The sequence below is a fragment of the Neolamprologus brichardi genome, chromosome 7 (assembly GCF_056152115.1).
Source record: "Neolamprologus brichardi isolate AB-2024 chromosome 7, ASM5615211v1, whole genome shotgun sequence".
Taxonomy (NCBI): Eukaryota; Metazoa; Chordata; class Actinopteri; order Cichliformes; family Cichlidae; genus Neolamprologus; species Neolamprologus brichardi.
In genome coordinates, this window is record NC_142110.1 from 19388962 (window position 1) to 19461050 (window position 72089).

Here is a 72089-nt window from a genome sequence, read left to right on the forward strand (position 1 = left end):
AGACAAAAAATGTGATCAAGACAAAGAGAGAATTCAAAAAGTCACATCGGCACAGGAGCATTTCTGCCATTGGATCACAGACTAATAGCAAATGTCCCAATATAAACTTTAGTTGCATAGATGGCTTTTTGCACAGCTGACACTTTTCAATACTCCTTTTTATTTACAGATTTAATTTAACTTTACAGATTACTTTGAACAAAAACACAACTGCAGACCAGTGACGAACAGATATACAAATATAGCATTTACATGTTGTCACAAAGCTTCATTAGCAGCGCTACAGTCTGTTATCATAGTCATAGTTTAAGAGAAGGCAGGAGTTAAGATGGAGAAAGGGCAAGAAGTGTGTGGGCTGGATCCAGTTGCTCTGCTACGGGGACTGCTTAAGAATCTCCTTCCCACTTGTAGCTCTAAGCTTGTGCAACATCTCCCTCTGCTGGGCGTCCACTAAACCTTAGCGCTGAGACAAGCTCTCTTTAACTTTACTCCTAAAAGATTTAATGCATGTAAAAAGTAAAGCTCTGTGATCAGCTCTCTTTCTATGGAATCTGTGTCGTCTCTTTTCTGTTTTGTCTAACTGCTTGTGTTCACAGTTCTGAATTAAAAATCACTTCAGCACCATCACTGCTGCTCTTTTCCTCAATGGAAAAAACTCCCGTTTTCTCTCTGTGTCCATGTACTTTATAGTTAACTGGAAATTAACAAAAGTAGAAAGTAGACTGACTTTCAAATAACAGTTTATCTGGCAGCAGTTTGTGTTGCATACTTTGTCTCCACCTACTGGAAAGGCTCAGTTGCCACTTTGCTTTGCGTGTCTTTTTAATGGCGGCTTATAATGTTCACAAAATCATTAAACCATAGATATTCGACCACAAGTAGAAAGCAGAAAATCAAATTTGCATTGCCTAAAGCTTTACAGATAATCTCGGTAACATCTGGAGATAGAGAACTATTTTGTAGTGTTCTTAAGGGTCATGTGTTACTCCACATGACTGTTAGAGAGAGAGTCTTGCAGATAACACCCCACAGATCAATATTTTAACAAAAGTTATTTTTTTCTACGTCATATGTATGTAGATTATAATGTCCTGGACGGATTCTTGACATATTGCTCTAATTTATTATACCACACACAGATGGGCATGGATTCCCAAACACATCATCATTCGAATGGGTTCCTGATGACAGCGGTCAAATCTGAATTTTATACAGGAGTGCCAGGATCCAACCACCCATTAACCACCAATATATCCCTAAATATATTTAATCGCTTGGTTATGAATGATTTATCTGTCCGACAGCATGAGGCGCCAGCACCGTGTACGCTTGGGAGCCATTATTCTGTTCGAGCTAAATGTAGATAAAAGACAGACAAATTTATTGCTCTCGTGCACCATTGATATAATAGGAGAAATTGCATTGTTCACATGTGCTATCTGCCACTTTCTCTGAGCTTTATGTGCATCTGTGTCTCTGCCAGCAGGCATTTTCTACAAATTCTGGTAGATTCCAGTAAGCAGTGTCAGACAGCTTTCCTAGGCTTAACGGGAAATCTGTCTTTGGGGTGCAAGATTATAACCTCTGCAAACCGCTGGTCAATGGAAAAGTTCTAATCCACTCATACACCAACCACTCCTGGGTGTAATATTGGCTCAGGGAGATACGGAGGTGGCCGATTTGACCAAAAACAAATAAATTCTGTGAAGGATAAAATAAATGCTCTGAATACTCAGCATATGGGGAATGGAAGAACATTTTTTGGTCTCTGTTTTCTTAGAGTCACTTTTGATTATGTTGCAATTGAATTGGGAGGCCGGAAAATGCGCCGCGGTAGATGTGGCTCTAATAATAATAGTGATCTCCAGTCTACTCCCTTTAATCCCTTTTGTTCAATAACTAATTCCAAATTACAGTGTGATCTGAAGATTTTTCGAGTCATGTCTATATCGTCCACAACACCACAACACTATATTACCACTCCACAGTTACAGTGCAACAGCCTCTAAAAGAATCCCCATAATGACTTTTGCTCTTGGATGTCCTAAACGTTCTAAGATGGTCTAAACAAAGGAGACCTTCTGTTAATTCTGAAGGAAAGCATGCAGTAAAAAAAAAGTGTTGTACCGCAACAAAATAAAACCAAATGGAAAGCCTTTCATGTCTCTGCAGCTATAGTTTATAAAAGGGTTTATGCTAAGACTGAAAATATCATTGTCATGTTGGTAGAGGCTGAGGTAATGGCTCTAGCCTCAGCGTGGAGTATGGTTTCTGTTCTCTAACTGTTGTAATCTTCACCCAAAAAGCCTCACACCAGATGAAAGGAGGACCTGAACGAGGTTAGAAGAAAGAAGGAACTTCTCAGAGCAACCACAGACTCAGTCCAAAGGAGCTGTGAAGTGCCCCCCCCTCACCCCACCCCACCCCACCCCCCAATGTTGTCAAGCAGCCCAAGATCCTCTCTGTTTTCAGTTCCAGTGGAGATGAGAATGCTGACAGGGAGCTATGGCTTTAGCAATGCTGCCTGTCACTCTTCTGTCTCTGCGGAAATGTCTTCTTCCTCTGAGTGCCGAGGGGAAACTTGAGGGCAGACACACAGACCGACAGACAGACAAACCGCAGGCAGACCAGTTCTCGAGTTGAAATAGCAGTCACTTTTTCACAGGAAGTCATTCCTCACTGTGATGCTTCGCTGCTCAGACACAACAAAGTGGTCTCTTGCAGACACAAACATGCAGGAAGAAAAACGTAGGGTTAACGGGAGGCCAGTGTGAGAGTTGAAATGGAGTGTGTGTTGACAGCATATGCAAATTGTGTGGAATCGTGTGTCCTCGAGGCAACTTGCAAAGCGATCAAGTGGAAGCAAACAGAAAAAGACGTATATATTCATTCATATTTTTTTCTTTAGGAAAAACAACATCTACGCTGGGTCTGCTTACCCTTGAAATGCATGACAACTAAGCAAGACACCAATATTCCAGTGTGTCTGTACCAGTGTGACCAGGGCAGGGACGTTCACTGTTGACAATGATTTCTCTCTCTCGGCGTCTCTGTCTCTAGAATTCTTCTCCCAGCTCTCTCTCTCTCTACACACTGTCCAGCTTTTAGGAGCTACGAGAAGTTCCTCGACCCAGTTTAGATGTCAGATTACTGTTGTGGAGTCAAACAGGCAAACAAGCCGTGTGTGGCTGTGTAACAGATCCATCCAAACATTCCTCTGTGTACGTGAGGCCCCTGCAAGGTTCAGTGTGTGGCTGACACAACAAAGAGAACCTGTGTTTGACAAGCAGCCCGATGCCAGGATCAGTCTGGGGATGCCAGAGAAGCTCTTAATGCTCTGAACCTACCTGAGACTGGAGTTTCATTAAGTAACTCACAATACAGACAGAGTTTTCATGGCAACTGATTGTAAATTATTTACCTTTGATTGCGGCGTGATTGTTTTTTGTTGCTAACTTCTTGTCACTTCAGAGATCTTTAACTGGGATAATAAATTAACAGTCTATAATGAAAGGAATTTAAAAGGTTGTTTTAAAGGTGTGCTTTGCATAGTCTTTCAAATAAGGAAAACATGCTTAGAAAGAAGAAGAATGGTTAGATGCAACGTAGGCGTAAACGTAATCCTCTAATTTATGACAGAGATTCTTCATTCTCGTCCTTTTCCTTCTTCTCCATTCCGCTTCTTACTCCATACTGTTATGCCGACTTGACTCGAGGCCAGTGCCTCATGCCTCAACATGCTACTTTATTGTCTCGCACATACTCTACATCCAGCTCTCATGCAAAAGCAACCTACAGTAATGCGTACCAGTGGAGCCTGCTGTCATGAAATGGCATATGAATTACGCACCATTCAGTTTAACTCAGTGTTTCTGAAACAGTTTCTTTTGCAATTCAGAAGATGAAAAATGTTCTCACGCCCCCAAGCCTACATTTCATATTATTCAATAGCAATGATAGGGTGAAGAAACTTATTAAAAAAGACATTTGTTATATAAAACAGTCAAATAACACAAAAAAGTGCTGTGACTGGTGTGGTTCACATACTCAGCATTTTATACCTTTTATCAGTATTTTCTTTTTTACTGCAGATGGACATGTGGTCACATGGGTCACATGACATCTTACCATGTGACTGTATTTCTGTGCTTCCTGACTTTGGCAATGATAACTGATCAAACTTCATCTAATGTGAAAAAACGTCTACATTCACACTTCATAACTGGTTATCTTTTACTGGCTTTTGTAAAGTTACCCGGTGATGGTTTACAGTATTTATGACAATAGTCGTGGGTCATGTGTTTACTGTGGCTTACTATTTAAAATTGTTGTTGCTGTATTTACCGAGATTATTTTCACAAATTTTTTTTCGTCTTCTTTTTTTCTTTAAACTGAAGGGTTAAATCACATAAAAAGTAAGGAAAATAGCTGGCTGTGACCACCGTCCTGTGTAATTGTGAAACTTAAAAAAATAATAACAAAATGTACCGGCTGTTGTATGTGCACTTTAAACTCACAAGGAAGAAATATAACCATTGCATAACTCGAAATCTTGGCATGCACCACAGAGGAAATTTTAAGGATGATTGGTCAAGCTAATTGCTCTCTTATATCAACAGAAATCTAGCTTAAATATCACTTTACGTCAACAAACCTGAATAGGCGCACAGCAAATATCACACACTGCAGTGCATCAGACCACTATTATTATGCCTCGCTATACAACTGCCAAGCCATCAGCGAGCAGTGGATGCCGCAGATGGCCTTTACATTTTACATATGCTGTGTTTGGTGCTGGGATAGTATATGAAAAGACCCTTTTACACACAGTGCCAAAAAAAAGCAAAACCACATTCTTATATCCAAACATATCAGACCATCAGTATCGAGTCAGTCAGTTCTCAGTCTGCCAAACGCAGTGCTGAGGAGAAACAGTGGGGATGGATTGAGGAGAAAGGCATATGCAAAGATGGAGTGGCTTGAGAACGGTCAAAGATTTTCAAGAAGGTTTTCAAAAAGAAAGGACACTTAGCTTGTGCACTCACATCTAGAGTGATTTATGCTGGGTTTGTCAGCAAAAATAAATAATAACAAATTTCCTTTGAAGCTAATTTGACTTAAATGTAATTTCATTTTCAAATACTGAATGATGTAATGTAAGACAATAAAAGAGAATGCTTTTGTGAAAATATATTTTATTCATTTTGCACAGGGAGTCTGGAGTTCATTGTTAGCCACATTTTTATGAACTGCTCTGTAACCGAGTGAGGACGATGAGCTTCCACGTGCCAGCTTCTTCCCCAAAGCACGTTTGTCTTTGTGACTGTGATTGAAAAGATGTGTGGCCAATATCTCTGTGACCCTGACTGGAATGCCAAAACATTATCAGAAATGTGGAGAAAACACTGGGAGAAATGTATCAGGTACATTTCTAAGATTCTGCTTGATTTCTCAATGAACTTGGCCCTTGTTTTCTCAGTGTGACCCGAGGCCAAGCCTTCCCAGTTCGTGTGAGCTTTCACAAAAGCAAGCCTCAGAGTGTGCTTGAACGGCCATGGGACGGAAACGCGCGCTGTTTGAGTTGGGAGAAGTGCAAACACAGACAGTGCATGGGTCATTGTGTGAGACAGAGAGGAGAACGAAAGACCCGCTCGCACTGCAAACACTCCCAGCTGTTCAGATCGATGTTTGCATTTGTGTGTGTGTGTGTGTATGCATATGTGTGCACATGTCCACACACTTGTACCTGTCCATAACTGCGGCCAGATACAAATATAGCACCACACCTTAAGTCAATGCAGTCCATTTAGACTTCACAGGTATGTAAACTCCAACACCAAAGTGTGTATTTGATGTGTCCGCTAAGTTTACCTGAAAAGTGGAGGAAAGTTAATACCTAATGAAGTTTTGCAATGTTATCTCATTCATATTCCTGCCTATTGAGGCAAAACGCAGTCATTAATAGCTCTCAGCCAGTGGACCAGCATGCACTGGAATCAATTATGTAAGCTGCTTATTTTAAAGTACTACAGAGAATGTTGCAGAATTACAAACACTGAAGTCCTCAAGCAAACCTCAAACTTACTTGTTATATTTGATTTATGCTTTGTTGATGAGTTGTTTTTTTCTGATAGTGTTGGGTTTAAAAAATATATATAACAGAAATTATGCAGTTGAATTGTTGCTTCTGGGCACAGGGAACAAGTCATGTTAATATTATAGATGAAATTGTGTCTCAAGTGCCAAATTGATGTGGACTCTGTCTTTTCAGAGCTTTTCTCATATCCACAGGCTTGTTAGAGGGCAACACAGAGCGCTGCTTGTATTCGCTCCACTGCACACAGTGTCTGGGGGTTCTTTGCTACAGACACAAGCCACATGTCTGTCAGATTTTATTGTGAATCTAAATGCTAGGGTTCCATTCTCTGACCAAGGAAGCTAAAATGTGATTGATATACTTTGTTTTTGGTCAAATGTATGTGTTTTTAAGCCATGAATTAAATTGTCCTTGTGTTTGCCTTGAACGTGTGAAATTTTGCTCTCACTTCCTGTTAAAATGCAGTTTTTCCTTCCGTCTGTCGCCAAGTGCTTTCTCAAAGGGGGTCATTTGATTGTTTTCTCGGTATAATTGTTGGGTCTTTACCGTGTAATATAAAGCGCCTTGAGGCAACTATTGTGATTGATTGATTTGGCACAATATAAACAAACTTGAACTGAATTGTATTTGTATTATAGCTTTTTCAGTGTTGCTAAATGTATCTTGTAAGAGGGATTTTAGTCCCAATAATATTGATCCAGTGAAGTAAAAATGGAAAAAAAAATCAAAATAACAACAAATAAACAAGATATATGGATATATATCCCGTGCTCATTCCAAGTGACAGGCCCATGCTTAGACTGTGGCACACAAGGGCTTCCTACCTATCTGATTTAATGAAAACAACTGAAAACAAAATGTTTGCCCAGGGCAGTCAGACCAATCAAATACTATTGAAGAGTGAAAAGGTAGCATTTCATTTCCTTCTAGAGGTTTCTTCGAGTGTGTGGCTTTGTGTATTATTGTGCGTGTATGACTCAAACTGTGTTTGACATACTAGGTCTGTGGGCATAGACATTCATTACATTATGATCCCCGGATGACATATAATTTTGAATTTTTTACTTGGGAAGGATTCTGGAGAGTCATCAAAACACGTGATTAAAAAAACAACAACAAAAAAACCCCAACTTTAATACTGAGGGAGGGGATAGACGTATTTTACTGATGTGACTTCACTGTGTTTTTTGGTCATTAGCAGTATCAGCTGGAATATCAGTAAGTGTTTGAGCAGACAATGTAAAATCTGAAAAACAAACCGTGAATTATGCAGTCTTTTATGTGACACATGTCGTTTGATGAACATGCTAAGATTTGTTCCAATAAAATCTATTCCTGCTGAACTACTGCATGCAGTAATTATCAAGTGTATATTGTATTACTTTTGTGCAAATATACATCCTCAGCTAGTCGCTCGCGTAGACACATGGAACAGTAGCAACAAATCTTAATTTCAGTCTTTCTAAGACCTCTCCAAGTTGAAACCGGACTCTTTTCTTTCCTCTATGTCATTTCATTCATTTTACTGAGTGTGTTCTTGAATATAGACTACAGCTTTGGCATGGTGTCCCAGACTGTCAGATTTGGGAAAACTGATCCTGCCTCCCTGCACTGTTTAAGAACCCTGGCCTGATCAGGAAAACACCCGTGACAGTTTGGCTAGTGGCCTTGCAAAGAAGTGAAACCTATTTAAAATAGCAACATTGCAAATTAATGTTTAAAGGTTTTAACATGAGAAAAAAAACACTCTCCCCGCTTTAAGCTTCAGTTCAAACTTCATACAATGTCAGCAAGTGTGGTGTTGGGCACTGTGGAGAGGAACCAGCTGTCAAAAAAAAAACCCCTGCCTTCTATCAAGAGGGCATGGTGCAGCATTTCAGCTTCCAGGAAGAAGTGGGCCCGGGATTCATGCAGACCCAGCCTAGTAGATCTATGTTTGCACACATATGAACACAAATGAGCTTGTAAGGAACTGATATATCAGTAAGCATGGTGAGGAATTAATCAAACACACCCTGTTTCCCTACCTGCAGCTGTGCCTGAACAGGAGAGACGAATAGGTCAAATCCATTCAAAAGGATAGGTGGAATGACGGGGTTGGTCTAACCTTTGACCTCACAGTTCCATGTGTGAGTTGACATTTTATATGCACTTCAGTTACTCCCAGCATGCTTCTACAAATCTCCATCACTGTATTCACAAAGTGAGGCTGAGCTTGGCTAATTGAAGGAAGTGTTAAAATTAAGAGGAACAAAGAGTCAGAGGGAGACGTCTGATGGAGATTGAAAGGGGGGACTTTGCGAGTACAATATAGCCATTTCCCCCCTCTTGCCTGGGGCCCAGCGTAGATGTGGTGGACCCAGCCCCAGACGCCACTCCGTGGTTTGGCACGCTGTGCATTTCAGCCTTCTCACTGTTTCCAGCTGAACCAGCTCCCATGCAAACACATGGGCAACCGGTGGGTTTTCTTATTTAGTTGTCGGTCAAGAGTACTTAATAATATTCAAAAAGACAGTGCGACATATCATACCACGCTTGCCAAAATATGATCTGCTTTTTTTTTCTTTTCTTTTTCCCCTCCCTCCCTTCCCAACAATTTTCCCCTCTGCAGTTTGGGAAGAGAGCACGGAGATGAAAAGGAACAGATACACAATGCTCCAATCTAGACAAAGTTTGGCTGGCACTTATTAAAGTAATAGAGCAGACTGAGAAAAATGGCAAGCACAGAGCAAAGACAGTGACTGCCTTTCAAGAGGCTGCAAATGGAAATATTTCAAATACAATGGCCCTGAAATCCAGCACAAAGCGGAGGCAGTGATGTGGCGTATGACTTACGCAGATTGATATGTCCTCGTTGACCTAAATGCTGTCATCCCTGCCTCCTCTTTTTGAAGTTAAATAAACAGTGTGTCACAAGATCTTCCACATGCCACCCAAGTGCTTCAGTGTGTGAGAGATTCTCTGTGTGTGTCCGCAGTGCTTGTGTCTAACGGTTTAATTTGTGGCTCCGTACGCAGATTTACTGCATGGACGCAGAGGGACGAGGAGTGTGTGTTAGTGCGCACGGGAATGTGTTCGCCGGTTTGGATGCGTGTGACACGTCTGTGATGACAATGGCGAGTGACAAATAATGCTGACGCACACTGTCCCGGGTCTTGAGCCTTGCTTCAATAAAAAAAACAAAAAAAAAAAACAGTCCTTTGAACATTTTAATTAAACTAAACAGGACCATCTCCACCCAGGCCTATGAGTTATGTACATTTTGAAGACAAACAAGACCATCTTTTACAGGGCAGACATCAAAAACATGTCTTTTTTATGTCACCCTGGGCCTGCATGTTGACTTTCATTATTTCTAAAATCCATCTGGAATTTTGATGGGCATGTTTTGAAGGAAAAGGCCTTGAAACCACAATGCAGGGATGTCTTGAAACAAAGGTCTCTGCGGTTTTGTCTGTTTCTCGTGGCGAACAACAGCCCGACAGTCTCTGTGCTCAGATAGCTCATGTCTGTAATTTTAGTTTATGCCATCATTATTACAACACGTTAGCTATTTTTCATGTACTTTCTTTGGAAATATACTGAACTGATGGTTTATGCGTTCTTTAGAGAAACATACCAGGGACAATAAAATTTAAAGAGTAAAGAGAAAAAGGGTTCATTGGACTGTGACTAACTAAAGTAAGTAAGTAAATAAATCACTCTGATTAAATATGATCAGTTGTGCCTAAAAGTGAACTAGGGTAAATTCTAAGACTGGAGTGGCCTCGTCAGATTATCAGCCCTTTTTTATACCCTTTTTACATTTTCTCCAGTAACCAAAAAGGAAGCAGATATGTAAAGTGACATATCTATCTATCTATCTATCTATCTATCTATCTATCTATCTATCTATCTATCTATCTATCTATCTATGTCTCTCTGTGTGTGTGTGTCCTTTTGCCACCAGAGGGAGTCCCAAAGGATTTAACTCCATAGTCTGAATATCTGCTCAAAATTCACATCACCCTGGCTCATAGGCAAGAAATGCGAATATTGATGTATGTTTTTTTGTTCATGCACTTCACTGTTAATCAAAATCACTTACAGAATCCTACTGAACCAGTTCATTATTACTAATTATTAGTCATGCAGTGGTATTTTTTTTCACTCAAACAGCTGGAAAGCCATTCCTCCTCTGCTTCATTTTATGGGGCTTACTGTTGTGGTGTAGCCCATCACTTGTGGGGCAATGCCTAATGTTGCAAGCGCCTAGCCGGGGCTACAGGCCTATAAAAGGCCATTTCACTTCGTTCCTTTTAGTTTTCCATACCACAACTGCACGTGTTGAGCTCAGCATTGAAGCCCGTCCCATCCTCTGCATATCCATGCTGCAGGAGGAGGAGGAGGCAAGGAGCCCTTTTGTTACCTGTATTAGACTACCTGGCGGTTGCAAGTTAGTAACGTGGTCTGTGTTTAAGTCTTCAAAATATAGCAGCAGCGATGTTCCAAAGCTTTAAACACCACGAAATCCGCGTTTTTTTCCTTTTCTTTTAGGACACTGCAGTATGCGCAACTATTCCCCCCTCCCTCGCTCTCTTTCTACCTGCAAGGCACAGCAAGTAGGAATTGTTAATTAGGTTTTACCGTCAAAGTAAGGACGAATAGGAGGCACTTCCTCCAAGAACTCATTCACCTTTCAAGTCCGAACCTCTCTCGAGTTTCATTTTGGAGTTCTTAGCCACCTTTCAGGTCGTCATCAGCATCTCACCTGTACTCGCGGACCATGGATTTCGCACGGTCGATTATTTCCAAGGAGCTTCTGCTAGATGTCGCGGGAAACAGACGGTACACGTGCATCTGGAAGGGCTAAGAAACCTGCCAATGTGAACGGAAAGCGTGGCCACTTTATGTTATAGTGCATGGCCTCCGGACAAAGTGGCAACGATCATGCACGAAACCCTCCGAAGACGGAGTCTCTACGTGTTCCTGTGTTTTGGCATCATATACCTCAGACTTGGGTGAGTTTTTTTTTGTCGTTGTTACTTATCGAGACACTGTCGCCCGCGAGCCTCGGTGTGAAATTTGTTGCGACAGTCAGGCACGCTTCAGAGGGGAAAAGCATTTTAGAGGAAAGATTCGACTGCCCTCTGACCTTAGAGTGAAGCATGAGGATGAAAAAGTAAAACCAGGTGTTTTTAAACATGTAAGAATCATTGCATCATCAAAGTGCACAGCTATAGCTTGGAGAGGGGTGTTATGCGTAAAAAAAAATGCAGGTCTGTTCTCGTTCCAACGGACAGTGCGATCGATCGGCGTTTACCACAGAAGCTTATTTAATTCACCTCCCGGTACTCCTGCTTTGTTGCAGAGGATCATTTGAGCCGCTTTCTCTGCCTCGGATTCAGCTCGGCCCTGCATACCTTCATTAATAGCGGCAGACTGAGTTGTAGTTCCACATTCCATTGCCCAGACGGAGTTTTTACCTGTTTTGCAATACCTCACCTTGATACATAAACACAGAAGGACGTCCATGCCTTCCTTCTCTGCTGCCTCTACCGCAGTGCCTCTCGGGCACGATCGTGTTAGGATCTCCAGGAAGATAAGCAGAAGTTCGGGGTTTTTTGCGCATTTTTAACATCATACTGTTAATAAAACATTAATTATTAGTGAAATGCTCAGTGAGTCGAAGAGTACATGTTCTAACCCATCTGAATCCAATACACTGAAACCAATATAAATTAGCTGCTATAGCCATAATAAGGCCCAGGGGTCCTGTGCAGCCCTGCCTACCGGGAACGTTGCGCTGCAGAGGAGACAGATCCAACCGAATCAGAGCAAAAGCAGGGCCTACGTTATAAAAAGTAGACTCTAAAACAGGTTCTGTTGTTTTTAAGCCACTCTGCATTTGCTTAGTGGGTTAATTCTAGGCAATTGCCCAAGAAATAAATAAAAGTTAATAATTAAAAATGAAAGCTGGTACCAGTCACACACGACCACACCACATAATAGTATAGAACATGTATTTATGACTCTTTTATTCTAATAGTAAGACTGTTTATGTTTGTCATATACATCAAGTTCAGGAGTGCTTCTAACTTTGTTGTATGCTTGTGCTTAGAATGGCAGCAAAGTAGATCTGATCTTATCCTGTCTCACATTTTCAGATGTAAAATGGAACGATTGGGCCCCTGCAGCTTGACGTTAATGCGTTAATGAAACGAATCAAATAGCCAGAACCTTGTGAACTGACTTCAGATTTCACACGGGGTTCATATCACATGACAGTAGCTCCTTTATGGGGTCTCTTGTCTTATTGTTTACTAATCCTGAGCAGTTAGCTCATTCCTTCCATCCTTTTACTCCGGCTAAGTCTTTCATGGTACCCTCTTTGTGTACAATGACTGGAGCCTGCAGGTGTTGAGTGAAAGTCACGATGTTGAGAAGATAAAAAAGCCTCCACTCACCAAACCATGTCAGAAAAGAAAGAAAAAAAGAAAAGAAAATTTCAGTTTATGGCAACAATAGTGCAGTTTTTAAGCCTTTACTTCCATCAATCCTGCACCCTGAGCATAGAAAACCCTGCCTCAGAGCAGGGTCTCAAAATAGGATGACAGCCATCAGAGCGCAGCAGACAGGTAGGCAGAGCAGAAATATTATAGACGCCTATAGAAATGTTATAGTGTTACCGCAGGATAGAATAAGGTCACTGAACCCCTGTTTGGCTTCTGGGAATTATGCTTTATGTTTCCATGGAAATGTCACAGCAGACAAAGACATTTCTTTACAGCAGCATGGAAAAATAGCTAGAATCATATCTGCCATTCACAGATAGATAGATAGATAGATAGATAGATAGATAGATAGATAGATAGATAGATAGATAGATAGATAGATAGATAGATAGATAGATAGAGTCACTTCGTTAACGTGATGCCAACTTGTTGATTCAAAATGACACATCCTGCCAAGACGTGCGCTGATTTCTTACACATGGAGCCTCGCTGATGGTGTGAGGCTGAAGCAGCCAGTCTCTGTTTGTTTATTTTTGGCTGGATGGTGGGGTTGGGGGTGGAGGTTGCGGGGGTGTGTGGCTATGTCGGTAGGTGGGGAGGGGGTGATAATGATGAATGAAACCTTCAGCGCTGTCCAACGGGAATCAGATGAGTGTCACCCTATTGTCCCACTGTGGCAAAGTGGGCGGATAGCAGTGTCTCTCCCTGCCCAATGGCAGGCACGACTCTCATGAGAGCGGAGAGAGGCACTTTTCTGCCATGCAAAATCCCTAAAACCATCATCATTCCGGCTCGGGAACCCACAGTACTGTGTAACAGCCTCCGCTGCTGAGAGATGACAGAGCCAATCTCGGCGCACACACGGCCCTGGGAGCTTGGAGCTGCGTAGAGTCGCTGCGCAAACACAAGGCGACGCAGAGCGAGTTTTTTTTTTTAAATTTTTGTGCGGAAAAAGGGATTTAAAGCCGGGGATTAAAGAAGGGTTTTTTATCCCTCCTCCTCTCATCGTAGTCCGTCTCGTCTCACTCAAACCGAGCGTGGCCGTTTTGCTCAATGTCATCATGATCCTCTTCTCGTCGCGCAGTGTACTGCTGTCAGTCTACTACCCGCAGATTTTCCTGATCCTGACGAGTGGCAGCTACCTGTAAGTTTGAGCCAATTAACGAGTCCTTCACTCCACAGGGTGCGCGCTCTCATCCTCAGCAACACAAAGATGCACGGGTTAGGCTTTCCTTCTCTCACAACCCTCAGACTTCTCAATAGGGGATATATTTTCTTCGCCCCAACATTCAAAAGCCGATAAAAGTGGATTATTTCGCTCATCCCTCATCCTCAGGTCAGAGTTATTTACACCGTGATACCAAACTGTATCGAACACGGACCAGGTCTAACAGAAGTGCAGCTCAGGCGGCATATTTGATTGTTCAACTGAACTAATGTTATCCAAACTCAAAAAAAGAAAAGAAAAAAGAAAATAGATAATACTCATCAGTAGAAACACCCGGGTCCACGTGGGAAAGCAGTAATTTGGCGTAAAGCTCAACGCTCTAATGTGCCATCCCCTCAGCGAGCATGTCTGCGGAGTAGGGCTCGTTTGGGTCGGGCTGTTGGATTTAAAACATTTTACAAAATCGAGGAAAAATAATACTGTAGTAACTGCAACATTGGTCCATTTTGGCCACTGAGTGGCAGAGATGTTCAAGACAATTAGATGCGGAGATTCTGTTTTCTTCCCCCTGTGAGAAAAACTTCGCGCAACGTGGGTCATTTTTACGCATGGAAGCACCTTTAACCTGTCAGAGCGAGCGAAAGACTACCACGCATTACCTCACCTCTCCCTGATTTCAAATATTTCGATGTTACCGTTTGAGCCCACATCTTAAACTATCCCCTATGCAACACGTACGTGATTGGCACCGCAATGCGCTGAGCTCTGGATTAAAAGTATTTCGCAGAACGGCGGCTTTCTTAAAGTTTCCAAAAATAATTACTGGAGCATGGACCTTTGCTCCATCCTTTGCTGCCCGGAGACCCCAAACCTGATGCTGGAATAGATGTGTTTTTTTTCCTTGGGGGGGGGGGGTTCAGACAAAAGTAGGCTACGCTGCTAAGTATAGTGATGGCTTGCACATCAAAGTTACATACCATTATTTGTTTGGATTATTTAACTATGTTTTCAGCGGCGTATTAACCGCAGGATAAGCCACGTGGAGAACATTTAAACATAGGTTCAGAATAATACAATACCCCTTCATCAAAACTATACAGGAAATGTTTTGGCATGTAAAACTGTAAAAACAACTTTTTTGTGGGCAGTAAATACACCCGGAGCCAAAGTATATATCCATATAGTCCTTTGGAGTCACTGCACACCTCGCCTGTGGAAACAGTCTGAAAACTGTGGGTGTGTAAGGGATTTTGTTTTTAGTAAAACCACTCTAAAATGCTAAAATTTATAAATGCTGCTAGATTTGCTGTTAATGTGTCTGTGTGTGTGTAGTGGGGGGAATAAGGAGAGTATTTATTCACTTGACTTGAGTAAGTTGTGCCTCAGGCATTTTTGCGAGGGCCTTCCTCTTGTAGAAAACACGCCTGGGAACGTAACAGCCTGTCAGTTAGGTTCAAAGTGTTCAATGTGATGAAGCAGGTGGCTGTAAGCAAACTGCATGCCATGACGCAGATGATAGTTCCTCTTAAGGCCACCACACTGCACTGTGATGGAATCTTTAAGCTCCTCACCACATAGTTAAGATTTAAGCTCTTCCACAGTAATGACTTCACACTGACCTAAAGTAGTGTTTCGTTTACATTTCCTGGTGACTGTTTTAGTCTTCAAGTTTTTGGGATCAATGTAACACGGAAATGATCATGTTTTATCAGCGCTAAGGTTAAATTATTAATGAAAAATCAGCTTTACCAGCTTAAAAATCAGAATAGAAAGAGCAATTAACGGTGGACTCTAAATGTTTTAGGTTTATGTACGGTTTGTGGTAACAAGATCAGACTTTCCACCTGCTGCTTTAAAATTAAAACCCACCTTTCCTCTCATCTCTCTGCAGCATCACTGCTACGCCACAATCCAGTCACGCTGCCATTATTCGATTCAACAGCACACAGTTTGCATGAAAAGACACAACTTTTGCATCGACTCTCATCCTGTAAACCTGAGGAAGCTAGACAGGCCGGGGCTTTGAAATTCATCAGCTTACTTTTAAGTTCATGTTGACAGTCTATCTTATGGGAGATCTGTGTGGCTGTGGGTGAGCTGTCCCCCAAGCTGCTGGCACACACAGAGCATACACTAAGCAAACAGATTCGCATTTGTGCACTTTGATGATGCGGGGATTTAAAAGCTTAGCCCTGGAATTCTCTGTTTGGTGTTGTCTGTTGGTCGGGTTTGCCCATGGTAGACTGTGATTGTGCAAATTAGCATGTGAAGGACATGAGAAAGAGCTAACAAAGGAGGCTGAAAAGAGGTTTCTTTGACAGAGCTAAAAATATCACCTTGACGCTTGTGTTGGATTTTTATCGCAAACCGACCTTATTCATCTCTAATGTTCATTATGGAAGGAAGCAAATTTCTCTAGTTGCACATTAAACTTGGCTTAATGAGCCCACCCTTTAACTTTTGGACAAACTGGATGTCGTCGTTGCCATGAACTACCATGTATGCAGCGGAGGGTCAAAGAGGGTCAGAGAAGTTCGAGCTACTTTACAGCTGAGAAAGCAAAGCAGGATTGAAAGAAGCAGCAGGCTGCGGCACCTGATGAATGTCCTCTTTTCTTTCTAACAGGGGATTTTTTAAAAATTAATATGATTATTTTTTAGAAGTTAAATCCCTGTTAGATAAGTTTGCATCTAGTGTAGTGATGCACACGTTTCGCAGACCAAATTGAATTCTTCTTCTTTTTTTTTCTTCTGTCTAATAAACGCCAGGCCCATAGTTTTCGATTCTATTCTATATGAAAATGTGTATCCTAACATGTTGACATTTATTGATTTATGGCAAGTTCAAGTGTAGCGTTTGTAAAATCAACAAGCATACCCATTTTGCGTGTCCCTTTTCAATGTTATAGTCCACCAAGAGAATGTGTGTAGCCCTGTGTTTGGTAACAGATACTCGCCCCACTGCAGTTAGGATTTATTCTAAAGTTTGTCTTTGAAATTGAGATTTATGTTGTTCTTCCATTGCGTAGGAACTTAAACAACAATCAGAAAAGAGAACACGGTCATGCGAGAGGTTTTTAGCTATCCTGACTCAAATCCACGCTCTAAGTCAGGGCTTCTCAGAACGAGAGTGTGCTCCGAGCTCTAAAATCGACATCTCCTAGAGCTCTGTTTCTGCAGTCTCTCCCTCTCTCTTCGTCTCCTTCATCCATTCTTCCATTTCACCCCTTATATATGTTGCCATTTCTTTTCGCTGACACACAGCTCGCCTGTGTTAGTTTGCCCCGTTTGTGGTCAATACTTCGGAGGTCGACGTCATACTTCAAAGGCGGTGTTTGCCTCCGCGCTCATTTATGGCTCCCTGTCCCTGACATGTTTGAAAAGTATGTATCTACATGGTTTCAAGGGCTATAAACAGAATCTTGGAGAAAGTCTGTGTTTTTCTTTTTCTTCTTCTTCTTCTTTTTTTTTGTAATCTGTTTTGGTGTTCCCAGTGGCCATAAAGCCATCTCGAAAATATGCTGTTGTACCTATCAAATATGTTGTTGTATGTTTGAGGTGAACCAATAAGGACATGTCCTGGGTCATACGAGACCGACCACTTTAGGATTGGAGAAAACCAGTGCTGAAAACCTTACATGTGTTCAATGGAAAGCCTCTCATGAAATTTATGGGCAATTTACACCCCAAGTATTCTTCAAACGCATACTGTAATTACACAAATCATACAAATCGTACTTTATATGAGATTTGGTTAAAAAAAGCGATTTCTGCAACTGTGCCATCAGGCACCGAGGAGGTCTGTACAGTGGGTATACAAGTCTGGAAGCCATTCACACCAGTATGTTACCTAACAATTGACACAAAAACCCAAACAAATTACGTCTTCCAAACCACTGGGGAATGCTGTTGTGAGCAGCCAAATAAGCATCTTCTTGTCTCTCTCTGGGCTGTTTTTAACATTTTTTATTTAGATTTTTTATATTTCCTATGTTGGATTAAGCTCTCAGGTTTTTCATTTACCTCTAATCCATTAAATAGTAATACTCTCGTGCAGTACAGCTTTCACTTTACTATGAAATGTGCATCAATCACGGGCTGAATTGAATCCTGTTCTGGAGAGTCTTGTGAAAGTGAGTAAATCTCACCGTCCTCTGGAGGCTCTAACTGAGTTTGTTTGTGTGTGTGTGTGTGTGTGTGTGTGTGTGCGACAACGCATGCATGCATCCGTGCCTCTGCGTATGAATGCATGTCTGCGTGTGTGGCGGTGTGTTTTTCTTACTTCGGCAGGGCCCTGTCCTCAGTGGTGGCTCTGGGTGCCAACATCATCTGCAACAAGATCCCAGGGCTGGCACCTCGCCAGCGGGCCATCTGCCAGAGCCGCCCGGACGCCATAATTGTTGTGGGCGAAGGGGCCCAGATGGGGATCAATGAGTGTCAATACCAGTTCCGATATGGACGCTGGAACTGTTCGGCGCTGGGAGAAAGAACAGTCTTCGGTCAGGAGCTGCGAGTAGGTTAGTCTGCGTTCTTTCACAAATTGAAGCGGGATAGTGTGTTCCTGTATCCATATCTGTGTGCTCTGTATGGCTGTGCATGCGATAAACTTACACAGGCTTTGCTTATGCCGCTGCAATGAACTTATGCCACTGATCACGTCTTTAATGAGCAAATTGAATCAGTGTAAGACCTTTGGATTGGGGTTAGGTTTTTGTTTGCTAAAGTTAGGTTCAGTGTTACGGTCTGCTACCCTACAGGACTCTGGTGGAAAAAATCATAATAACCGTATTCTATGCAGAAGAGATTAAATAAAAGTCTTAGACATCCCACTAATGTACACCAGTTAGAAAAAAAGCTAAAACAGCCAAAATCTTATAATCGGATTTTGATACAGAAAGAGGCCACAAAGATACTTAACAATACAGCTTATATGATATTTTACATTAGTGGCACACTTTCCCAAATAACTTTATAGACATAGTACTTCACTACAAAAATGCACTCACTCATAATAACTATGGATTTGGTATCACGTTGGTTTGAATATAACTTAAAGGTGAGCGATGCACCGTCATAATAAGACAGAGGAACAAACCATTTGAGGCACTGTTGTACAGTACTATGGATTTGTGACTTTCCAGTCAACTTAACAATGAAAGTATGATACAAAACGGGAACTACAGCTTTGAGGCTTTGTGTAGCCTCAAAGTTGTGCGATGCTGAGCAGATGGTGGTAAATTTCTTTCTCTGCCTGCAATCGCAACTATTAATTTGGTAATGGCAACGTAGCTGACAACAATAATACCAGTAATTTTCTTATTAAACAAGAAGTTACATAATGCATGGTTTGAGCCATCTTTATTGTCCCAGTTTTATGAAACAGCACCACGAGAGCATCAAAAATATGGTACCAGGCCCTGACCCTCCGAACCCCATGAAATATGGCTCGTAACAAGCCAAACCCAAGCTGCACACATCACACAGTCAGTTCAAACTCAAACCAGTAATGCGCAGTCTCTTTTGATTTTCTATTGTATAACCATTCATGTTGCTCAAGAGGATCTCACATACCGCTGATTCCACCCCATCTTTTGCTGTTCCTCATTCTCAGCTGAAAAAATGCTGTTTCTCTAGTGTTCCCTGCAGCTGATTCGCTGATATAGTTTGTGCAGTGTGGGGTGTTGGTTAGCAGCATGCCTGCCATAGCTGGCTGTGTCCAAAATTGTGGAAAAGCTACCGAAAAGAAGTGCGGCTCTGATGGGGAAAGCGTATGGATGGAAAACGAGATGGCGAATGAAGAGACAGCTAATCGTGTTATTGCAGAGAACTCATGTCAAACCGAAATAGATGGACACATCTGTTGTTAATTGGGCTAAATTGGTTGTGTCCATGCCTGGCTGGTTCACTTGAGTGTTCTCATATAGGCAGAAAAAGCCCCAAAACAGGGCAAACGTTTACATTTTAAAATGCTTTTGCTTGAGGGACTTCTCAAACTTCTGCAAATCTCTTTTGCGCTGCTTTTGTTTTACAGGGACTTTTATATATTTCCTTTCATTTAGATGCTTTGTTGCCATTACGTTGCGGTTGGGCTGCACATTTAATCCAGTGGCTCTGTTCACAATCCCTCCTCTTAAGCAGCAGCTGAATTAGCTCCAGCTCCTTTTAGCAAAAGCATTTTTTTTCTTTGTTGTGAATGTGGCGCTTTCTTTGGTAATGAAGCTCATGTTGTTTTCCTCAACAACATCCCCTTTTCGCTTTCTTTTGTTCTTGTCTTTTATGGCCTTTTGAAGCACTCGGAGATTTATAAATGGCATTCGGCAGTGGTTCTTTGGACGCATCTCATGTGCATTTCTGTGTGACGGCTATTAATGTTTTCATGCATTATGCTACTCACCCAAAGTAAATTTTACTATTAAAACATATATTCAACCCTACAGGGGGTCTTCTCTGGTTTATTATATGTTATATTATATATTTAGCAATGGCGCCATTTGAATTTGGTGCTAACTTGTTTGGTTTCCATAGTAGATCTGCACAAATAAATGCTCCGTGCGCCCGCACTGAGCACATCACTGTTGGTCATCCAGTTATAGTCAGAGACCGATGACTGCTGGGCCTGTCATGATTGTTCTATAATGATGGGACTTGGTGGCCTTCTCAATAAAGTATCCCTACAATGACGTCTTCCTCTAGACCAACATGGAACTTGATTTAAGTTAGGGTTCCCAAGGCAGATTTGGGGTTTTTCAATGAATAAATAAAATAACCAGCCAACAGGGGCTTATTTTTCAACTTATTTTCCCTCATTTATGTTAGAAAATAACCCCCATAAAAATCCCCCACCTACCCACCCCATCTTCTATTGTCATATTTGAACCACACACAAAGTTAATGAGCAGTAAAACAGGCCGAACTGTGCAGATTTATGCAAACAGAGTGGCGCATCAAAAGAACACATGATAGTCGAGCTTCAGCTTGCTCGATTGCTTCACATTTGTAAACTGCAAGAGGACATATTATAAGGCACCCTGCGTGTCAGTACAGTGACACCAAATCCTCTCAGTCTGCATCTCTGCAAATGATGCAATGTCATGGTTTGTCTGGCTGGGCTCAAACGCAGGACTCAGGAATGAAAGTTCAGTGAGTATATTTACAGTGTTGGTGATAGTGCTATATACAAAGTCTTTGAAGTGCTTAGTTCAAAAGTCCACTATGTACAAAATCCAATGGATGGAAGGTTGCATGAATCCAAGTCCCCGATCTCCTCACTCTGCCAAGTAACAGTCTTTGGGAACTCTGCTGGGCCGTCCTACACACAGGAAAAGTCGCATTAGAAAGCTTCAGCAAATAAACTGAAACAGAGAGGCAACGTGAACACTACTGCAGTTAGACAACACCAAGGCAAAGATCAGGTCAGGTCCCAGCATAAATAGCAAACACCTGATTGCCAGATGATCCACAGGTGCTGATTGAGTCAGGTGTGTCCAGGAGAGGGCGGGAATCCCAGGAGGATCCCACCCCTGTAAGGCAAGTAAACACACCCTCACACAGAGCAGCAAGGACACAACAGAGAGAGAGAGAGAGAGAGAAGAAAGGGGAGAGACGGTGGAGGCTCACAGGAGGACTGGAGGACCATGACATGCGAACCCGATTAGTAATTGTTCCAAATCGATTCCTGTTCAGAGAAAACGCTGCACATTTCGAGGAGCTGATGGCTCAAAGAAAAGTCTGTGCAGGCTGCTAGTTTATCCCTTTGAAACTTTAGAAGGCGCAACTAGCTCAAAAGACTTAATAAGAAATTGTTTAACAGTTATTTCTTACTATCATTGATCCAAGTGTGAAAAAAAGAGTAAGTATATTCCATTGAATTGAACATTTCACATTGTACCTCCACTAAAAAAAAAAAAACATGGAAAATTTAGATGTAATCAGATTACTTAAAGTCAGCATTTGGACTGGGAAATGGTTGCAATCTGTGTGGGAAACATCTGGTCATCTCCCTATTGTAGCATCTAAACCACAACTTGTTGCTGCAAACTTATTGGCCAGTAGTTAGTCATGCGATGCTGACTGACCGCAACTGTGTAGCTTGAAGTCTGGCAATATGGTGTTTTTACTTCTGATCATGACCTTGTGAATCACCCAAATCTCTCCCTCCGGGTCTGTGTTTGCACCATAAAAGGTAGCATATGTTGCACCTTCATTCATAAAAACATGCTGGCTATGTGAGGTGAGCCTATAACCCGCGTGCCAAACATTATCACAATAGTACTTAGAGTCATACACAAAGAGCTTGAGAATTTGAATGGTGTTGTACATTAATGTTTGTGTGTCAGTGTTGAGTGGTAATGTATTTTAACCCCAGTTCGGTATCCCTGTCAGTAAACCTCTAATGAATTTCTTGCTGTGTGTACATAAGGAGTAGGATAGCTCCTCTTTATTCATAGGTTTAACTCTCTGGACTGATTTAAGATGGTCTAGCAGGGAGATACAGCCTCGCCGAGTCTCCATTTCAAGTTGTGTTAAAAGTGCAGACTTCATACTATAACCTATTTGATGTTTAATGCATAGAAGTCCCGCACCACAAAAACAGAACCCAACAAAATAACCATGCTTTTTGTTTTCTATGTTGTGGACACAGCTAACATAGAAGCTTTTTAGATACTTAAAGATGTGACGATGATACTGAGTAAGCTGTGAATCACATTTAGTGTTATATGTAAGATCATTTCAGTAGATATTTGGGATTCATGTATTTGCATTAGTTTGATATTGCATAGCACCGTTTGCTAGCAATGGTTGGTACTGCTCTTCCAAAGCGCGGGTTAGGGTTAGGGTATATGATGACCTCAGAGTGTTAATATAATAATATTTATGTTTTTAAACCTAAATCTAGCGACTGCTGGACAGAGGTGTGTGATTACTACGTCTTGAATAAATGAGATCAAGCACGCTGCTGGATTCGATCTAAGTGCTCTGTTTTAGTTTAGTAGCGTCCCACTAGGTCATCGTAGGAAACCACCGACACCGCAGCTACTCTCCTGTCTCTCTCACACACACGCATACACACACAGGGGAGAAGCGGGTGACTGTATTTTGTCTCAACACCTGAATTTCAAGCTGCCAGCAGCCTGCATGCAACCTTCGCGATTGTGATCTTTTCCAGTGACTATTGCCCTTGATTGAAGATGTAACCATGTTTTCTAACTGCGTCCGTATGTATTATGGAATTCTTTAGCATGGCATATGAAATCATGGAATACACCCCTCGGAGAAAATGTTCCGATCCCTGCTTCAAATCTGCAAATTCCAACATCATCATAATCAAATGTAGAGGGAAAAGTTGTTCGCGTTCTGCTCCTATTTAGGTTCCTTGTTCAAATCCCCCCAAATTATGAACGCCAAACCTCCCACCCACCCCCGTGCTCAGTGATGCAGTCTTAGTTCTGGACTGAAGGGAGGAGATGTCGGCAGTTTTTCAAGAAGTAAAGATCAACCGACCGCAAGTCTTATGCATTCTCTCTCTGTACTGCCTTCTCTTGGAGGCAGTCTTTCTCTTCTGGAGCTGGTCCAAGATATTACATTCGCTTTCCAAGGGAGCACACATTAATAACTGGGCTATTGTGTATTTTTAGGACTTGAGATATCGTCATTTAGCAGAGATGGTTCAAAAATGGTCTATTTGATATTTACTTCACTTTTATTTCAAGTTTTCAAAGTTGGCTGCTGCCGGCATCTCTTTTGTTGCTGACACGAGACTCTACAGTAGATGCACTGAAACAAAAAAACAAAAAAATGAACCCACATATCTCCTGCAGCTCTGCCGCTCAGCATTTCCACTGTTTTGCAAAGAGTGTGAGCTTGCTTATTACGCACCAACTGACAAATTGGAGTACAACGCCGTAAACTCAGCGCAGAGATTTGAAACCAGCAATTTGAGTGTGTCTCTGTTTCCTCTGCAAAAGCAGATTTAGCATTCTTCCCCGTGCCCCGCTAACAGCGTTGGCATGAGCCAGTGCCATCAGCCCTCAGAAATGTGGAATGAATTATCCCGTGCTAACAGAAATGGGTGTTATTGAGTGACTTGTTGCAGTCTATTAAGAACCAATAATAAAATTAGAAACACATCCATCAGCAGCTTAGGAGGAAAAGAGGGGGTTTCAGGATAAGAATGGCAAATGTGGTCTGCCCTCCGCTCCGATCTGGCCCGCTTTCGGAATGAATCATTCTATTTTAAACACTCCTGTCAAGACTCGATCCCGTAGCCGTGATTTGTTGATTTCAATTTACTGTGCATAATTAAGTGCCGTGCTACAGATTTCACATAAAAGTTAAATCTTGTTGTTCTGTGCTACATAAATCAGACTTAGCATGCATATTCTGCGTGAACTGGCTTTATTTTTCTATTGCATTTATGCTGCTCATCAGCCGTGGTCAGTGCAGCTTTTGGTTATCGATCTCCCTATCAAAGCATATTTGAACTTTGTTTTTAATGACATGTTTTGACTTGGTAAAGCCTCATCCTGTGTGCGATCAGACATTCCTTTGGCTAACTACCTGTAATAGAGATGCCCTTCACTTAAACAAAAAAAGAAATGCCTATGAATACCTTACAGCTCTGTTCAAATTGCAATGCACTTGAAGTCAGTGATTAGAGCCTGAAAATGGACACCTTTCAACAGCTACACTCAGCATCAAAGGCCAACACTGGCCCCCTTGTCATAAAATGGCCTGCTCTGGTTACTCTTTGTTTGACTTTCCAACCAGTTTGTCACCATCCTGATCCACGCTTTTTCACATGAAAGAGGTTTCTTGTATTGTGCTGCTAGTGAATTATTGCAAAAGTTCAATCATTCTGCCTTTGGCTCATTGCACAAGAATGGATGGAGCACTTGAGCAGGTGAGCCGAGGAAACACGACAGTTTTTTATTGTTACGACAATTTAAATTTAAGCATAAATAGGTATAACTGTGCACAACTGCTACAGTGAAACAATCAGACCTTTTTAAGAAAAGATGTAAGCAAGTCTTTTTCTTTCATGACCCCCCCCCCCTGTTTTGCTTTTTCACTGTGCTCTTTTTATTATTATTTTTTCCCATTTTGTCTCCCTGTCTCTCTCTATTTTTTTATTGTTGTCAGGTGCAGAGAAGTTGCCCCAAGCTGTGGGTTACAGGAAAAACAAAACAGAGAGAAAGAGAAAACAAGAAATGGGAGTAGTGTAGAGGTGTCAGGGAATTAAAGGTGTGTTCATGCCATCCTCCTTCTTTCTCTTTCACCCATTTCCTCTCACGGGATCAACATTGTGGTGAAGGTAGTGGTCAGTCCACCTGCTAGAACCTACAGGGCTGCAGGGACCAAACTAGCATCCAGTCACTAGAAAGGATGTTTAAGTCAGCACGTTTATTGAAAACCATTTGTGTGAAAAGAACTCCCCGGACAGGCACATACTTGATCGGGAGCTGGAGATGGCAGGGCTACCTCTCGGAGGAGGGGAAAGGTCACTGCAGACACCAAGAGCCAGACATAACTGAGGGAGGCTGTTTTTTTGTCCACAGTGGAGTTGGATAAGTAAGTGCAAAGAGGATGTGGTTGACAAAAGTTTGGGAATTTTGGCTTAGTGTTATATACACCATTCCCATTTTTATAGAAAACCTGAATTCACAGAGAATGGAGTGTTCCAGAAACAACAGATGAACCATTTTTGGTGTCTTTTCCCACTCCGAATACAATAATCAGAGAAAAACAAACTGTGTGGGACCATCTTTTCCACATTGTTGCTCATATATATATATATGTATATATCTTAAATATATATATAGATCTTAAAAATGACTTTGGTGTGATTTGAGAATCCCTGTGGTGTCCTTAAATTTCCTGAACACTCATAATTAATAATTATTATGCCAACATTTTATTTGCTGTTGTCAAGACTTGAAGTAGCCATTAATTTGCTTTCCCCCCACATGTCTACAATTCATCCGACGCACCGCACTACAAGCTCCTGGGCCGAGGACAACAGAATACTTGCAGATTATAAATTCTTTGGTGGAGCTCCTTCCCTTTCTCGGAATCAGCTGATCGTCGTTTTGTGGTGAAATCATATCTCCGCAGAATGGAGGCATCAGTCTAACCTAAGGGTAATAATGAACGGACGAAAAAATCTGTTTAAAATGACCACGCGGTTTGGTTATTGCTTTGTTTTGCTCATTCTGACAAAGCGAGAGCTAATACAAGCTGAAATATTCACTCTGGCCAGATGAAGATTTCCAGAAAAGTCCCCTTTAAATCACATGGCGATTGTGTCTCGAGAGCAGACATTCAAGGACAGTATAAACAAAGCAAGGCAAAGGGAATCAGCCAGCATTGTAATTTCAGCCATCCACACTGTCAACCCCACAATTATTCAAAATTCAAAGAAGAAATAACATGGCATAACTGTGTAAACTTACATCTCATGTTTTCAAGGCTGTGATTGGCTGGGAGTGAAGCTTGGCAGAAAAAAAACACACAAGCTTACTCAGCTGGCAAGAAGGTGTCATGCCCAGGACTAGCTTAACAAAGGCAGTCAAAAAAGCCATTCTTCAAACTGTTTTTTCCTTCTTCTTTTTTTTTATTATCAAGAGCCACAAGTGGATACTTTGACACTGGTGAACTCTCCCGAAATGCCATCAATCATCTCACTGCCACTGAGGATTTTCCCCTTTGTGGGGATTACTTCTTGTTGGTTCTACGCCCTTCAGGCATACTGCAACTCGACTACTTAATCATTCACCCAAATCTCGCTATCCCACAGAGATAAAGAAAAATAAATATTGTTATCATTAAAGGACGGAATATTGAAGCTGATAAAAGATCTGATGCATCACCAGTCTGCCAGCAAAACAGCAGATCCACTCCCAGGCAGCCAAGCAGTTGGCACCGAGCGGATAACAGCGTGGAAATGACGCGTGCATTGTGTTATGGTGGAACGGTGGTGGATAAAAGGCCTATTTTTCAGCCCGTCATCATGTGGGTTGCGCTAATCCTATCTGCCTTCCTCCATGTGAGCCCAGAGAAGCTGGAGCGGTCGGACGTGCGCGCGTGCGCATCCCGCGCGTAGGATCTTTCACTAACTTTATCAGATAGCAGGAGAGTCCGTTGCTTTGTTGTTCTGCAGCGTGTGGGCTGTGGTCATCATCGGCAGTAAAAGGTCATGTCTTACGCTTTTTCTTCCCAGCGTCTTGCCTCACATCCTCTGCCCACAGCATGTGTCTGTATCTAGGGTGTGGCTTGTCATCCTACGCAACCAAACAGCACTATCATTGCCGGGTCCGCTTTTCTGCTTGTTCATTCATCAGCTCTGTCTCAGAGTGTGTGGGTGTGTCCGTTTGCTGGGGTCCCTCACCTTTTCCTCACCCCATTTCTAGTTCTCTCTCCCCCGCCCACCCACAGTCTGTCTGAGCTGTTCAGAGACCCGACCCTTGTGGCCCCCTGCACACGGGGCTCCCCGTAGCCTCGCGTTATCGGTAGGATCTGCGTCTGTCTGTGTCTGCCAGTGCAGCTAGACGCAGGAGGAAGCAGGATGCAAGAGGATCAACTGTAATCTCACTCTGTGCTTTGTTCCACACAATCCCAGGCCCATCACTGTATTCTCTACTTGCTGGCCCACCACTGGACATTTACATGTGCCAACAATCACATCGCTACTGGCCCACTTAGGTGAGAGTTCAGAGAGAGAGAAACAGCGAGAGGGAGAGAGTCTTAGTGGGTTTTTAAGGCAGAGACACCGGTTTGGAGGGAGAAGATGCTAAGAGACGTGGGGCTTTATTTTGACTGTGTGATGATGAGTATCACCAAATATGAAAATGTCAAGTCTGGAGGTTTCTTTTGTAATGAGAAGGAGAAACATGTCATCAGTGGCATATTTGACTCGTTGATTATAGTGGTGAGGATAATGATATCTTCGTTGATGCGCTGTGGGATCCGCACACATCTCGGTAAATATGTTTCCGCTGAAGATGAAACAAATTCAAGTAAAGATTGAAATTGAGGAAAATCCTCGACATTGTCCTCGCGTGAACTTGATGAATGCTTCGTAGAGCGCGCAGCGGCCTACGTTTGTAGATGTGTGCAGGTGAGGTCCTGATTTGGGCTCATTATTAGGATGAAAGGGTGGGAAGAAGGATTTGTGCTTGTTTTAGCAAGCCTCAGCATTCAGTCAAAAAGCTTTATCTTCACCTCAGGCAGATCAGAGGAGAGAAAGGATGCTTTTGAAACGGTTTTGTGCCAGCCCAATTTTCTGTGCCTGGGAGGCAGCTTACCTAAATTCTCAGAATTTAATAGTGCACCGGCAAAGTTAAACACCCTCATAATTGTTTTTAGCTTTTCTTCTCAAAGCCCTCCTCATTATATGAATCAAACTGGAGGACCTACAGTGAGCGGCCGTGCCAAAGCGTGTCACTTCCTCGGCTCTGTGATGTGAGTTCTCTGAGAATGTGGAGCCTAGTTCTGGTAAAACAATATTATTTTATTGTACAGGAACACGGCTGTGCTAATTCCTCAAGCTGCAAACCTCACGGACCACAACTTTGTCTATAATTTGCTGGGAGCATATGTTCATAGCAACGGTACATAAAGCGGAACGGAAAACAGTAGTAGAGAGCGCAGTAGTCAGTTCAGCGAGTGGTACACAAAGCGAGGGGTTTTCCTCCAACTTTCTTCCCCTTCCATGGGGCCCTGGAGACAGGATTCCAGCACCAGTATGGCTTTGGTTAGAGCTTATTCTCAGTATTTTTTGGTGTCATAACTTTATTATATGTGCACAGTGACGTAAAATAACTTTGTTATGTAGTATCCATGAACTTGCATGTGCTCACAATGTTTTAAAAGCGGTATCATGTTTCCATTTGATTCACCGGAGCTGCAGAGTGTGTTTCATGTTCTGATTTTAATGCACGCTGCTTTGTTTTTGCTTTTGAAAATGATGACCTGGAGCTTTTATTTCTGGGTTTTAGTGTTTTGATTCAATTTCTATAGTTTTGCTGCAAGACGGGGGAAAAGTAAGAGAAAAAAAACATGATGTACATGTTACTTGAGAAACAGCACTCTGCAACTTCCATATCTGCTTTAAAAAAGGTTTGGCATCGTGTTTTTTATCATTACTATTATCATTATTCTTATTATTATTTTGTATCTTGTGAAAATCCCACCATATGTGTAAAGACTCTTGGCCACCAGCAGGTGACACTTTTTCCTTTGTTCACTGTGGGCCATTTGTCTGTGACAAGATGTTCTTACAGGTAATGTGTGAATGTGATGTGAAACTTGAACTTTGAGTGTGTCGCTGTGTTGTGGAGATTTTATTTCTTATGCAATCTACTCTCCACCCCCAATCCCACCCCATCCCTTGTGTCCCCTGTGGGAGTGAGTGCATGTCTGGGATGAGGGGTCTTTAAAAGGCTTTCCCCTTCACTGCTCCAGCAACAGCAGGCTTGGCCTGTGTGGAGAGGCAATTCAGCCACCCTGCTGGAAACCTGCCGGTTTCTGTGTGTACTTCTGTGTATGTATGTGTGTGTGTTTTGCTGTTGTTTGGCACCCCCTCCCCACCCCTTCCCTACCAGGAATCCAGCCTAAACTACTTCTCTCCAGTCCTTTTAGTCTACTGCATGTCTTTACCCATCCTCTGGCTCACCTCACCTTTACCGTAACCGAATCATACCTTTGCTGTGATGTTCTGTAAAGCTTGATGTCTGCATGTTTCGCTACATCTTTCTTAGGCTGTACACCTTCCGTATGTATCACATTGTGCAATCGGAATTCTCAGAATCCCAAACATGTTTTATGGGGAAGCGTGCTGACGAGGACAGAAGGAATTTGTTTCTGGCTGGCAGGATTAGTAAAGGAAATTAGCTCAGCATCTCCACTAGCTGCTTTGTAAAACATCAGGTCAGTCATAATAGTAACAGATGAATGCGATAACCTTTAGCAAGTCTAGGTTGTCAGGCCATTTCTGCCCTCGCTTGACAACATGACTGACCTTGGCCTGGTTTTTGGAGAGAAAAGGGCGCTCTACAGCCAATTCTGTATCCAAGCCCCTTCAGTATATCTTTTCCCTTTCCTCTCCTGTCAACAACATATCTTTACTATGGCCTGTGAACAGAGAAGAAAGTTGAGGTCAGCGGCAATGTTACTACATCAGCTTGTCTATAGTACACAAGTGCTGCCTGTATAGTATCCCCGGTTGTAAATCTTCTATGCTGTGTCATGTGAATTCTGGCTAGCGGTGTGCCTGCCTCCGTCTCTAAACACAGATTGCAGTTTTAGCGGCAAGCCACTACATCCAGAGACTTCTTTTTATGTCCTAGTTTCGGCAGATGGTCAAAAGACACGGCGGGCCATTGCAGCGGGAGCCGCTGTCCAAAGTGGTGTGGTCAGGTAATGTGAAGGCCAAAGCATACTGCGTCAGTATTTCTGGTTTTAGCCCCCAATGCAGGGCTGTAACAAAAGATTTTATGTCTGCATATGAGCTCCCTTACCTGTTCTCAGTGAAACAAGCCTGATCTTCTTGCCTGCTTTCTTGGCTGCTACAGCAGACACTTGCCACTAAACTCCATTAGACATCTGGTTTAATATTCCCCCATTCTTCTCTCCTGGATGTTTCCAAGTTCATTGAGGTTTTTCTGGTCACTCCAATTTTCCACTGGCAGCTAGCAAGGCTATCCCAGGGTGGTTCCTCCTGGAGTGCTGTCAGGACTCTGGGGCCAGCCTCTTTTGGGGCTTTTTGCTGCTGTTATGGGTGCATTTTCTCCTTCAAAATTTCATCAGATGCACATCTGTTCGGGGGCCTCTTTCTTTCTCCAGAACACAGGCATTTAAAAAAAAAGATGTTGCACACGCAGGATGCACATGCTACACCTTTGCATTGCTATATTAATGTAACTGAACCAGGCAGTTCAACAGCAGAATATAATCTTTGGTGTCTAGACTCTGACTCATCGCCCACTCTAAATATGATACAAAAATTGGGAGTGATGAGTAAACATCCACACAGAGCCTACAGGTTGGGTTGGTGAAGGGGGTTGACATATTAGGGTAGTGCACTGACATGTCGGAGGGAGAGATGGGAAATTCTGTAAGTAGACCACCAAACTGAGAGGAGGGGTGTTTGGGATATGACATGTGGAGACTGAAACATGCTAGCGTGCATAACACAGTGTGGCTGGAGTTGCCTGTCTGAACTGGCTTCACTCCACTTATTTTGTTTCCATCTTTGATTTATGAGTCAGTCACTTTTCGGGAAACTTAATGAAAGCATTCTCTATTCTGATTGTCATCATTGCCCCACTAATAGCATAACTCATTGAGTACCACCCTTTCTCTGGAAACTGCCTTTATCCTGTTTTAAACATTACAGCGATGCTCTGTTTGTGCATCTATGTGTAAACGAGCTTTTAACAGTGTATGCGCGCAAGGGTGGAGGGAAGTGGAAGTGTGTCGTGTTATTTTATTATGTGGCCGGTCAGGGAGCGTTTGCATGTGTGTGTGTGTGCATGTGAACAGATCTACATTGCAGCTGTGTGACTGCATTTGTGTATGAGGTGGGGGCAGCAGAATGTCACCACAAGCTGGTGGGGCACAGCTCTGCTGCTAACCAAAGAAGCAAGTGGTTGTGAGTCAGTGCCCACCAGGCAAACCTGTGGCTATGGTATTAAGTCTACAGCACCAGTGCCAGGGTAGGAAATTAACAGTGGCTTTGGGTGAAAACATCTCTGAGAGTTCAAAAATGCCCCCGAGACCAGAATAGGAGGTGTAAAAAGTCCCTCTAAAAAAAGAAGAGGAAATGAAATGGAAAACAGCTGCAAATGGCTGCATATTAGCAGTAAATTTAGGAGTACATAAAGCACATTGCTTTTGAAATGAAAAAAAAGTTGAATAAAAATGTGTACACATAAGCTTTAGCGGATAACACAAGCTATCGAGTGTTTGCTTGGCGTCCATAAAGTCGTTTTTGTCTTGTTTCCTTATAATTTTCACTTCATTTGTTGTATTTTTGTATTTAAAGGCTAATCAGTGTTTAGAACATATAGTCAAATACACTGAAACTGTCTACAATGTATAAAAAAATAATACATAAAAAAATAGAATTCTATCCAAAGCCTACAAGGATGCTACCATAATTTACTCATAAATAAATAGGTTTCTACAGATGATATGATCAGTTATTTTGGCCCTTTGAACTCATATTTTCTGCAGTGTGTTTTGGCAACCAGCAGAAATACAGGAAAGAGGGGATTCTTGAGTTCATGTGGTTGCCTGCAAGAAGCATAAGAAAAACAGTTTTTGCAGTGACTCCAGACATGCTTGCAAAAGTATAGGATAAGTTTGACTATCATATACATTAGTTTGGAGGCGGTATATTGAACACTTGTGACAAGTTCTGCATGTACAACTTTATATTCGGCCATTCATTTGAAAATTTACATCAAGCTTTTATGTTCACTATTTTAAAAAATCGAGCCTGTTGAAACTGGATGATTCTTTTTGATAGGTCATGTACTGTGACGTTTGCAAACTACCGAACACAATTAACCTCTGAGAACTGCTGGGAAAAGAAAAGGATAAACTGGCATGGAGCTTTTGGCCCTCTGAAGTGCAGAACAACAGAACACATTTTACCTAGAGTGATTCCAATAATTGCGACTGAGTACATTACACAACACACATCAAAGACTTACAAAACATTCTTCTCCACAGGCTGAAAGGCCCCTTAAAACACTCTTTGGTTAGCCTTTTTTCTGAGGATTGCCTCCTTCTAGATTACTGCCACTTGGAGGGAGACCAGGGTTGTAATAACCCCCAGTCCTTCCTATACCCCGAGACGATGTCTTTTAAGTCAGATCCCTTTGTAGCCATTAGGGGAATAGTAGAGTTATTTCAGATATGCAGGAAGTGAGTGGAATTGTATGGTATGGTTATTGTCACCGTCCTTTAAGCTAAAGCGTACCCAGGCCCTTTACATGTTGTTTTTTTTTTTCTCTTATTGACACAACAAGAAGTCTATACCTCGGGCATTGGCATTCTCAATTTTTTTCCCAAGACATTGAGTCTATTTTTTGGTTTTTAAGTGATGACAGTGCACATAGTATTTTATCTAGTGACATAAGCCCAAGTAGAACTTTTTAAAGAACAATAACAACTAATCTAAACCTTCAGTTTGAATGCTTTCATGGCCAGTAAGCATGCATTGTCTTTAAAGCCTGAAGTCAGACTATGAAACATAGGTAGAATTAATCTTGCTAGGTTTAGCAGCTGCTCTTATCTTCTGAGGTCCTGGTGTTATCTGATTTAGGCACCACAGGGCTTCCTTTCTTGTCAGTGATCAGTATCAGAGTCAGCGAGACCTGCAGACCCCAACTGTGTGCAGTGTGGGCAGCAGTACAAGGTGCTCCTGTGGAGGAATTCAGCACTTTGGACAGCACCTAACCCAGCTCTCCCCACACTGGAATTCCAACACTGCACTCTTGCAGGCTAGGTCCAAGGAATTTGTGGTGGGAAGTATGACCACATTTCTACCAAGGTACAGAAGGCAAGCTGTTCATGAGAGGAAAGCAAAATGGTGGCTTATCGAATGATGGGAAAGATTCTGAATATCTGTGGTGTTGTCAAAAATCAAATTCTCTGCGCTGTAAAATGCTGTGAGTGGAGCATTTATCAAGCGGTATCTGTTTTTCTTTTTCAGGCAGCCGGGAAGCAGCTTTTACCTATGCCATCACAGCGGCTGGGGTGGCCCATGCTATCACCGCAGCATGCAGCCAAGGCAACCTCAGTCAGTGTGGATGTGACAGGGAGAAGCAGGGTTATTATAATCAGGAGGAAGGCTGGAAATGGGGAGGATGCTCGGCAGACATCAAGTACGGCATAGAGTTCTCTCGCCGCTTCGTGGATGCCCGCGAGATTAGAAAGACCCCACGTCGTCTGATGAACTTGCACAACAATGAGGCAGGCAGAAAGGTAAAGAAAGATGTCATATACTTTCTTCTTCCTTTTAGCCTCGAAGTCACAAAAACCCCAGAAAATGCTTAAACAAATCTTACTTAAATTAATTACTTAAATATTATTTAAACTGTGCACAATAAATGTCTATCCTCAACAGAGCATACGTACTGTGAAGTGAATTTTTGCATTATCTTGATGACCTAACTTTTGTTTTTACCTCCAAACAAAGAAGATTACTCATTGGATTAAGCTTGTGTTTGGTGATCACGCTGATAAATGATACCGCAACGAATAAATGGACGTCTGGAGCAACTAAATAGAGCTAGCAGCACTATGGAAGTAGTTACACAGAACAATTGTTATTTATTCTTTAAGTCACTTGATAGCAGTTGATAGCATGGCATAACTGCCAGCCAAAGATACAAACAACTGGATGAATGGATTTAATGGCAAACATGTGTTTATCCATAGATGCAGAGATGTGTCCCAGACAAGCGGAGCTCTCCCAGATAAAGAGCTCAAAGTCGCAGACTTGTGACAAAAAGCTGCGATCAATCAACAGATCAGCAGTTTATTTCTTAGAGAACAGATAGCAGAACGTCAGAACGTTAACGACCAGGAAAAAAAAGACAGAGAGAGTGTGGGAGGTGAATAAAAGAAAAAAGACAATACTAAGTTGAAAAATGGATCTAATTAATAACTTCAGCTGTATAATGTTCACTGGGAAAATGGAGCCTTCCCAAGTGGTTGCCAGATGGAGGACTGCCATTTATCCTTTCCAGTTCCTTTCATGGAATTATGAAGTGTAAAGTCAGGAACAGGATATTATTGCAGTTGTCTGCACAATACCAAAACATGTCACTGCCATTTGACTGCATCTATTCAGGGTGTGAAAGCAGGCCGACAATGCTAGTGTTAACACAGCAGACTGATAGGGTCTACGCTGCATGCCATGGTACTGGCAGCTCTCTAGATTAGAGCTGGCACTATTGCCGCTTTGCTCTTTGTAGCTCAAAAAAATTAAATGCTATGAAGAAGTGTCAGATTCTTTTTTTGTGTGCATACTGAAGGAAAGCTAAAAATCTTTCTTTCTTAGAGTTTAAGAACTTATAAGGACACAGAGATTTGGGCCTTCTCTGATTGTACCTCACTTTGTTTGACGATGCATGCACAGTTACTCCAAGAGTGTCAACTGCATCACATAGGTATTAAATATTTTAAAAAAAAAACATCCAAAAGTTAAAGACAGATAGGAGTCTTATTGGAAAACCAACACTGATCCGATCAGTCCATCTGCAATTTGCCAGATGAAAGCACATACATATGCATCGCTATATATGTAAACTGGATTTTATGTAGTTACATCTGGATTTTGTTCAGATGTGAAGCCTTTTAAATGACGAGCGTAAGAGGGCTTTGTTGATTGTTACTATTACTCTTATTAATGAAAAAACAAACCAAAAGAAGTCTACATGCAGATGTGTGTTTGACAAGCCATCCCAGGGCATCTCAGTGCATCTGTATGCGGTGATGTGTATCTGGTCATATTGGACTAATCAGTAACAGATCAGAGGCTTTGATGGACACACTTTAAGTAAATGTTTCCATACATATGTCAGACTCCTTATGCCAGACATTCCTTGTGGTTTTTGTGCAGCGCATTTTTGGAAATCCTCACTCTGTATTAATACTGGAGGCAGGCTTGACATCTGATCCCAGCTTTTATGTAGTCGGGAAGGCTCAGTTTTTAAAAAAAAAAAAATCAAATTTCCTCAAACCACATGAGTGCATAGACAAGACAGAGAGAGCTATATAGCATCACTTGTGTACATTTCATAAGTGTGTGATAGAAGTGATGACTTGTGCTGTTGGCAAGGCGTCATTCCAGGAAAAAGCTGCACAGCCACCCAGCAACAACAGAGACGCCCGCTTTGCTCAAGCAAATGAAGAGTTTTTAGAGTCATGGCAGATTTGTTAGCAGCGGGTTAATAGGACTCAACTAAACGACACCCCCGTGATTTCTCTGTTCCTTTGTCTTTTAGGGAAAAAAAGACTTTTTTTGTTTTTGTTTTTTGTTCTTTCTTACTCTCAAGGGACAAAGGATTGACACTTGAATACTGACAACAGCACGCAATATTTACCACATGCCGCGGGATTAGGGAGCAAAGAGAAGACTTTCTGCCCTGTGTGTACCATATGTTGGAGATAAACCAACAAATCTTAAGACCAAACCTAAGGAAGGGAGTTACACAAAATAAACTGTCATATAGTCACGTCTTATGATTGTAATATAACATAATACATCAAAATCTTACCCATATGGGAATAATGCTTTATTTATTTGTCACAATATTGGTTAAGAACCCACTTAAACCATGTGTGTTCCAGCTGTAAACGATTAATTGAGTTTGCCTGTTTGTACACTGCATGCGTAACACATTTAATTGCACAATGGATTCAAATTTCCAATGGCGATCGAAAACATATGAGATATTTTTGTTTCTGCATCACTGATATGTTTTATGGAAACCACAGGCAAAATTACTACTATAGGATATTTCTTGTAAAAGCTAGAAAAATGCTTTATATTGTAAGGAAAGGAGAGAAAACACCAACAATCAGATGTGAGCAAACACTTGGCAACAGTGGGAAGAAAAAACTCCCTTTTAACAGGAAGAAACACAGAGGGGCAGCCATCTGCCATGACTGGTTGAGGGTGAGGGAAGGGAGATGCGATGACATGCACAATATAAATGAATGACCTGTTGTCTCTACCACTCCTCAGGTTTTAGAAGAAAGGATGAAACTAGAGTGCAAGTGCCACGGCGTCTCGGGATCCTGTACCACTAAAACATGTTGGACTACTCTTCCGAAATTCCGCGAGATTGGCTACGTACTCAAGGACAAGTACAATAAAGCTGTGCACGTGGAGGTAGTCCGGGCGAGCCGACTGCGCCAGCCCACCCACCTCAAGGTAAAGCAGACTCAGGGCTACCGTAAGCCCATGGAGACAGACCTCGTATACATTGAGAGGTCGCCCAACTACTGCGAGGAGGACGCAGCCACAGGGAGCGTGGGAACCCAGGGACGCCTGTGCAACCGCACCTCACCACATACGGACGGCTGCGACCTTATGTGCTGCGGTCGGGGATACAATACACACCAGTACACAAAGGTGTGGCAGTGCAATTGTAAGTTCCAGTGGTGCTGCTTCGTCAAATGCAACACATGCAGTGAGAGGACGGAGGTGTTTACCTGCAAATAAGGACATGAAGAGCTCAGTGCCAGAAAAAGTGACGCGCAAAGGACTAGCTAAATGAGGAAGAAGCGGGAGAACGAGCAGGAAGGTGTGTCTTCGAGATTTTGAAGCGAAGAAATGGAATTTACACTATCAGCTCTTCGAGGCATCGTTTTGCACAGCAGAATCTATCTAATTGCTTTTCCGAAAGTAAATTCTAATTATCAGTAGGTAATACCCCCAAAACTTTACTGTCACATTGAGGTTGTGCTTATGTACTGATGTATCCGCAGTGAAGTTGGGACTACGTGTAAAGAATGAGACCCTCGGTGGGAACTGTGCTTTGCACTCTGGGATTTGTAATGGTTCGATTGCAATATAACCAGACTTGCATGGAGAGGAACTCACAGTAACCTGGGAGTTGATCGAAGTGACAGCCATTGTTAAGTCTTTGACGAGAAACTCTTTGTGGGTTTTGTCATTTTTTCACTAACGGGTGGGGGCATAAGTGAATCTTGACATGAATGATACCCCTAGCTTGGCTGGGGCTAATGGTGGAGGTCTGTAGAAATGAAGAACATTTTGTAAGTGTGGTGCATCACGCTGCGCCAATATCTGAGTGGAGAACTCTGTTAAAACCCTCTGCTGCCAACTGGAATATGGTGGAGTATGTTAGTTTTCCAGTCACACTGGAACTGTCTGTTCTGAACACTGAAAATAAATTGTCTATTTATGTTATAGTATCTTAAAACAAAACACTAACGGGTAGACATGTCTTTTTTTTTTTGTACTAAGTGTAAAGAAAAATACTTTTTAGAAACTCTGACTGGAAATGTGTGTCTATTAGAACATGACCCCCCCTAAAACCCCTACAAAACCTAATCTTTTCTTTAAAGAAAGAAGAAGAAAAGAAAAAAATCATAGTTACAGGTGTGTTGACAACAGAAGAGATCTTTACAACATGTTTCACATGTTTCAGACACCTGGGCTCTACTATGTTGTAGTTTAGCTTGTTTGCGGTCCTTTTCGCTCCCTGAGCAGTAACAACTATTTCAATGGTTGTGCAATTTCAAAGACAGTAGCATGAAAACACTGCAGAGATCCTTCCTAAATTCATTAAACATGAACATTAAAACTGTGCTGGATGTGGATGTGTTAAGTGCTGCACCTATATTTTCTATTTTAATCTATGAGAACTAAATGACTCCCATTTTACTCAGTTTGATGGTTCAATGCTAAAATATCAACTGAAGGTTAACCTGCAGTTCATCTTAATTCTTTTTTTTTATTGATAATTTTTTCAAATTCAACCAAAGACTAACTTGGAACTGTTGATTTGCTTTTGCTTATTCCCATTTTGGCTATAGGGGCATTTTACTTCTGGCTAAATAAGCTCTCCTCTGTAACAATAATAAAGGATATTTCCACTTTATTACAACTTGGATCTTACTTGAGGATTCATGATCACATTGTGCTCACTATGGTAACTTCTGAGAGATGATAACATGGTGGCAGAAAATAGAAATAAGCAATTGTAAAAAAGAAAAAAAAAAGTACTTTATTGGTAAGGGTACCCAAAGCATACTATATGGATAAAAGTATTTTTCCACATTTCTTCATCTTTAATTCAGGTCTTTTCAGTCCCATTGCTACATGTGCAGAAAGTCAAGCACCTAGACTTATTTCTAGTTATTCAGCCTGCCTTTAAAAGCATTTGTGAAAGAATGGGTCATCTAAGTGAAGTTCAATGAATTCAAGTGTATTACTGTAATGGGATGCCACCACTGCAAAAGTCAGTTAGTGAAATTTCTTCCTTCTTGGACAGTTCATGAAACTATTTGTTTGTTTGTTTGTTTTTCAAAGAACCACAGTAACTCATCCACAAAGTGTCAGACAACGTAATTGCTGAATGTGGACGCGTACTTTGCATAAAAGCAAAAAACACTCTGCGGACTCAATAATTGCAGAGCTCCAAAGCTCCTCTAATGTTAACATCAGCACAAAAACAGTGTACCGGGAGCTTAATGGCATTGGCTTCCATGGCTGAGCAGCTCCTGTAGCTATAATGTGGAGGTTTGCCCATATAGCGTATATCTTATAATATGTTGTTTCACAGAGTACACAGAAAGCTGCTTGCTGAAGTTTGTTGAAGTTCAATTATTATTATTATTTTTTTAATAACAGACGTTTACAGCAGAAAGATGGGGCAGTATTCGTTTTTCTTTCCAGATAAATTCAACTTGAGACAAATTTGAGATGTTTCAGCATTCTCATGCCCAACTTTTTAAGTAAAATGTCACAAATGAAACCGATAGAAAGGTGTTGCTATAAAGTACAAAGAGAATCTACATTGCGCCTGAAGGTGTTAGCACATCCAAACCCCTTTAAGACCATAAATATTTGGTTTCACAACCTGTATTCAGTTTTGGCAGAAGTAGTAGCATTTCTTTAATTGATCGCTTTTAGAGATGATGACATGTTTAAATTTAGAGGATGTCAAGGTTGCTGTTTAGACCTGCTCTCAATCTTTATGCTAAGCTAAGCTTTTACACCTCCCGGCTCTAGCTCCAGACTTGACGCATAGATAATGAGAGTAGAATCTGCCAGTCTTCTCTAACAATTTAACTGTTGTGAAGTAAACGAATCGGGCTTATTGGCAGGGATAGCTCAGTAGGTAGAGTGGTGGCCCCATGATCGGAAGGTCAAGGGTTCGAATCCACTGAACGGCTACCCTGAGGTACCCCTGAGCAAGGTACCATCCCTACACAGTGCACCCAATGGCTGCCCACTGAGTGAATGGGTTAAATGCAGAGAGGAATTTCCCCACGGGGATCAATAAAGTATACATACATTAAAATGTCAAATTATTCCTTTAATACATGCAGTATGAAAAAGGTAAAAAGTCGATCTATCCTAGCAGGTTATTTTAACCACTCTTTGCTTTTTGTTTGTTTGTTTACATTTAATCTACAACACCACGTTAAAATCATGTGACAGTGAAAGAGCATTTAGGCCAGATTATCTTCATTTACATGTTAATTAATAGATTTGAGATGTAGAATGACTTTTGCACATTTATGATTACACATAAAACCATGTAGCCTAGTCATTTAAAATGTAGTAGCTTTTCTTTTTCATTTCAGCAAAGGCACAACTCAGATGGATTAAACAAAGCAATTACATTCATAACTGTGCACATTTACTCAATTAAATAGCTTATTATAACAAAAAGTTTCTAGCGTGTATTTTTACACTGCCATGTTTTCATTGTTCCTGAAATAGTGCCTAAAATAACTCCAGTTAGAGCCATTAAAAGAAATAGACTCAGATGCAAACACATTTCCACACATAAAAAGCTGATGCGTCTTTGATTCAATGATGAATTGCATTATGAAATATAAAAGAAAGCTTACCCCTGAACCCTAAACACACATTCTTCACTTTATTGCTCACTGCCTGTTGGTACAAGAGTGTTCCTGCTCGGGGTTCAGTTGCCCGTATCGGTTGTTCCAACAAACATCCAAAGCTATTATTTTCATAAATTTTCTCCCTTCGAAGGAAAACACACACATTAAATTTGTTGATTGTGTGTGTGCGTGTGTGCGCGTGTATGTGTGTCCAGGTTTGAAGCCAAACTTTATGCCGAAGTCTGTTATTCAAACATTCCAACCACGCTTAATATAGTAACTGGCAAGTGCATTAGGAAGCATAAATCATTAAAAATCAAAAATAAATAAATCAAGCACTCTGCTGACTTTGACATTATTTTGTACACAGCACATGTTCGTAATATGCTGTGGTCTGCTGTCTTGATTGTGGCACGCATGGAACAGAAGTCAATTATCTCGCTCCAGTATGGAAAGGAGCTTCTTGTCTGTGTCAAGCCGGGCAGTGATCACAACACAAAGAGGAGGGGAAAAATAGTCAAATCTGTACCACTAATATTTTAATTCTACACACAGTTAAAGCTCAACATTATTAAATGGAATTATTAGGGCTTTTACTTTCCCTGTTTTCTATTATGTTTCCAAGTGTGGATGATATTACTCTCAAAACCCGATGTGGCTGATAAGAAGAGTCGAACTGAGGATTTTAGCATGCAGAGTGAAAGGATAGCTGTCTCCACCCTCAAGCCTCCTCATCCACTCTGTGTTGGCAAAAGCGTTTTGGAGTCACTAAATGGGGAGAGATCCCTCATGCAAATCACCTGATGTGAATAGGAAGTTACTCAGTGTGCCTCTTTGTTTTTGGACACACAAACAAGAGTGTAGTTCTTTTGTGAGGGTGTTTTTGAGATGGATGGGATGGCTTGATGAAAGGAGGTGCATGTGAAGCCGGAAACAGCAAGTGAAAAGGGTGGGTATTTAAGAGAGGGGCTGACTGAGAATGCATTGGAGAAATAGTGGGTACACTGTATAAGAAGGAGCAGCTGCCGGTGCAAGTTGGCGACAAACTAGGGCAAAGCTAGTAAAAAAAGAAGATATTCTGTGTATTGTACAAATGATTAAATCCAATGTTTAATTTATATTTATTATTATTAAATGTTCAAATCATTCATAACTTTACATATTTAACAAATGACCTTTCCAGACTTTTGTCGGCTTTCGTCTATTTCTATGTAATGGATATATGTATGAGACCCATGCTACTTTGTCAATTAAACGGAGGCTCGCGCTCATCCTCCTGTATGTGAAAAGCATTGTGGACGGGCAGCAGAGCAGAAGTAAGATGTGTTTTGTTAGTTGTCTGAAGCCCAGGGGACCGGAACCATATAAGCTCCCTATATTATTCCCTGGATTGAGAAAAATAAATCCATTTGTTTCCGACAAACATTTTGTCATTAAAAATATGAGATAGAAAAACAGAGTCTGCTGTGTGTGCCTTCTTCTAAATCTGCTATTGTTTGGGTGTCAGGATCATTAGTTCATTGGGATATATTCAGCAAGCTAATGCTTCTGGTCCATCTCGCTTCTGGGAGCAATGTGCCCACTTTTCCAATTCATGGAAAATGAGTTATGAGGTAACATATCTGCTGGAATGGATGAACCTTGCCTGTGTTAAGGCCAAGCATTTACCTTATGTAAATTTAACACATTATCATACTGCTCAGAGTTCACTGTATGGCGAAATGTGTCAGGGACATGAGAGCTTTGTGAGCCATGGGAAGCTTTTAATTTAGGTGAAGGAGTCACAAGACTGCCGGCTTCCATTCATGAAAGCTGAAGAGAAGAGGGAAGACAGAAACATGGAAAAAATCATAGTCCTATGGGGTCATTTACTTTCTTGTCCTTTGAACCAATAAAATGACTCAACACAGTCCATTTCTCAAATCCGGTGCTGCAAAGAGATTTTAGGGTGTCTAAGTAATGAAATGGATCTAAGCCAAAGGTGTACAAACCAACTTTTAATTTAAATTTGATAGGATAGTAAAGAAAATTGTTTTCTCCAGCTTTTGTTTCTGTTAGAAGGGTGTTCTGAAATTTCTTTGAAATATCTCCACTATCCTGCCTCCTTTGCTGACTTGTAACTTTCGTAATGGACATTCAGGTTAACAGCTTGGCCCTTCACAGATACGACACGTGATGATATGTGAAGAGACAAGAAGGGGTGGCAAAGAAAAGAAAGAAAGAAAATGACCCAAGTGAAGGGATGAAATCTAACATCAAGGAGTGAAAGATCTACTGATCTGATTCTTGAGATTAGCCAGACACCAAGTGAGAAGGATTGTTGTCTTCCAGACACCGCACTTCAATTACAGACTTCTCCTAAGTAGAGGCAGGGGATGTTTAACAGCCCCGTGGATGACAGATTATTTTGGGGCATTCCTTTGAACCTTTTTGTTTGTTATTCTGGGATATAGTCTGGATTCTGGATGAAATCATAAAAGTGCTACTGTGCAGAGGGCATCTCTTAGCAGCCCGTGCGAACAGAAAAGAAATGCAGCCAGCGCCATGATGATGCAGGTTTCAAATTAAATTTTCAACAAAGCAGAGGAGCAGACAATACAGCACAAGGCCGCCCACAGCACAGCCTGCTGTAATTAAGAACACATAGTCTTTCTTTGTCATGTGATCACTTGGAGTGGTGTTTTTCTGTGTTCCTATAACTTTGTTTTGACTGCTTGTCTTTGTGAAAGACCATCATTTGGAGGTTTCTCATCATCTGTTTGATATTAGTGGTGAGGAACACATGGCCATTCAAAGGCAAAACCCTGTGTGACATCATAAACCGCAAGGCAAAGTGGGGATCATCAAGACCCCAGACTGAGGACTCTGAACACTACCTGACTGCCTTCATCCATCTTTAGCTATATTGTTAAAAAAAGAAAATAAAACGGACCATCGTTGGTCTCGGCTTCTGATGTGTCTTTGGGCTTTTTTGCCGAACTGTCTCTTGTCCTTTCTGCAAAGACAATGGAGAACTTTGTGCATGACGACTGAAGGAAAAAGAAGAATATGGCCAAGTCCCACAGATTTTTTTTTTTTTACCTATATATAAAAACAAACCAAAAGGAACATTAAAAATGTCCAGTTAAAGAACTTCAAGTACCTTTAGAGTCACAGATATCAAAATGAGCTATATCTTTATAAGCAGACAAGACAGCCTGGGGAGTAATGACGCCCAATTTGGCATGCACACCTGTTTATATTGGACTGGGGCACTAAGCAGTGCTTGTAAAATATGAGCAAGGTTAATACTTATGTGGTGACGCCCTCGGGCCTCACAGCTACATTAAGGACAGCATCAGCAGTCTGAGATGATGGGATGGGTCTAACCCCAGGCGCTGCTGTATGTGTTCATGCGTGTGCGAAGCTCATTCGACGGATTTATTTGTCGGGTACTTTGTGTTTCTGTCTGCATGCATGCGTGTGTGTGTGTGTGAGAAGACCGACACATCTCTATGGGAAGTGGGTTTCTATGTGGACACATTTGGTGAAGGAAGTTCGAGGACGGCCCACACGCGCTTTTGTGCTGCTCAGTGTCCAGTGGTTGGCTAGGCCACGACTTCTCCTTGAGGTTATTTTTCTCCTCGTGTTTTGTTTTTCGTGAAGTGAGGTCGGGGTTCTATAAGCAGACTCCACCTGGGGGAAAAACTACAGGCCACTTTAAGTGAGATTATCTTAGCACTTCAAACCCCCCCGCCGGCATCTGTCAAGCAAAGCAGAGAGACAAGCGTCCTGAAAGAAGCGAATAATGAATTTCACAACAAAACCTGTAACTTGATAATACATTTTCCAGGCCTTAAGCACATGTTATTTCCTAGGACAAAAGCTGACTCATTATTTAGCAATTCATTTTTTTTTTTATAAACCATGATTTATTTTTTATAAAATGGAATTTGGCATATCCCAGCATGCAAATAATAAGCCGAACTGACTGAAATTACAGCAAACTAGCTCAGTCCAAACCATTGAAAACCAGAAAGGCTTCAAGTGCTGGACTTCATGATCTGTTTTGATAAAACAACATCAATGCACTATGCAGCTGAAACCACAGAACTTGACACTCCACAGCTGTGATTTGTAATTTTTATCTTATTATTATAATTTTTTTAGTTCTTTGTTAACTTATACAGCATCGAGTATTCTTAGCAACTACACCAAAAAAAAATCCACAGTTAGTTGTGCACCTTGTGCCTACTGTAAACTGTCACATTGCTGCATCTGCAACAAGGTTTTAGCTCTTTCCTCCACTAAACAGCAACACTTTAGAGTCAGTTTCAGAGGATAATTCGGGAGTAGCCAACCCCACTAGACAGCCAGGGCCAGTGGAATTCAGTGCCAGTGTATCATCCTTCCCTGTCTAGCCTGTGGAAAGAGCAGTGGTGGTGGTTCCATGATGTGGGTCACATACATGGAAAATTCTGCTGAATCCATTGCTTTTCCATGGGGATGGAAGGTCACCGGAACAACACACAAACGGCTCCAGCTCAACGTGTAGCTAAGCGTGCTGCATGAAACACTGGGCCCTGTTGTTCAAACAAATTATCTCGTGACATTATGACATTTAATGGCTTTCTCAGCTGTGTTAAACCGGGCGAGTAGCGGAGGTTTAGGCAGTTCTGGCAGACAACCAGGAGCAGCATGTAGAGAAAGTTTGCTTAACGGCAGTGAACTTGTCCATCTCCTGCTCAGAGAGTCGATGGCTAACTCAGTCTGTCAGCAAAGTGCACCACAGAGAAAGTAACATTAGAGAAACTGGTTGCCCAGCACTTGTATATTTCTATCTCCATCTGTGTCAAGGGCTGGAAGTGGGCTAGTGTACATGCCTTTGAATATGTAGGGCATTGGACACCAACTTCATGTGGTTTGGGAGAAGTTAAAGGCTGGTTGGGGCTTTAATCCAGCAACCCTCCTCCCAGTTTTCCCCTCTTTTTCTTGTCTCTGTGGGTCTCAACCCCCACCCCCTCATCCCCACCTCACCCTCACCACTGACTCCCCTTTACCACACAGACCCATAAGCACCCCAGGTCCCAAAGACCGTCATCTCCTTGCCACCACCCCCATCGCTGCATCCACACCAACTGGGCCTTGCCTCAGCCGTGGCCTCCTAATGGCTGATGGATGTGCCGAGGTCAGAGTGATGATCTAGACAAGTCCTCTGGTCCATCATTGAGTCTTTGATCAACATACTTAACCCTTTCTTCCTAAGAAGCCATCCCCCTACCCTCAGTGGATGAGAATGTGGGGAGATTGGGTTACACCGTGCTGGGTAGTGGGCAGGCTGACATCCCTTTGGTAACACATGTCTTTGTTTAAGGCAAGGCTCTGGCACTGACAGTCTTCTTCTAAATCCCCGTGCTTCTATAACGCTCCACCAAAGTTACCAGGGAGAAAGTCTGAAAGAGAGTTCATAAGAAAATCGGCAGTTTTTTACTGAGTCAACCACACTGGTAAACCAGTCGACAGCAATTTTGATTTTCTTGGAAACCAGCTTGAATGAAAAGATTAACAGAAGATTAATAAAACGTTTATTTAGCCTGGCAATGCTCTATTCTAATATTCAAACTAACTTCTGTTATTTGGAATGAACCTTTAGAGTTTCTTTATATTTTAAAAGGCTTTACTACTGCTGCGGATATCTCTGTTTGTTTGAATGCTGCTCGGTGTATTGGAGAATACACTTTAAATCTGTTCCATAAGTTGCTTTTTGTGTAGCAGGTGTCAACTTGTTGAGCAGAACCACACAGCCATCAAAACAACAGTGTGTTTTTTAAACTTCTTTTTGTGATACCACAAAGTAATTGAATTTAACGAGGACTCTTAGAAACCGAGTACAGATTTTGCTTAAAGCCAGAACTTGGTGATTATATGGTCGTTATTTACAGATAATCTGAACAATATTTATTTCCATGCGAGTCTATGTATGATACTTGTTTTATAATCCATCTTCTGTGACACTTTAATATGGCTGTGAAGTGCCATATGTGTTATAAATCTAATTAGAGGATAAAGGCTCATTGAATTATCATTTCAGATATTCTGCTTTGAGTTCTGTAAACACAACAAATCAAATTTATGTCTGTACATAATAATCCCACACATTTTGTTGAAAGCTGCGAAAGATTAGGAAAATATTTATTGGACTTTGAATTCCCTCCTTGATGATTTTAATTAGCCTCTGACCACATACAGACTGAAACTGCGGTTTGAAAGAATAGTTGCTCAGTATGTTCATCTTAGGATCACCTTACCAGATTTCGGATATGTTCTATCAATTAGCAGACTTGGGCAGAAGGCAGAGGAAAAATTAATATGGTTCTAATTTTAAGTGTCATGGTTTCTGCATTTGGACCTGCATATCATCCTTCCAAAGAAAACTTCTACCCTGATATTTTTCTGTTTTATTGAGCTGAATTGCAGTAAAATGTGATCCACAAATACATAAACGCATTAGACCTCATTGGGAAGTGCTATTAGGTCTTGGAGCAGCAGTAAAATCCATTTTAAACCCCTGCCAGTTCTCTGGCCTGCAACCTGCAGTTACACCTCTCATCACTCGGACCATTAAAGAATATGACCTGCTTTACATGCAGCTGAAGTGATGGGGTGCACAGACTCCAAACGTGCTCCCGTCCTCTCATGTCCAGAATGTCTGCTTGGCCTTCAGTGGACTTTTCCCAAGCGCACAGGTTGTCGAGCCAACGGCAGCTGTCAGATGGTGGTTGTTGGCAGGGTGTGGTGCCTGACTAGCGGGTCTGACCAGACACTTGTGCTGCTGCGCTGAGCCATTAGCAGAAAGTTGACCCCAAAGCCTTCCCTCAGACTACTGGTTGACGTACTGTGGTTGTCGGGGTCCATGATAGCATTGGTGAATCACAGCCGAGTGGATGACCCGACCTTCCAGTGGTCACGTCAGGATTGGCTAATTCTGACAGAAGATGTCTGGGCTTCCTTTACATGTGTGTTTATCTTTTGAATTTTTTTTTCTATTAATCTTTTATGCACAGCCCGAGTAACTTCACAGCTAAACAAACAGTGATTTGTGACCCGCAGTAATCCTGTTCTTGAGTCATATCCCTTCTTTTCTCTTTCCTTAAATATACTACTCGAAGTTCCCTCTGTAAGATCTTCAGATTTGGCAAAAGAGTAGTGAACACATCTTAAACCAGAGTTGGCTTAAGTGGTGACTGTCACTATGGCAACGTCCTCATGTTTTCAGTTTGAAACTGACATCTCAGTAGGTCCTGTTGTGTCCTGATATGTGGGGTTAGAAGCTGTTCTACATGTATGAGGTGAGTTATTAGGAAGTTTGCTAATTACAGGGGGTGAATAAGGTATGTAGTAAATTTTGCAGATTAGAGGCTGGATGTAGCAAACTATCTGTAAACTTAAACACACTGTCATGGGGACTTTACAGGCCCCATGATGGCAGAATTGGACAACCACAATGCCAAGACATGGCATGAAAGAATTACTTATCAAAGTCATGAAAATGAAGCCGATGAATGCAGGTTTATGAAATACTAAGAGATCAGCCAAATGCAACGAAGGAACCACTGTGCCTCATTCCATGCTTTCCATGTTGCATTGAAATCTTTCCACATGTTATGTGACCTCAGATCAATTAATTTTATATTAAAAAGTGCTGACATAGTGGCAGAGGACTCAGGCTTAACACAAGCTTAACCCAAAGATGGTTAAAGTTTACAACTTTAGTTATCTAAATATGTGAGGGGGGGGGGGGGGGTATTTTCTCTTCACAGCTATGATTTTACATATCATGGAAATATTTTTAACAAAATGGCAATACAGAAAAACAAGTATATCATAAACACAATAAATGCATGTGTGTCTGTGTGTATTTGTTGAAGGATGGGAGCAGGGTATGGGTATTTTTTTGGGTCTGATTCTATGGCATATGAGGCACAATTTTTTCCTGGCTAGTGAGACTGTGCAGCCCACTCTCATGGCTCTTAGAAATTAATGTATTGCAGTTGGAGTTATTTTTGTGCCAGCACCATGCATCCTCTCTTGGGACATGAAAGGCAAAGTGGAAGAAAAGCTGACATTTACATTTCTGAATACCTTGAGTTATATGAAATAACTACATTCATATCAATGTCTCAAAAGGAAAGCCCTGTCATGGGAACAGATTTCCATCTAAAGTTCCAGTCACACAGACTGGTTGTTAACCTCCTGACAGCCACCCTCCCCCAGGGAAAAATCTGTACTCCAACATCAACCATCTAGCTAATGAAAATTCAGTCGTATGTAGCACTTGTTGGCTCTCCCAGGCATTTGGGATTTCCAGTGTGTCGCCGACTGCTCTATCGGACTATGTGTTGCTTGTTGTAGGCTTTTAGGTTTAGGTTTGCTAAGAGTTCTTCACAGTAGTACTAAACGAAAGTGTCCTAGCTTAGGTAAATTCGATATAGAGCTAAGATCCTATTAAAGTTTTTAAAACATGTTTTGGTCTTATTTCTACAACTTTCTAAAATCAATTCATCCTTCCTAATCTTACAGGTATATATATTGTTCTGCAGCGTGAGTTGTCAATAATTAGTTAATTTTCTTCTCTGTGAGTGTTGTTAATAATTATTCACTGATATTTAAGGTTTGTGACTTATTCCATGTCCAGCATTTTCATGACTACCCACTTGAATATGTCAAAAAAGGTTAGTGTCAAGCTGTAGCGACAACACAATCAGATTGACGTCTTGCTGCCAACTCAACTACTCTTAAGATAAGATGGGAGTAGACCATATTAAAACAAAGGCAAAATCCATAAAACAGTACACAAACATATGAGTTGGTGTTGGTGACTACATATTGATGAAGACATGAGAGCGGTGGCCTTCTTTTCTAACTCAATTATAGTGCCAACAGAGTTACTGATTACAGATTATACTGAACTTGCAGTGAACTTGTACAGCAAACACTGTGACAGAAGGTATTTTAACTGTTTATTGTTGATTAAAGTCTAATATCTGTTTAAGGTGTTGCTGCATTTAAAGACATTAAAGACATTTATCATTAAGTAGAGTGTTATTACTAAAATTATGAGCAAAGATCTAGAATTATTTAAATCAGAACTGTCACTTGAGCTGTTTTACATGCACATATGCATGCATAATGCAAACACAGAAGATGAGCATAAAGTAACACAAGGTAATAAAAATATCTGTGTAACATCAAGCAAGACATATTATAGATGATAAAAAAGTGATAATACTGGATGAGAGCAGAAAAAGAGAGAGTGAGTAAGAGTAGGGCAGAAGCAGGCCGGTCTAAAGGGTTGGCACATTTATAAGCAGTGACCGTGAGAGACTCCTTTCTGGCCTATGGTTGGCTCTTTCACAGGTTCCTCCTCTCCAGCACCGAAAAGTTGTTACAGGGTGGCGCTGGGTCTTATTTGGATTCATTTACAGCCCCCTGCCTGAAGAGCTTGGTTTTGTTAGGGATGTTGCGGTAGCTTGCTCACTCTTTGGTTTAAAATATGTTGCATGTCAGTTATTTGATGGTTTGGCTGTTGACAAGTGTTGGTTAAACTCATTTGGCTGCTCAGAGAAAGAAAAAAAAGGCCTCCAATAAGACTGAACACTTGAATACATTTTTCAAATGTGACATATTTTTTCAGCTCTGCCGTTTCAACATTGCATGAATGGTTTCCTTTAACCATAATATAATGTTGCTGGCGCAAAATGTCCGAAAGAAATATTTCTAATTATGACTGGGGAACATAATCTGTGATCAGATATCAAATGAAACCAACGTGGCATGTTTTCGTGTGGAGAGCAAAACTCCACTCTACAATTTTGGCGAAGCAATGAGATGTCTGAGATGCTCACTGACACTTTGCTCTGACTCAAAAACACTAGGAATCATCTGCCACAGCAGCTCTAACATTTTCCCGAGCTTTCGATAAACAGGTGCACCACCGCGAATCTCGTGGAAAGAGTTTAGAACTAACCCTCCATCACTCCCAACCCACATAAAGACCTTGTGGATTGCACAGGAGGACAGTGGTAGATATATCACGTGGAAAAGTGATACGGCATACTACTATGGTTCTGTGCCAAAGGAGCTAGGAGAGCCATGTGCGGTCAGAGTGGTGAGGGGAGGCCTCACAGTGTTGGCAGGCACGTGCGCTATACTGCACCAGATGCTGGTTTATGATCATTTGTGTTAGGCAATTGCAGATTTGAGTGTTTACCTGCTTGGATTTTAACCATACTGACACTTGTGTATCGTTGTGTACTGTGTAACAGTGACGCTTTGGTATGATTTGATATCACTGCAACTTTGATCTGGTTAAATTTATAATAAAAATATATCACAAGTTGAGTCCGTCATTACAAAGAAAAACACTTATTAGCTAACGAAGTGCTTTTGGACTGAATAAATATTACTAATGTCTTAGCTGGAGTATTTATTTGAAGATTTTCCAGTTGCCATATATTTTATATTTGGACATTCCTAAGGAATGCTTTTAGTGGTTGATATATAATTAGTTGCTGTATAAACCTGTTTTAATAGATGTTTTATAGACTCCTTTCCACAGACAAAAAAAGGTAAAAATAAAATAAACATTCAAAGAAGCATTAATCTATCATTTGACAGATTATCACTAGTTAGGCCTTTTGGTTTATTCACTTCAACTTTTTAAATTCAATAGGTTATACTGATTTTCAATTTCAATATATCAGTTCAGTCCAGTTTGCTCGACTGCGACCCAGATAAAGACCAGTGGAAGAGAATGGATGGACAATAGATAGATAGATTCAAAGCGTCAATAGATGATATGATCTGACCGTGCCACCACAAAGCTAACAATGTGACAATAAATGACACTGTTTAAAAGACCATTCATATTTTAACCATTAAAATATGTAATGCCAAAATCAAAGTTGTGCCAGTGTAACCTGTCCATCTTGTGGCCATCTTACAAAAACGTCTGCCAAACACGATTCTTTGACTTTCTAGCAAAAGGGAAAGTTGTTTCCCAGAATTTTTGGATATCATCTCTTTGTTAGTTACACATTACAGAGAATTGTACAGGTAAGTTCTGGTTGTTTGTTTGGATCCCCTTGCCCATTACCAGGGAAGGTTTATAATAAATCATGACAAAGTTGTTCATTGATTACGTTTATCCTATGAATAATAAAATCTATCTTGACTGGAATGGTCTCTTCTGGAAGGACAATCCTACTATCCACGGGGCACAAGGAGTGATGAAGTAGTTTTATATATACAAAAGTGATGTGAATCGTGCTATGGCCCTTAAAGTCACCAGATCTCAACCCAGCTGAACATCTATGTGAGTTTTTTCTTATATTTTAATTTAGACAGCACTTTTCGCCACCCTTTTGAAAACATCAAATTAGGAAATAGACTATAGTCAATGCCTGATACTGCCAGTGTCAAGGTACACTGAAACAGAAGGAATATGGTGGTTCGACCTCTTACAATACCAACCAACCCCTGTCTCTAGATGCACTTGTGTCACAATTAAATCAGACAACAACAAACTATAGATCTCAGTAACAAGCACAATTCTTACAACTTTGACTGTGACTACGAAGACTTAGAGTCTACCAGGTTACTGAAGGTCTTCAGAGCTTGAAAAGAAAACAAGTGGACTTTAGGTTTGGGGGAATATTTCACCTCTCATTGAAGAGGTTTTTTGACTTTCAAAACAACTGATGAAGAGTCCCAGGTAATAAATTTAACTTAATTACTTAAAAACTCTCTGCCCGCACAATCAAGTTGGAGAGTCCTAGGTAATCTAGTTTAACTGGGACTCCCAGTTCTAAAACAACTGAGGGAAACAATAAAACCATTCTACAAATTCAGGGTAAGGGTCCAGGGCTTCTCATCTAAAGCTAGACTTGATTACCTTGGACTCTTGATAAGTTGTTTTAGAACTAAACCAGCCTTTCAGGCAAAACATCTTCACAAACCTAAAGAAGATCAGTTGCCTTCTCTTCAAGCACTCAAAAACACAATCACTACCACGGGGATAACGTATACGTTAAGTAGTCTATGACAGTTGGAAAAAAAATACCAAATGTGGAGTCATGATCGCAGGATTTCCCTGCCTTAAGTGCCCATTGCAGTCATTAGTCCTGGGTCACAACAGCTATTCAAGTCAGCAATCACCATGGTCCAGTTGTTAATGATTGTGTTCCCCGTGCTGACACTAAGTGTTGAGTCAGGTCAAATGGACATTCAGAGGAATTCCATCTTGGAAATTCCAATGCTCCTGTTCCCTCAGGTTCACATCATGGAGAGTGCAAGGGAAAAAAACTGGAACAATGCGATCTGGAATCTGGGAGGGAGTTTGTCACTGCTTTTTCACAGCTCCTGAGATATGAGTTAAACATGCGGAATGTTAATCTGTCAATGTGTGGTCATGGTGCGTTTTTGTAAGTGATTGTGATTTGAATCACGAGGCCCTGTGGCCCTCTCTGCCTATCAGGAGCGATTAGAGGTAACTGTTTCTGACACCCTGATGGCCATGAGAGACATCCCTTGCCCGCCAACAAAGCCGCATGTCACACACGGCCATCTTGTTTTCTCCCAACAGGCCTCTGGAATGTTGTTCATCCCCTTGGTCTCCTCAATAAGACCATTCTACAAATTCAGGGTGAGGGTCTATTGAATCTTAACCCTCCAGGCCGATGGATGCAAAGTAGCGCTCAGCATGTGAAACTATGTAGAACGAATGCATTTTAGCACCCTTTATTTGGCCTTCAATAGACTGTCTTCATTGACGTGGGCACTCTAAAGCCCGTCTCAGTAAACGTGTCTCCAAAATGAAAAGGTGAAACAGCAGGGAAGACATATGTGATCATCAGCTGAAGCTCCAGAAATCTGAACAATACAACTGGAAGCACAGGACTGTTTAAAGACGGACAAAAACACCGTACAAAACTGTTTGAATGAAACGTATCTGAGATCCCAAAGCCAGAGTGTACCAGTCATAACCTTCTCTGGTAGCTCATTTGAAGTAAGTGAAAAATGCATTTTTTAATCCCAGTATGCAGGGATAAATCCATGCCATGTTGGAAAAACATTTGCACCACAGCTCTGGTTTGTGGCTGGCTATTGTACGGGGAGTGGTATTTCACTTATGAAGTGATTCCGTTACAGCTGTCCCCTCAACCATCCCCCCTTCTGCATGCACTCACTTACTCCCATTCAACCACACACACACACACACACACACACACACGCACAGAGGCAGAAGTATTTAAACACAGTTCTCCATAAAGAACTTTGGGAAGGTTTCCTTTGAATTATAAAAGGTTACAGGTTATAGGCTAAAATGTGAGAAGAAATGTAACAATTTCAAGCTCTAACCATTTTCATCAAACTAATTCCAATAGTAACATTTAAATTTTTTGGATTACTTTTCTTACCAGTATTTTAAATTGGTCAATAACACAGAAATGTCCTGTGAAGGCTGTAGATGTTTCGTATCAAGCCTTCAGGTGTTGACAGCATTTTCACCATAAACAATTTTTACACTGCAAGTAATGCTAGAGTCTGTCATTTTTCACCCCTCATTTTAGAAGGAAAATGTTATTTAATTTCCAGCAATAAAACGGCCTTCTTGTCTAATGAAATGGCCACCCATCTACATCCAGTCACAGACATGGCAAAATGGTTTTATTTAGAGCAGTGTGCATTGATTTAATATGCAGTTGCAGAATGGCAGCCAGTGAAGTCCTGGCTGACTGTTGTGGCCTTTGCCATCTTGGTGTTCATGTAAAGGTTAAACTAACAGACAACACTGCACGTTCATTCAGTAGCAACGTCATGCTTTTGTTAAACCTGCCATAAAGTCCTACAGCACACCCTGCTTTATCATCTATTTAACTCTTACTATACACTCTGTGGATCACAGGGTTGTTTTCCCATAGACTCCTCTATCTTATTTCTGAAACCATGGGAGATACCTGCTTTTGGCCATTAGGATGAATACAAGTATCACACAATCACTGTTGATTTCAGGAAACAACAACATAGTCCAGATTCACAACACACAAGAAAAGATTATTTTAGACGCAACATATGCCAAGATGCGCATCTGCAGTGAGATCCAGCAAAACTGCCACGTAAAACACAATCTAGTCTGACTTCCTAGATCCTGTGAAATGACATCTTTTAACTAATATCAGCTGAATAATATATTTCACTTAGCTGGGTTCACTTAGCTGGCTATGTGGGAGGAAACTAATCTTGAAAAGATTATTATATTTACTTTTTTTTTGGCAAAGCTCTGAAATGGTATGGGAGGTAATTGTGGCTTCTGTGGTCAGATGTTTATTGTTTATGCTTAGTATTTATCTCTAATTAATGCTGTGCTGATGAGCCCTGTCACAGACACCAGTGAACAACAGCATGGTCTCACGCAATGTGCGGATGATTTACTCCCCACATACAAGGCCTTGGAGGGCAGCAAAACGCTGCCTCCAGCTTGTCTCTTTGAGTCAGAGCAGGAAGACAGATGCTCTAGAAACACACACAGAAAAACCGAAGACTTCCCGCAACTTCTCAACTGCTCGTCTTTTTTTTTTTGGAAGCTCTACTTGTTTTCAGCATGTGGATCAGAGCAACATGCCGTTCAAAGACTTGTTATTCAGAATCACAAATTGTTGCAAGTTTTCCACATATGAAGGTTTGGGACCCACATGGAGACCAGTAACAGAGGTCACTGCAAGGTCTTTATGACCCCTTTCCATGTGGCTACTCCATCCAACAAATCTGTGTCATTATATTATTGTGTTCAAATGATTTGCTCACTGATGTGTGACTAATTTCAAAATAATGTGACTTGTCTTTCCTAAGAAATGGAACTGTTATCCAGTTGGAAGTTAGAAAATATGCTGTGTGAAACTAAAAGTGACTGACACTGATATTTATTATGCATCACAGCCTCCCTTATTTATCATAACTAACTAACTAAAGTACAATGCACAGAAACTGTAACTTTTGGTTCAGTGCTCTAAACCAGGTGCATCATAGTAGTTTTAGTTCATAAGCCACATAAATCCCACCGCATCATGTTGTGGGGCAACATCAAATTGGGATGTTTTACTGTCCTGCTCTAAACTCTTGATGCATCCTTAAGCAAATGGTGGTATCAGAAATAGAATATGGTCAAGAATTAACTAAAGATGTGAATTCATTTCCACAACCTAGCCACAGGATTCCACGAGTCAGTGTACTACTAGTGCCCGTCCCAAGTCTGGATAAATGGGGAGGTTTGTGTCAAGAAGAAAATCTGGCATAAAATCTCAGTCAAATTCAGCATCCGGATCCTAAAAAAATGAGATTTCCACATTGGATTGGTTGGGATAACAAAAAGCACCTCCAGTGCTGATGGCCAACAGGATGCCAGAGGAACTCTTACTGATGGCTAAAGACAAGGGAGAAGGCATGTTAGGAGGCAGCACAAGAGAAGAAAAGGCCAGAGTGTGGAGGTGAAGGTAGGAACTTTAGATACACCTGCCAGAAGAAGGTGGCACTAACAAAAAGACAGGAGGACGAGCTGGAGGTGGCAGAGCTGAAGATGTTGTGAGATGTTAAGTGACCAGAAAGGACAGGATCAGAAATGAGTAAAGCATGGGGACAGTTAAGATTCAGTGATTTGGAGACAAAGTTAGAGAATCAAGGCTGAGATGAATGGACATGTGTAGAGGAGTGCGTATATTGGACAAAGGATGTTTAATTTGAAGCTGCCAGGTAGGAAGAAGATACAAAAACCACAGAGGTTCATGGATGTGTGTCAATGTGTTTGAGTTTTGTTTAAAAAAAAAATCACAATGCAACATGAAACATAAAAAGCGAAGAAATATATGTTTTGCACACCAATGCAATTAAAAAATGAAGCTGATAAAATTAATTGAGAATACATTCCTCAGCTAGAATGACAGTCACATGTGCAAAATAGTCAGATTTCTATTAAGCAATGAATTCACATATTGCATTGTTCTAACAGTTGAATGCCAGTATTAACTCTACTTATACCCAAACAATTTGAAGTTTCTGCAGTGCGGTGTAGAGAAAATGTAATCATATTTATTTTCTCTAGATTTTTTTGGAATTAGATCTGTTCTGTCCAGTTATGGTAAATATGTTAAAGACGTGTGCGGTTTGCTAAGTCAAGCATGGGAGGCTCTTTACCGGACTCGCCCTAAATATACTTTGAAGCATTTAACATGTTATGCTCCTCTACCCTATAGAGGAAAACACTGCTATACTTGACTGTTGTCTGGACTAAGGATCTCCCCAAGGGACAGAGTGGACTGCTCCCTTAACCCGTCCTATCAGCGGGGCTCCACCAACATGTATAATCTGCAATGCGAAGCTGCCTTTTACTGCGTGCTGCTGTTATACCACTGAAGCCTGACAGTGCCAAGGCCTGTGGTGACTTGGGCGTTGCAGGCCTTGCAGTTTGTTTTTATCTTGTTCATGGGCACCAAAGTCATATTTCACCACCTGAGGACAGGAGTACTTGGTTCCAAGATTCATTTATCCATGTAGCTCACTGTAATTCATGCACAGTGTGTCACAGTTACGATAAGCAGAAAACTGAATGTTTTAAATCTACCTAATTAAGCCATTTTCGATCAGTCCTATACATTAAATGAAGCCTACATCTCAACAAAGAACGCAAATAGATGAAAGACCAAATACAAAGAACAAAATCTCATCATCTTGTCAAGACAGCTCAAGACAGCTGGCAGAGCACAATACTGAGACTCAAAATAGTCTGTCATCTATTTGTAATCTGTTAACACATTTGAGCGTCTAACAGAATATTTGTGGATTTATTTCCACACATAAAGTGTACTTTGAGGAGGGATTGGAAGTCCTCAGGGCCATGTTAAAAGACTTGGCCTATATTGACATGCGGTGAGATACAGAACCTGGAAACCAATCAGGTTTACTCAGACTAGGCCAGACCAAACCAGTCTGAAGTAGTGTGATCCAATTGAGAATGAAGAAAAAACAAACATTAGTTCAAGTCGCCAGTCCAAATATAATGCTTGAAAGAAAAGTGTTAGTCAAAAGGAACTTTCTTCCCTGCGCAAAAATACTGCTTTTTTCGGCATGCTCACTTGAAAGTATTATCAGAATTACATTAAGTAATAAAGCCTGCTAGTTGCAGTATGTTGACAAGACAATAAATCTGTTTTTATTTGCAAAAGGAGAAAAGTGCAGCTTTCATCAGTTCTTCCACAGTGCCCAAGGCAGGTTCCTTCTCCGTGGTGTGGCCAGCACCCATCTAGCCACACAGGAAGCATCTTCTACTGCTTCCCCTCTTTTCTCTCTTTTCTCATTTCCCTTCTTTTACTTGCAGTCTCCTCCTCACTTGCCCATGGTGGAAACTATTAATAGGGCAGGGTTCCATGGAGCAGTGTGGCTAGGTTATCATTCACACAGCTTTCCTTTGCTCTCTCTCTCTTGCTCTCTTTTACTCTTAGCACAGTAATCCTCAGCACACAACCCAATATAGCGGGGGGAGACTCATTGCCCTCTGTTTTTAGACGTCCACAGCCACAGGATAACGATTTTTCCTGATACACGCGTGGTGAAAATGCGTAAGACTTGACCTTTTTTTTCTTGGGCCTTGGTGTGTCACAGACAGGGGTGACATGGGAAGGAAAATGTGATGGCCAACCAACTGCAAAACAGTTTTGCAGTGTCAACAGAGGAGCAATGTAAAGACCCGAAGGAATCCTTTGTAAACAGACAACTTAGAGTTTGCAGGACAGGCAACATTTTAAGACATATGTTTGCTCCTAGAAAGAGATATGTTTAAGATTGTCTTGTGACTGTTATTTAATTGGTGACACACAGTACAGATAGACAAGAAGTGTAAGGAAAGAAAACAGGAAAGAGTTTTGCTGATAAAGACCCAAACAGGGGATCAGTTGCTAAGAGCATTTTTATCTATGTAGTATGTACCTGGATCACATGTCCACTGGTACATTTGTTTGTTTTTTGTGTAAAAATTTGGACATTTGAAGCAACTTTTTTGTGCTTGGCTTTAAGCTAATACCCCAAATACATATCTGTACTTCAAATATAGCCAAGAAACAAATGTAGGAACAGTGTTGTGAGAAAGTCTTTACCTCCTTCCAGATTTCTTACAAAGAATTCATTTATTCTTGAATTTGTTTCTTACCAACCAAATTTTTGATATAAGACAACAATAACATGAGTAAATACAAAATACAGTTTTTCAGTGATGATTTAATTTATTAAGGGAAAAAGTTATCCAAACCTACCTGGTCCTATGGTAAAAAGTAATTCCACCTTAAACCTGATAATTGTGCCACCTTTTACATCACGGTGGAGGAATTTTAGTCCACCCTCCTTTGCAGAATTGTCTTAATTCTGCCACGTTGGAGGGTTTTCAAGCATAAATGACCTATTTAAGCTAAAGCGGGATGTTTTATTCCATGGATTTAAGTCCAGATGTTGACTAGGCAACGCCAGAACCTTTTTGTTTTTGTTTGTTTGCTAAGCCATCCAGATATGGACTTCCTGGTGTGTTTTAGATAAAGGCCTTGCTGCATAACCCCATTGTGCATGAGTTCCATTGCATAAACCGATGGACAGATATTCCATCACGCTACCACCACCATGTTTGACTGGGTGGTAAATCTTCCAAACTAAAATCTTCCAAAAGATTCAGCTTTTCTCTCATCAGTCGACATAATATATTCCCAAGATGTTTATAGGCAAATGTGAGACGAGCCTTTGTGTTCTTTTTTGGTCAGCAGCGTTTTTTTTCCCTTGGAACACTCCCATGGATGCCATTTTTTCCCAGGCTCTATCTTATTGTTGAATCATTTACACTGACCTTAACTGAGGCAAGCGAGGCTTGCAGTTCTTAAGAAGTTGCTCGAGGTTCTTTTGTCATTGACGGGTTCTTGGAGTCATTTTCCACTTGTGGATAGTGGTTCTCGCCATGGTTCGCTGGAGTTCCAAAGCTTTAGAAACAACTTTGTAACCCTTTCCAGGCTGATAGATGTCGATGACTTTGTTTCTCAGCTGTTTCTTTAGTTTGCTGTATGATGTCTTGCTATTTGAAATCTTTTAGCTGACTTCACCTTGTCAGAAAGGCTCTATTTAACTATTTTCTTGATTTTCTTGAACTTGGGAAATACAAACGAAGTCATCATTTGCATTTACTTGTGTTATCTTTGTGAGTTTGTTTGATGATCAGAAATGTTTAAGTGTGACAAATATGCTAAACAACAACTAAAAAATCACGAAGGGCCCACATATTTTTTCAGGCCACTGTACATTTTCCACGATCAACTGTTGTATCACTGGATTGTATGCATATTGTGAATATGCAAAAAAAAGTACAAGTGCATCATGATGTATTCATCTCTGTATTTCCATTCCTCCTATGCATCTTGAAATTCAGTTTTCCAGATTGTAATGTACCTTATAAACATTATGCACTCTTGTGCAGTCTTTCCTCTTACTTTTAATCTCTCAGCCAGCCTCATCATCCTCCTTTCCTCCTCCTCCTTTTCCCTGGGCCGCTGAAAAGCTGTCATTGATGAGAACACTGTGAGGGGGTGAGAGGTGCTCGGGCCCCACGGGCTCGTGTAGCAGCTCCAGTGAAAGACTCCCATTTAAGCACACACACCTGTTAACAAACACCAACAATGGCCTGTATGGCTGCCAGTTCAGTGAGCTCCATACCCTGACCCCTCTCCCACCTCTCAACCCCCTGGCGGATATTAAAAAACCTCTATTTACCCATGCTGGCAAACAGTGCAAAGGCCCCAGAAAGGCTGGCCTGCTTAGGGTGTCCTCAATCCACTATTGTCCGATGGAGAACTAGCCGGCTGGATGAGAAGGAATGCTGAGGTAAAACTGAACTGGATCGGAGTTCTGTTAAATTGTTTAATCTGTTTAATTTTTGTTTAATTTTTGAGCATTGCATACAGCCCCTGTGTTTGTCCCTTGTTATTTTTGAGGGTGAAATGGACTTCATGTCACTTTTACTGCTTCAATGTGGAAGGGGTTCAAACTGTGCTATAGCTTGCAAGCTATGGCTGATCACACCTTGAATAAAGCATTATTGTATGTCTAAATTTTTAGAGTTTCCCAAACTTTTTACCAAACACATGTTTAATTTGTAGATTTTCAAATGGAGCTTTAAGCGAACAACAAGCAAGACAGCAAACAACAAATCAAATTATTAAAGAAAAACAAATTTGCAGAGTACTTGTGGAATCCACTGAGGTCATCATGACCCCCTGATTGAGCCAATCATCAGTTAAGTTTATTACAAAGTAACAAATAGTGAACCCCAACATCAATAATATCCCCGTTTGGCCCCATGAACTTGTAAAAGTGAAATGCATTCATTTTACAATTTACAGTTAAACAGTTGAAAATTGTTTCTCAATTATAGACAGACAATTTCCTGTTCTTCAGGAATTTTTTCAAGGTGAAGTTTTGGAGTAAGCCATTATTGAGACCAAACGTTTTTGCAGGGTGAACATCCTCAGGCATAAAGCCAGCAGGAACCAGCCACCCCTGATTGTTGCCATTCTTAAGATGGGGCCGCTCTCCAGTTCAGCTCTGACCACTCCTTTTGTGTTTGCTGGGAGGGTGAGGGGGGACAATCAACCCTATGTGACAGATAATAGCCTCACTGGCCTGCTCACCCTTCACTCCCCACTACTGCTCTATCCTCCCATAAAATTCCACACTATAATTGCGTTCCCTGGAAGCCAGTAGTAGAAGAGGAGGAAAAACTTAGAGGAAGAAAAAGAAAGATTTCTATAGTGAGGAGCCTGTATTCATCCAGGGCCTATGCACAGCAAACAACAAACTGCGAACCACAGTCTAGAAAGAAAGAGCCATAATAGTCAAAAGCAGTGAAGGACTGGCCCACCGGTCTCCAATTCAGTAGGCCCTGGCTTCTTTAATAACTGAGTGAGTTCACAATTAAACCCTGCTTGCTGGTAATGCAAGTCTTCTTAGAGTTTCAATTGGCATTGGTGGGAGACAGGGCTACTGTTGTGTCCTGGGATTAAAGCAGGCAAGGGGAATCAAAAGCTATTTTACAATACAGTAATCAGCATGTTTTCCCTCTGAAAGGCCCTCTGCTCCCCCATTTAGAAAACACAGAGCATTACCTCTTTTCTGCTCTATACAAAACCCATTCAGCCACATGCTTTATTATATGCATTAATCCTATGTGTTGTTGGGGTTCTGGGGCTCTATGAAACAGGGGGGTGAAGGTGAAGAAGTGTCCATTCCACACAGGTCGGTAAGAAAAAAAAAAAATCCATGAACTGACCAAGAAACAGACCTGAGTTATATCCCTTGTATCTTGTTTGAAAAATGTTGAAGGCTGCTATGATACAATAAATCTAGATTTGTTTTATTCCTTTTTAACAAAAGATAAAATTCATGATCTCACTATTCATTTACACATTTACAAGACATTCTTTTCACATACTATCTGCAACAAAGGGAAACAAATCTGTAGGTACCAAGCAATACTTTACTTTTTCACTATTTATGCAAATTAGTGGGCAAAAGTAGCAATAATAATAATGCACACATCAGAACGTATAAGATAAAACAAAGACGAAATAGAAATACAAAAACAGGAATAGCACCAGATTTGAATGCTTTTAGCATACTTCTTAGGATTTCTATTTTTCTTAAATTGAAATGCCAAAAATTGAAAATTCCAAGTTTATATAGCTAGTAGAACTGTAACCTCGTGCTTGTGTATACATTTTACAAATACAGTGCCAGAATTAATTAGTCTTACAGCCTTTTCTATAAGAACATCCATGAAAAAGCTCTTAAGGCCACAGATAATACCTGCAGAGAGTCAAATACCAGAACCAGATAGGGATGACTGAACAATATAAAATGTTTTGACATACCAACCTGAGAACATCTTGGATTCTCTATGAGAAAGCTTACGACATGATTCCACTCACATGGATACTAGAATATTAAGCAATATACAAGCCCATTGGTGTACTTGTAAGATTCATCAAGAACTTGATGCTACTATAGAAAACAACTCCAAGACCAGTGCACAAGTTACCACCAAGCATAGCAAGATGATAAAAATGTTCCTGTTGCTGTTAACCCTCACCAGAAAGGGGTTTCAGGATCTCATTTGTAGTGGTGTGGCCAAATGTTGGCAAAGGAATTTGATCTGTACTGAAGTGTTTTAACTTAAGGCCACATGGGGCAGCTACAACTACCTTGGGATCCCACAGGCCACTGGGGACCATGATGAGAGTGCAAGGAGATTGACCACGGCCAAATGGCTCCAGAATAAGACGCACTTACACGCCAGCAGAGTGATAGAAATACGATACAAGCCACTATCCAGTAGACATACCAGTCATCAGATACCCAGATGGAAGGAAACCTGACCAAATAAAGAAACCAATCCCACTGATGTGACGTCAAAACCGGCAACCTTCTTGTAATGCAAGGGGTGTTTCCATCCAAAGTCTAGCACAATGAGACTCTAGAAGCAACAAAAGGAGAGAGTGCAAAGATTTGTGAGTGTCAGAGCCACAATACAGAATGAAATGAGGAGCTAGCCTCATTTCATTCATAGTGATGAAATGCTATGAGATCATGTCCTGATCATAACAGGACAAGAACAGGTCTTAAACACCAGATCCACAGAGGCAGGAGTCTACAATACTGGTCCTAAGTTTCAAGCTGTGACAAGACACCACTGAGATAGTCCAGCACACACTAACAGGATATAAGACGCAAACTACACCATTCATGGAGAGGCATAACCAAATAGTACACAAAAACAGAAACATTAGCAGCTGAAAGAATAAAACTAAGAAAGAAACAATACATTGAATCACTCAATCAGAATCGAGTGAATGGAACTGAAATATATGGAAAAACGCTTTAATCACTGCCCTTTTCACTGTGTTCTCACACCATTACTTTCTACCAGAAATGTTATTTCAGCAAATATCTCCCTAAGAGACTGGTGAATTTCTTTTTTCCAAGAATATTGAACAAGATTATTCTTAAGCAATAGACATAACCCAACAAATGCATGCAACAATGTTACACTTGAAGAAAAAATTAATGATGTCATCAAAGGTTTTATAATATGGTCTATTTTAATTGTGTCTGATAACAATCTATTACAAAAGATTCAAGATTGAAGAGCTTTATTGTCAATACAACAGCATACACAGTATACAGCGTACCGAAATGCTGTTTCACCCCAAGCCTCCTATGGTGGATTTATAAGTATGTAAAAATATATCTCCAAGAGATATAAAACTAGGAATTACAAATAAATAAACAAATATTAAATTTAGGTAAAATTAAGGGATAAAAGAGTACTAATTACTAACTATACAATACTATACAAGGGCAAGATCCACGCATTACCATGTGAAGAGGAAATATTCCATGTTACTGACCTTCCACTTGATGATCCAGAACAAGCTAACCAACTGATTGAGTTTATCCTGAATCATCCACAGTTGTCCATGTAATTGATCTCTCTGAAAAAAACCCTGCTCCATGTCATGGACTTTTGACTCCTGTGTGAAGAAACATGACTGTTGACGTTTACTATGGGGTATCCATGAATGTACACTGAGGTTTGAAAAACCCTGAAGCTAAGATCTATAATCTGCAGATCTAAGCATCGAATGAATAATCACAGAAACTAAAAAGCTACAAAGGATTGGGTAGTGAATGAAAAGCTTCCTATCTGTTGCAATTAATAAAAACTGAATCCTTTAAGCACAGTGATCCAGTTTTCAGAATAATTGACTTTGAATGAACTTAGTGATGTGCCGTCTTGGTGAGTGCTTTGTGATCAAGACTCTGGGCATGTTTTGTTGGATCAGAAACACAATCAAGCTTTAAAGAAGTGTCATACAATCCTCTCAAATTGCAAATGACAATATCTCATGATTCAGACATTTTCATTCATGGTTAATTTAAGGTTTCTTTACAACATCTGCTTGTGGAATCTGTGTATAATTGTGTGCAGTTGCTTCTGCTCTGGTTCAAAATTATGTTATGTTTGAAAAGCACTTAGCAGAGCATTAAAGGAGTAGAACTGTTTGCACTGACACTAAGCCTAATGGAAATATTGACATTATACTACTAATTTTTAAATGCTCATCTGTGCTGCTGGAGGCCAGTATTGGTATGCTGAATCACACATCCACCACATGTCAGTATGTTATCTTCTGTATCTTAAAACATGCCTTTGCAGAAAAACAAAATGTAGCACAGTAAAGTACTGATCCATCTGATGCGTGGGTAGAATGGCCCAAGACCAACTTTTATCAATTTAAAGAAATCTCCCACATTCCCAACCAGCACCCAACCTCCAATTGCTTTTTGTGCAAGCCGGTTGCAATAACCTTACTCATGACCTCTGTGTTTAAATCAGAAAAGGGAAACTAAATAAAAAGGAGATCCTCTTGAAGTGCTTTTATGCAACAGGAAGGATGATAATATGGTACTTTGTCTCCAGGCTTGTTCTGTGATGGTAACAACATATACTGCGACAGACTGTCATTTCACAAACATCTTATATGTCTGTTTTCTCTGTCTTGGGTTGTGTCATTCATAAGGAACTTAGTGGCAGATTGTTGAGGGAGGAGGGAGGGTTTAAGGGCATATGCTCTTAGAAGGAGAGAGAGAGGGATGGAGAGAGATGGGATAGAAGAGAGTGAAAAGGCCAAGAAAGTGGGAGGGATAGATGGAATACAGAAGAGTAGAAGGGAAGATCTTCAGTGAGTTTGGCAGCTTTCCACAGAAACCATTAAGCATGAAGTGCATGTCTATGTTCGTGTATGCGCATGTGTGTTTTTGTGCACTGTGCACCAGGTAACCACTCAGTCCACCTGGCTGGAAGAACCACACATTGAAAAGTGGTAGTTGAGTTTTGTAAGTCTTCTTCCTTGGGCAAAGTTTGTTCTGTACTGTATACCTAAGGAAATGTCAGCACTGACATCCACCAGCTTTTAACAGTGACACAACAGCTCTGATGACACAACTGGGTCTGTCACAGATATATTCTTAGTGCATTCATATTCTTACATAAAAGCACTAAAGAAATGGCTTTGATGAACCTTATTATTATGAGAAAGAATGTGCAATACCAACATGTATATGTTACAGGTTTGATGCATTGTGAGACATTTAAAATACATACATTGCTAAAAAAAAAAGAAAAAAAAGAAATTAAAGGAACACTTTGGAAACACATCAAATCTCAATGGGAAAAAAAATCATTTAAGATATGTGCCACATTTTTGGTGTAAATAAAAATAATGAATCTGAATTCAAAGAAAGTCAGTTTTACTCACATTTCATTGCAGCATTTTCAGAAAAACACTGCGATGAAACGTATTCCCCACTGCTGCGTAATTCATTATCGCACATTAAAATTGTATTAAGAAATGATTAGACAAAAGAGGGGTTTTCAGGGAATACTCTTAATTCTCAGTTCCATATGTCAGAAGAAGACCTAGAGTGTGATTAAAGTTTCATTGTCTATCTACTAAGCAATAGTCATAATGGACAAAAAATATGATAACAAGATCCTTGATGACAAATTTGTCTTTGAGAAACAAATCCAGAAGAACTGTTTTTGGACCGCCTTAAAAACAAACTAATGAAATGAGTTAAAGTAGCAGTTAGTGTGCTGCTGTTCAAGTGTAGACGTGTCATGAATGCTGATACAGTCCTCAGCCAAGGCACTGGAGAAACTAAGGACTGTGATTAATATTCCATGGCAGCACTTGTTAGCATGCATCATCTGGTCCTTGCTCATTCTCTTACAAATAGACACACGGACTCACGCCCAGACCCATGCTATCCTCCCACTCTCCTGCATGGCCTCAAGTGCTGAAGGGAGATTAGATTCTAGGAGAGGCAATGCTCCCCATTACTCTCTTGTTTGGTGGCCCAAAAGCAAAATGAAAAATAGCCCTGTGGTCCTAATCCTGAAGACACTCAACACACTCTTATAGTCCTCCCAGCGTGCACTTCATTTGGCTTCCAGTGCTGCCATGGTGACTGGTGGCTATAAAACCATTAGTGAAATTGCTATAAAAGCAGCATGAATGCACAAATCACAAATACAGCACATGCAATTTATAACCACTTCTAGACAAACATTTGGTTTTCATTTGAGCTTCATTTATGTTTTGCCGTGATTACAATGATAACTCTTCTTTTAACATGTGCTGTCAGGATGAAAACATATGAGTTCAGTGCAAGAAAAACACCGGGAGGATAGCTGAAAATCCCCTCGATATGGGTTCCCAAAGACTAGTGGTGCTAGAAGCCTGGCTCACTGCCAAGAAACCATTACTAATCCCTCAGGACTGTTAGAGTAAGGAGTGCTCGTGTGCGTGTGTGTTACACGAGTGCGACTATCATGTAGCATATAGCATATAGCGAGCGAGTGTGTGAGAGTGTCTCTCCCGGTTCCTTCCAATTCCTCATGACCACGTTCCCTTCTAAAAAAGGTCAACATCTAGATAAACTTGGTAACACATGGTAGGAGCTGAACTAAACTGTTCCTAAGCGTTGACAGTATTTCCATACAGATAACAATGTGTGAGTATGCGTGCATGCGTGTGTCTGTGTGTGGACTTGGGTTGAAGGTTTTAAAACCATGATTTAAAGCAACAATCCAAGTACAATTCCATATAAAAGCTCATTTAAACATGAGTAACTAATCAAAATTGTTTATCCACCGTTAATATCATTTACGAGTTCCTTTACAGCCTCTGGCACTTTTACTGTATAGCAAGCGCAAAATATGCCGTGACAGCTAATGTGCGAATAAATATATATCTTTCAGTCTCTTTTTCCTTACCGCCCCGTGACAGCCATAAAATGTGTTTTTGAAAACATGATTGTGTTTACCAATTAAATGCTGGCTGCAGGCCCTTGAACTTTGTCCTGCAACTAAACAAACCCGAGCTAACCATGTGTTGCTATGAATAAATGCACATCGGGCCGCGACAAACCTTTCCCATGCATGTCTGCATGACAGCCTCCAATAGCCTCACAGCAACCACAGTAAGATGAATGAACACCCACACACGTATACACAGACATAGCACAGCACAGAGGAAAATGGAGTGCCAACATCAACCTGGTGGTATATAGTCAAGTTCAAAGGTCAGCGCCGGACTGTCTTGTGGTTCAGTTTGGCATGCTGGCACTAATTCACAACATGCTTGGTTGTTATAGCTGAAAGGTTCACTGGTCTTTAAAGAAGTGCATAAGACCATTTTAGACTGTAGTACAGATTGCACATTAAGATCATCTGTCCCTAATTAGCTAACATGTTTTGATCATTCTCCAGTAAAATTAAGAGCAGGTGGTAAGATTGTCTTTTGTTGTTTCATTTCCTGAAATTCAACCATTAGCTATCTTTTTTTCCCCTGAAATAAAATTTGCCTACCCAGAAACCAAAATATATTTTTTGTTGTTTGCCAAGAGCATAACATTTGCTTATTTGCTAATCATGTGTTCAAAACAAAATCCAGAATACATGCTGACCTCACAGGCTCGACCGCAGGCACGACAAACACATTAATTCACCCGGCGTCATAAAATGCACCTCACAAGAAGCCAAGGCAAAGACAAACATGAATAAAATAGCGTGCAAATCTTTCTTTCCTCCCCTATTTTGGGGAAGGGCAGCCCAGTGTTCTGTGAATGAACCCTGTTTAAAAAAATATCCTGTCTGCCAGTCAAAAAATTTAACAGCAAAAATTACAAGGACACCTCCTGCATCTGTCTGGCCAATGCTGCTAAGCGTCCACATATTTAGCCTTAACTGAACTAGCTGTACTGAAATTCTCCATTGGCATCAGATCACTTTGCAGGGGAAATGTCTCCTAATTCACTTATTTATTACCACATTTCCACTGAGCCAAAATTGTTTTACACACTCACACTTGTAACACACGGTTACCCCGAAACCTACAATCTTTTTAACCATGATACAAATATACTTAAAATATACTTATATGTCTAAAACCTGTTAGATCTCCCTATTTTTCACAGGGTCTGAATATTCCAGTCACAATGAAGAATTATTAAACAAAGATGCATATCAAAGAGATCTGTGTGGCCATTAATGTCTAAGATCTTAAAATGATCTATGAGTTGAAAATGTTAAACAAGTTGTAATAGATACGGGAAGCAGGAGATTAGCCGCAGTCAGAGAGGTATATTTACTATCAGTAATACAGACAATTTTTTTATCCTTCTTGCTACTAAACATGGGTAAAACTCTGGGCAAAGTCTCTTTTGAGCAAAACTATTTTATAATTTTCATGTGTAGCCTGTAAGGACAAATATCCCTCCTTGGCTGTCTATATAGGGTTGTTTGAATTTTAACCATTATTACGTCTTTAGAAAGAGGTGTATTTCTACTGTCTGTGAAGCTCATCGTAGTCTAAGGAGCTTGGAAAGAAAAGCTTCTGGATTTCTTTAAGTTGCTTGAAGACGTTTCACCTGTCATCCGAGAAGCTTCTTCAGTTCTAGGGTCAAATGGTGAGGAGTCCCAGATTTAAGATCTGTGGGAGTAACCCACCAAGCGGGACAATGGACCCCCTAATGATCCTCTACCCAATCACATGAGCCAGGGTGTAAAAACGGGTGTAGGTCACAATCAGCCAAGGTTTCGGGTGAGCTCATCGTGAAACCTAGCCCCACCCTATCATGTGATTTCTTGAGGTCAGATGGCCCAGGATGTGAGTGGGCATTAAGGCGTCTGGGAAGGGATCTCAAAACTGGATTATAGATGGCAGACAGTTGGTGTCGTAAACGACCGCCTCTGTTCAAAGATGGTCGCTCACAGTGGACATAAATGGCTTCTTTTACTCCTCTTTCAAACCATCTGTCCTCTCTGTCCAAAATATGTACATTGGCATCCTCGAAAGAGTGACCTTTGTCCTTTACATGCAGATGGGCCGCCGAGTCTTGTCCCCTGGAGGTGGCTCTTCTATGTTGTGCCATACGTTTATTAAGTGGCTGTTTGGTCTCTCCAATGTAGAGGTCTGGGCATTCCTCGCTGCACTGTACCGCATACACCACATTGTTAAGTTTGTGTTTAGGAGTTTTGTCTTTGGGATGAACCAGGTTCTGTCTGAGTGTGTTGCTGGGTCTGAAGTATACTGGGATGTTGTGCTTGGAGAAGACTCTCCTGAGTTTTTCTGATACACCGGCTACATGGGGGATGACAATGTTGTTGCGTTTGTCTTTCTTATCCTTCCTAGTTGGTGTCTTTTCTTCTTTTCTGTGCATTTCTAATCAGATGCAGTTATGATAATTAAAAGGTTAATGAGCCAGAAGATAGTGCAGGTTATTTACCAATCGGACAGTTAGTGGTTCCATCCCCAGCCACTGCAGCCTATTTGTAAGTATCCTTGGACAGGATACCCTGATTTGCTGTGTCTGTGCAAATGTTAGGCATGGAAAACAGTGCTTGTCTGTATAATTCAGTGAATGAGGCTTGTACTACAAATCATTCTGAGTGCTCAGTTAGTGTAGAAAAGAGCTATATAAGTACCAGTCCATTTACCATTTTTAATGATAAGTGTAAGTTGAGGCAGTCTCTGTAAGACTCACTATCAGTCTCACAGATCAACAAATCGATACATCCATTTGCTTCCACTTATCGATGGCTGGGTTGCAAGGGAGGCAGGTAAGCAGAAAGGTACAGTCCTCCACCTACCACCTCCAGCTTATTAACACTGAAGCATTCCCTGCCAACCAAGAGATGTTATCTCTCCAGCATGTCCTGAGTCTGTCACAGGGCTTAATCCCAGTAAGACAGGCAAAGAACACCTCACCCAGGAGCTACCCAGAAGGCATCCCAGTCAGATGCCTGATACACCTCAAGCAGTGGCTCTACTCTTGGTCCCTTTCATATGACTGCACTTTTCACCCTATTCTAAGGGAGAGGCCAGCAACCCTTAGGAGAAAGCTAATTTCTGCTACTTTTAGCCACAATCTCATTCTTTTCAGCCAATACCCAAAGCTCACCATAGCTGAGGGTAGGGACGTAGATCAACCTGTTAATCATTAGCAACCCATCCCTGATCCAGAGTGCAGACTAACCTTTTCCAATTGAGCACCATGGTGTCAGACTTGGAGGTGTTAATTTTCATTCTTGCCGCTTCATACTCTGATGCAAACAGCTCCAGTGCATGCAGAAGGGCATGCAGAAGGGCATGCACTGGAGCCAACAAGAACCACAAAAGGCAGTGATGAGATTCTAAGGCCACCAAGCCAGAAGCCTTCTGCCACTCAGGTACACCTGGAAATTCTGTCTATAGCAATTAAGAACAGAATCATTGACAAAGGGCAGTCATGATGGAGTACAACATCCACTAGAAATAAGTCTGAGTTACTGCCTCATAAGTGTATAGGTTTACGACAATGCTGATAAACCTATACACTCAAAATATCCCCACCAGGATACCCTGAGGGATGCAGATGAATGTCTTCTCTAAGTCCAGAAAACACATGTAGGGTGGATAGGTAAACTCCCACGCACACTCAAACATCCCTGAGAGTATACAAAGTTGGTCCAGCATGATGTTTTACTAATGTAAAATCTCTACTTTCCAGCACCCTGGCATAGGCCTTATCAGGTAGGCTGATCCCCCTGTAGTAGGAGCACACACTACGGCTCCGCTTTTTAAAGATGGGAACCTCGCCAGAGGTGCTGCCAGACCTCCATGTGACATTGCAGAGGCATGTCAACCAACACAGTCCTCAGCATCCAGAGCATGAATGGCAGTCATTTTCACTCTGGCTTTCTTAGCCAAATAAAAGTGTAGTAAGCATTTGTAAAGATGAGCAGCTTGGTTGAGAAAGAGCAGCACCAGCACTGGTGTTAATTGTGGTGATACATAGAACGTCAAATATATGGCGATCCTGGAAATGAATTTCATGCTCTGTAGAAAGATATTTGTGCTTGATCTTTCAACCCTACCTAAAATAATCAAATTACAGACATTACAACTAAAACTGTTGCCATCTTTATGAAGCAATGCTTTGGACTGCTTTATCCTATCCTCTGTGACTCCATTTTCCTGACAACACTAACATGCATATTGAACACCTTTTATTTGCAGTGTGAATTGCCAGTATCTGCAGGCATTGATAAAGGAATTCATAAGCTCAGGAGAGTAGGGTAGCTCAGATAGCACAGGTTGTCTACTAATTGGAAGGTTGTTGGTTCAATCCTTGGCTGCTCCAATCTGCATGCCTCAGGCAAGATACTAATCCCCAAGTTGCTATTGGAGTGTGATTGTTAGATTCTTAGGCACAGAAAAAAGTGCATGGAAGAACGAGGCATGTATTGAGCGCTTAGTTTGAGTAGAAACGTGCTTTGTACTAACCAGTCCATTTACTACTCAGACATGTATAATTTTGATCCTTTGGAGAATTTGGACCCATTTCTCAAGTGGCACCAGTTCTCAGTTCGCATCATCACTCATGTGTCAAAAATCTGACAGAGATTTTGCATGCAAACTCATTTTATGCACAGAGTAAGAACATTTCTATGCACTTATTAGTAAATGAAGTCCATTGTTCCAGAAGTCTTG

The 72089-nt window shown here is 41.1% G+C and overlaps 1 protein-coding gene across 2 annotated transcripts; it reads left to right on the plus strand.

The window, feature by feature from the left end:
- Positions 1–10866: 10866 nt before the first annotated feature.
- On the plus strand, positions 10867–41826 carry wnt7bb (wingless-type MMTV integration site family, member 7Bb). Of its 2 annotated transcripts, none has more exons than XM_035916207.2 (4): positions 10867–11097; positions 18049–18275; positions 33476–33747; positions 36518–41826. In XM_035916207.2, the coding sequence occupies exons 1-4, from the start codon at positions 11027–11029 to the stop codon at positions 36995–36997; spliced, it is 1050 nt and encodes a 349-aa protein (XP_035772100.2). In that variant the 5' UTR covers positions 10867–11026; the 3' UTR covers positions 36998–41826. The 2 variants fall into 2 exon arrangements, with proteins under 2 accessions (XP_035772100.2, XP_006782549.2); XM_006782486.3 differs by lacking the exon at positions 10867–11097 and adding an exon at positions 13252–13735.
- Positions 41827–72089: the final 30263 nt, after the last annotated feature.

Excerpts from the sequence above, each read along its gene's own strand:
- wnt7bb (XM_006782486.3), top strand. The coding sequence starts at position 13,653 with ATGATCCTCTTCTCGTCGCGCAGTGTACTGCTGTCAGTCTACTACCCG. Across the intron at positions 13,736-18,048 it reads CTGACGAGTGGCAGCTACCT|GGCCCTGTCCTCAGTGGTGG; the intron begins GTAAGTTTGAGC and ends TTACTTCGGCAG. Across the intron at positions 33,748-36,517 it reads ACAATGAGGCAGGCAGAAAG|GTTTTAGAAGAAAGGATGAA; the intron begins GTAAAGAAAGAT and ends ACCACTCCTCAG.